Source organism: Marmota monax, unplaced genomic scaffold, assembly GCF_021218885.2.
Source record: "Marmota monax isolate L192 unplaced genomic scaffold, Marmota_monax_Labrador192_F-V1.1 WCK01_AAM20220418_F8-fsc00188, whole genome shotgun sequence".
NCBI lineage: Eukaryota > Metazoa > Chordata > Mammalia > Rodentia > Sciuridae > Marmota > Marmota monax.
In genome coordinates, this window is record NW_026692655.1 from 1 (window position 1) to 56,582 (window position 56,582).

Below are 56,582 nucleotides of genomic sequence, written 5' to 3' on the forward strand. Positions count from 1 at the left end.
TATTAATTATTAATTAAACTGTATTTTCTAAATTGTTTTAGAATCTTTTTCTTCTTTTTATAGTGCCAGGGATAGGTTTCTATGCATGCTAAGCAAGCATTCTATCACTGAGCTGAATTCCCAGCCCCTATTCTAGAATCTTTTACCCTAGTCTACAATATGTCATGTTTTTTCTATCATAAGTATTTAAGTTTATTCACAAAAATGTCTGAAAAGAAAGATAACAAAATTGGCAATTAATTTTTGTTTTGCATGGTGAAATTACAGATGACTTTCACTTTGCTATTAATCCATCTTTTTTTTTTCTTTTAAACAATGAAAATTAAAAGAAATCAACAACAAGAAAGTCTCCCACTTGAATGCTTAGATGCTTAAGATTCCCATAACAGTGTGTCCCCTTTCTCATATATTTTCATTTGGAAACTCTTTTCTTGTAGCTGTGCTGGCACCCAAACAAGGAAGGTTGCTTAGCATTTGGAACTGATGATGGAAAAGTGGGATTGTATGACACCTACTCCAGCAAGTAAGCAATACTTGATTCTTGTTTGGCCAATTCACCAAAATGTCAGTGATGGATTTAATTTGAGTTTATACACGTAATGTACAAAAAATTCTAACTTGAAGAATGAGGTTCAGAACTCAGAATCTTATTTTTTTAATTTTTTTCAGGTGATATGATTCAGCCCATCTGATCTGGGGGAACCACTAACATAAATCATTTGCTTTTATTTTTACAAAAGTTTTCGTGCAGACATGAAAGTTGAAAGACAAGTAGAACATCTGTGCCTTATCTCAATTTTTAGCCATACCATGTATCTGTGTGTCTCTGTATTTATCTCATCTAAAACATGAAACAAAGTTTCAAACATAAAATTGTGATATTCCCCCTTCTCAAGAAACAAGGTCGCAGGTATCATGACACTCCTCTGCAGGATTTTTGGTTTTGATTTTTTTTTTTTTTTTTTTTTTTTTTTTTTTTTTTTTACCAGGGATTGAACCTAGGGGTGCTTGACAGTGTCTCACTGAGTTTCTTAGGGTCTCATTAAGTTGGTGAGGCTGGCTTTGAACTCTCGATCCTCCTGCCTCAGCCTCCTGAGCCACTAAGGATTACAGGCGTGTGAGGCAAGAAAGACCTCTACCACCAAGCTACAGCCCCAGCCCCTAGATAAATAGATTACTCCATATCTTGTACTTGTCTAGTTATTCCCTTATGGTGATTTCTAACTCATTTATGTATTCCTATCATCCCTATTACATTTGCTATCAACTGCAAGTCATAGCTAAGCAACCTTATCCATTTACAGTAGTCATTAGTCATAGGTGACTAGTCAGCACCAGAAAAGTGCTAAGTCCAAGTTGAGATGTGCTATAAGTGTAAAATATATTGAAGTATTAGTATTAGAAAAGAATACAAAATATCTCAAAAATATTTTAGTTTTAAATTACCTTTTAGCCTGGTACAGCGGCATACACCTGTAATCCCAGCAACTCAGGAGGCCAAGGCAGAAGGATTGCAAGTTCAAGCCAGCCTCAGCAACATAACAAGGCCTTAAGCAACTTAGTGAAACTCTGTCTCAAAGTAAAAAACAGGCTGGGGATGTAGCTCAGTGGTTAAGAGCCCCTGGGTTCAATCCCCAGTCCAAAAAAGAAAGAAAGCAGGAGATACGAGAAAAAGCATACCAAACTTGCCAGATGTATGGGAGTAATATTTTTTTTTTTTAATATTTACTTTTTAGTTGTAGTTGGGCACAATACCTTCATTTAATTCATTTATATGTGATGCTCAGGATCGAACCCAGGGCCTCGTGTGTGCTAGGCAAGTGCTATGGGAGTAACATTTTTATCTGGGTGAAATATGTTTAGGGCTTAATCATTTTGGTTATAATGGGATATTATTATGTTGTATGTTATTTAAATGTTTGCTTTTTTTATAGTTGAATATTTGGAGAAGAGTAATGCTCAATAGTTTTTCTATAATACAGCAACTAAATTTATAAATAGGGACTTTTGAGAAAAATATGGTGTATTTTTTACTGTGCCTTTTAGTTTAAATCTTTATTTGTTCTCCACCTCTCCTTACCCGCAAAGACCTCCCCAGATTTCTAGCACATATCATAAGAAGACTGTGTACACGTTAGCTTGGGGACCACCCGTACCCCCAATGTCACTTGGTAAGTGTCTGAGCCATTCTTAACAAATATAATTTCTTTTCTTCAATTTAATTCTAGGATATGAAAGTAAGAAAGAGTCATAAATGTTCTAGTGCAGTGACTGCTTGGTTGTCTGCTAGTCCTAGGGGTCCATGAAAGCAATAGTGGCAGGTTACAAATTAGATTTGCAGAAGAAAACATTTACCTATAAGCTTCTCCAGACTGCCCCCACAACTCTTAAGCATTACTGTCTTTAAACTGAACTTTTTCATTTTATGTAGTTTTCTCATGCTGGATCGTGGCCTTTGAGTACTACTTTTCACCCCTTTCCCACTTCTAGCCCCTCAGTCTTGTCTTTCCCATAAGTGATGGGTCTTTCATAATATCTTTTTGAGTGTATTCAACGAAAGTCTTTGATACACTTTCCTTAACTACAATGAAACAACTGTAAATTTCCATAGTAATCGCCTTACTGTGGAGAGGATAAATAGTATCATCAGAACTCAAGCAGCATTGGAATTATATTCTGTTCATCCAACAAGAGGATTACTATAATACTTAGAAAATCACTCCTTTGAAGATACCTCCTTATAGCTAGTCCTGGGAAATCCTGTAGCTTCATGTATTTAAATGCCCAAAGTAAAGTACTTATTTCTAGAAGAAAATGTGAATTCTCTAAAGCTTTGAATGTTAGAAGAATGTTTCAAGTGAATGTGTTCCATCATAGAATTTAACATAGAATTAGTATACCTTTTTACTTCTCCCAATAACTCTTCAGATGGAAAGAACAGTAACTTTATTCTCATGTATTAGAATGCTTCAAATGCATAATTCTTTTTAATTCTTAATTCTCATAGTAGGGCATGGTCAAATCTGTAATAACAAATAGTTAAACTGGTGAAGTTCAAGACTGATAAGCTTTCTTATCTCATGTAGGAGGAGAAGGAGACAGACCTTCCCTCACTTTATACAGCTGTGGAGGGGAAGGAATTGTCCTACAGCATAACCCTTGGAAGTTGAGTGGGGAGGCCTTTGACATCAACAAACTCATCAGGGACACCAATTCATTCAAAGTGAGTTATCGTGATCTGGAGTTTCCTGTTGGATTCCTCTGGTTTTTCCATCTTGCATACTAAATGCCATTCTTAGAGGCGGCTTGTCAAGTCAGACATTGCAGATACCGTGAAGCAGGCTATAAGTGAACTTAGGTTCTAATATATATCTTAAGAGTCTTTATCCTTGAATCCCCCCCCCCCCCCCCGCCCAAAAAAAAAGTGTCTCAATTGCAATAGTGATTTATGATTTTCAGATCTCTTTTTTTTTGGCGGGGAGGTATTGGTGATTGAATTCAGGGGTACTTGACCACTAATCTACATCCTCAGCCCCATTTTGTATTTTATTTAGCGATAGAATCTCACTGAGTTGCTAAGCACCTCTCTCTTGCTGAGGTTGGCTTTGAACTCATGATCCTCCTGACTCAGCCTTGTGAGCCGCTGGGAATACAGGTGTGCTCCACTTGATTTTCAGATCTTGACAATAAACATCCTTTTTATGCCAACCACTTCAACCAAAATGATACTGTGGCAAAAATGGCCCTGTCATATGGTTTCTAAATGCGGCTACAGATTTTTTTTTTTTCTCAAGACTGAATTGGAATTTTGTCTTTAAAGGAAATAATTTCAGAATTACAAAAGCTGCAAAAAAAAAATACAATTTTCTTGTTTCCTTTACCTAGATTCCAATATTTAATCACTTTTGCTTTAACTTCCTATTAATGCATGTGTATGCCAGAAATGTCTTTTAAAGTCTAACGATAAGGGCTGGGGTTGTGGCTCAGCAGTAGAGTGCTCGTCTAGCACGTGTGAGGCCCTGGGTTCAACCTCAGCACCACATAAAAATAAATAAACAAAATAAAGGTGTTGTGTACAACTAAAAAATAAATATTTAAAAAAAAAAAAGTCTAACCATAAGATTTCCTTACCCTTTCAAATGAGTATTTTTTTTTAATATTTATTTTTTAGTTTTAGGTGGACACAATATATTTTATTTTTATGTGGTTCTGAGGATTTAACCCAGTACCTCACGCATGCCAGGCAAGCGCTGTACCTCTGAGCCACAACCCCAGCCCTTCAAATGAGTATTCTTTTTAATCACTGCTCAATATTTTTGTATGTCCAGAATAAAAATATCACTTAATCATAAATTAATTATATTTAATTATATTCCTTCATTGTCTAAAGTGTTATCTATACATTAACCTTCAATAATGAAAAGAAATTACTGTTCTGACAAGTTTTTAGTTTAGTGGCAATTGGTTATATGCATCAAAAGTTTATACAAGGAGTCTGAACTGAAAATAGAAATTTTGAATCCCTTCACATAAATGATAGATGAAAAACTTCTGGGTGTGTGTGAGATAGGATTAAAAAGAAAAATAAAACTAAGAAAAGAAGAGGACCCAAGATGTCTTAGGGACCTATAAAATATAAAGGTGGCGAGGGTGGGAATTCTGGAAAACTGAAAGGATAAGAAGAAAACAAGAAAAGCTTTTGTTAAGGACCAAGAAACCTTCTGGGAAGACTAGTGGGCACATTTCATTCTTCCCTGTGGGACAAAAGTTGCTTCAGTTAATTTTATTTCACAAGGTTAAACATTGTAGATGTTTAGTTGTTACTGGTCTCTCTGTCCCATTTTGGAAGTCATAATAAGAATTTTTGTTCTTTGTAATTCTTGAACTAATTAAGAAGACTGTTTAGGAGAATGGCTGTTGTATAATTAGAACATGTTTTAACTCTGGGGACTCCCCCCCACACCATCCTGTCATCACTGATTTATAAGATGTGTGGAGAAAAGAACAGTGTTTATAGTCAGGATTGGTTTGTTTTGCTTCTAGTACAAATTGCCTGTACACACAGAGATCAGCTGGAAAGCAGATGGCAAAATCATGGCTCTTGGCAATGAAGATGGGTATGTATTTGTTTTCTTAAAAAAGAAATAACTTTGCAGTAGTATGTATTTTGAATCACAAGCTGGCTGATGCCATCTGTAATGTTAATGAGGGAAGCCACGTTGTAATTCATATTCTGATTTATCATTGATATCTTTAACTGATCCAGGAGCTCTCTGCATCTTTGAGAACAACAGAATTATTTAGATTAATTTTAGTTCAAAGATAGCATTTGCCTATAGTATGTTTAGGCTATTTTATGCCTCACAAATGGTCATCTCCTTCATTAAACTGCCTTCATTACACTCCATTTTTAAGAAATAATACTAACTTGGGTGCGGTGGCACATGCCTGTAATCCCAGCATCTCTTTAATAATAATAAGCAGAAATCCTTTGTAGATCTCACTCCTTCCATTGTTAGTCACAATGACATACATAGTCCAAGTTCATACAACGGTCATTAATTCTTTTAGCTTCCCACCACCATGTATTATTTATTAATGCCTAACAAATACAACTTTCCAGACAGTGTTAGAATTTTTAAATGCTGAATATGCTTATTTCATAAAGCAACCTTTTATATCTGGTTCTCCATGAGAGAATGGCCTTTACGGTGAGTATTATCTCATTCTATTTCACCTTTCCTAGACTGGTGGATAAGGGAGCTATTTGTTTGCACTGCACTGTAATTTGATTATCCCTCTTGTCTTGGTGTTTCTTATTCCAGATCAATAGAAATATTTCAGGTTCCCAACTTAAGACTGATCTGCACCATCCAACAGCATCACAAGCTTGTGAATACCATTTCCTGGCATCACGATCATGGCAGCCAGCCTGAGCTGAGCTATCTGATGGCCTCTGGCTCCAACAATGCCGTCATTTATGTGCACAATCTGAGAACTGTCCTAGGTAACTTTGGTTTCTTCCATACTTGGGGGGGTTATATTGCTCATTCACCTACTTTCCATTCTGTTCTTTGTATGTTTTTACTTTATTTTTGGCTTTTTTTTTTTTCCTTTCAAAAACACTGTATTCATCTTACTCTAAAAGTCTTACAAACATGACAAAAATGTTAATTTAGAGAATGAAGAATACATACACGTATGTGTACGCATTATATGTTATTATATTTATATTGTGAATTTTCTTGTACAAATTCAAAACATGAAAATTTGGTATTAGCAAATATGTATTCATTCCATAATATGAATACACCAGAATTTATCCATTCACAATTGATTATCATTAAAATTATTTACATTTTTTCAGAAGTAATATTACTTCTGAAATCTTCAGGAGCATGACTAGTTTTCTTACATAAAATTTCTAAAAGTAGATGTGAAGAGATGTGGACATTAAAAACATGATTTTTGGGGGGGGGGTTGGGGTTGTGGCTCAGTGGCAGAGCACTGAGTTCTCAGCACCACATATAAATAAATAAAATAAAGGTCAATTGATAACTAAAAAGATATTTTAAAAAAAAACAGTTTTTTAAATAGTTAATGCTGAAATCTGTCCCAAAAGCTGCCAGTTTATACTCCCTTCAGCAGGGCTGCTGTGTTATATCCACCTTCGACACACAGCCCATTCCCATCTTTGATGACATCTAAAGCTCATAATCTTGTGAGATGGCTGTTGTTCTCCTCACTTCACTCATGTAGAATCTGAGGTCCAGTCCAAAGAGGTTAGCTAACTTCTTCCACAGCTAGTATACGACAGAGTCGAGACCCAAGCTTACAGCCTCATCCCAGAGTCTGCATGTGTTCTAGGAATACTATTCCTGCCTGGTAGTTTAACTTTTTCATGAGTGATTTACCTCTGAAGGAACCTTAAACAGCTTTGAGTCCCTTTCAGCACCTACTGATAACCACAGTTCAGAAGGTCAGAAGGGCTTTTGCTTTTCGTTGTTATTGTTTTATTTTGTTTTGTTTTTGCAGTATTGGCAATTAAACAAAACCCAGGAGCACCCTCACTGACTCACATATCCAGCCATTTTGAGACAGGATCTTGCTAAATTGACCAGTCTGGCCTTGAATTTGGGATCCTCCTGGCTCAGGTTCCCAAGTCACTGGGATTACAGGCATGAGCCACCACACCTAATGGATCTTTCTTTATTTTTTTCTTTTTAGTTATCTTTATTTATTTATCTTTAATTTATTTAATTTATTTGTCTTTACTTAATTTAATTTTATTTATTTATTTATATGTGGTGCTAAGAATCGAACCCAGTGCCTCACATATGCCAGACAAGTGGTCTGCCACTGAGCCACAACCCCAGCCCCAATGGACCTTTCTTTTTAATATCAGGGAAATGGGATTACATTTTCCCCCAATATATAGAAATTACCTATCACTAAACTGTTCATAGTGTTGCAGAGTGATTTCTTTCAGCAATAGTGAAAACAGTTGATTTTTAATTTCTGTTGAACTAATTTTTGTTTTCTGAAACAAAAAAAAATTTTTTTATTCTAACAGTCACTCTCCTGAATTAAAAGCAATGTGGGAAAAGTATTAAAGTTTAGACACATTAGGGTTGTAATAATACATAGTAGATACACTATAACTAATGAGCATTGTTAAAGAGCCAATCCTGTCCTTGTGATTATCCACTTTGGCAAAGGACATCAACTTATTTTTCATAGCAGCACAGATTTTTGTTTTTTAACTATTTATTTATTTATTCATTCATTCATTTTGGGTACCAGGAATTGAACTCAGGGACACTTACCACTGAGCTACATCCACAGCCCTATTTTGTATTTTATTAGAGACAGGGTCTCACTGAGTTGCTTAGGGCCTCATTCTTGCTGAGGCTGGCTTTGGACTTGTGACCCTCCTGTCTCAGCCTCCTGAGCTATTGGATTTATAGGAGTGCACCACCACACCCAGCTACCATCCTAGTTTTGATATTTTTATCTTCTTTTTTTTTAAAATAATTCAGTTTTTAAAGGAAGTTGCAATAAGAATGCAAAGACTTTCATCTACCTTTTGCCAGATTCATTTAGCATTTTTGCTATGTTTGATGAATACTAAACTTTTTTTTTTTTTCTTTTTGTGGTGCTGGGGATTAGAACCCAAGGCCTTGTGCATGTGAGGCAAGCAATCTACCATTTGAGCTATATCCCTAGCTCAAAACAGTTATTTTTTTACAAGTTCCTACAATTTGGTTTTATCTGGGATTTTCTCATAATTAGCTTGAGATTATATGTTTTTATCTAGAATACCGTACCATTAAGGATATGTACTTCATAGGATTACATCTAAAAGGCATTATTTTCATTGTGATGGCTTCTGGAAGGAAATAATAATAGCTAACACTTTTTGTGTTAAACCTGTATTTGCCCAGACCCTGTTAATAGGCCCATATACTTAGCCACTAACAGTATTATCTGCTAAAAATCAGATCTGACAGAATCTTGACTCTTGCATTAATAAGAGTTAACACCTTCATCTAGTCTGTTTTGTTATTGCTAGTAACAGTAGTAGTAACATCTTTCTCCTACCTTTTAGAGAGCAATCCTGAGGCTCCAGTGACCATTACAGAGCCCTACCGGACCCTCTCTGGACATACAGCCAAGATCACTAGTCTGGCATGGAGCCCACATCATGATGGAAGGCTGGTGTCTGCTTCCTATGATGGTACAGCCCAGGTACTGTTTTGTCCTGGCCACTTGGGCTCTCACTAATTTAAACTCTGTCCTCTTCCCCCTCCCCCTCCAGTTGTGAACATGTTTTCCATCTCCACTCTCACCCTCTACAGAAAGAGATTATCTGAACTCTAGAAGGCATTTTAGTTTTATCTGGACCCTTAGCAGGCCAAGCCGGGTGACATACCATGAATATGGTAGGATAAATTGATATGAAAAGTTCTCTTTCTTCAAACAGAAAAATGAAAATAAAGATGAGCTGCCAGGCCAGAGCTATGTTGAAGAAGTTTAGGTGTTAAAACCAGAATTGACCATAGCAGCTAGGGAACTAACATCTGTGATTGGTGTCTGTCTCAGTATTGAATTGTAATTCAGTTGTTTGCACAAACTGGGAGCCATGAAGACAGGCCTGCTTTCTATGAACTGGACACAAAGATAATTAAAGAAATAACAAAGCAGCTAATCATTTGTCCAAGGACTTGGGAACAAAAGAATTACCTATGGGAAATTATAACTCCAATTTCTAATGTAGGTATGGATTATTTTTTTCATGATGCCAGAAGCCCCAGACCAAATATTAGCAGATAGATCCAGTTTGGAACAGTGTGATCCATGGTGCATCAATAAAAGCCCATTCAGAATCTCCCTCTTAGGAATACCTAAACTCACTGGAGCATATAAGCCTCCCACGTGAAATAGTACTGTGAAATTGAACTCCTAAGAGAGAAATTACAAACCACATGAGGAAATAAAGAGCCCACAGGTTTTTGTTTTTGTTTTTTTGTTTTTTAATGTTTTTTAGTTGTTGATAGACCTTTATATACCTAGTTATATGCAGTGCTGAAAATCGAACCCAGTGCCTCACACATGCTAGGCAAGTGCTCTACCACTCAACCACAACTCAACCCCCCCCTACAGATTTTTTTAATTGAATAAATTATGCCCCCCCAAACAATAGAATAACCAGAAAATTTATTGTCATGTATATGACTTCTGGTTTCAGGTATGGGATACTCTCCGAGAAGAGCCTCTTTATAATTTCCGAGGACATCGAGGCCGACTGCTTTGTGTGGCATGGTCTCCTTTGGATCCGGATTGCATCTACTCAGGGGCAGATGACTTCTGTGTATACAAATGGCTAACTTCCATGCAAGTTCATTCCCGGCCTCCTCAAGGTCAGTCAGAACATGGAACCCATACAGTGCTTGCCTAATTCCCTCTCTCTCTTGCTCTCTTAATTGAGTTTATAAGAGACAAGCAAGGTAGACATTCATGCAGGGGGTCTGCAGCCCATACAAAGCAGGCAGGCTTTGGGGGCTGAGAACAACACCCTCAGACAGTAGCAAGTGTGCCTAGGGGTCAGATCTTGGTTGCTAAATATGAACCTAGAACCTTCCTTTATGCCAGAAAGGAAAGATGAACTCAAAGAATTAAGGAGACACATCAGAAGGACACAAAAGCCAGCTTGACCAAATTTGAGAGGATTTGTACTTGAAAATAAGTAAAAGGAAAATTCTACTCTGGCCATAAGCAACTGGAAAAATTAGAATATATTAAGCAACTAGAAATTTCCCCAAAGGAAATGAAATTATGTGTTCACATAAAGACTTGAAGAATGCTCATAGCAGCTTTATCTGTGGTTGCCAAAAACTAAAAACAGCTCAAATGCTGATCAGTAGATAAATGAGTAAATCGTGTAGTATCCCTGCAATGGAACTCCACTTGGTCATAAAAGAGAAAGTAACAGGCGAGATGCAGCTTAGTGGTAGAGCATGTGCTTAGCACGAGACCCAGAGTTCAGTCCCCAAATCAAAGAATAGAAAGGTACTGATAAACAACAAAATTAGTGAATCTCAAAAAAATTATGCTGAGCATAAGAAACTGAACACAGAAGACTACATACTATATAATTCTATTTATGAAGCTCTAGACAAGGCAAAACTAGAGTAATAGCAGGTCAGTGATAGCTTGGGGCGGGGATGCATTTCATGGTGGTGGGTTACACAATTATGATCTGTCACAATTTATCAAAGTATTAAAAATGTGGGTATTTTATTGTATTAAATCATTCCACAGTACAGGTGATTTTTTAAATAAGAATAAAAACTTAAAAAATGAGTAACACTAACAAATTATACTCTAATGAAGAAATTCATACTGATGTAAAAAAAAAAATCCATGGATGCTTAATAATAAACAGGAGATATTTTACTTTTTCGGTGGGTAACCTACAGTATGCCCTATTAATTTAAAGTGATTAAACCAAACAATGGAACAAATAAAAATTATATGCTACCTCATAGGTTGCCCTGAAATGAACACAGCTTCACTTCTGTATATTCCTGCTGAAAATGCATAACTGAATCTTTAAAAAACAGCAGGCAGACCCAAATTGAAGGGAAATTAACAAAATTACTCTCCTGTAATCTTCAAATTTCAAGTCATGAAAGTCAAAGAAAAGCTAAGCAACTCTTCCAGGTTGAAGGCATGGACGGTCCAATGCAGTGGGTGGTCCTGGTTCAGTTGCTTTTGCTATAAAGACATCCTTGGTGCAGTTGGCAAAAGTTGATTAATGAGTGTGGGGAGTAGATAGTGTAGCAGTGTTGATTTTCGGACCTCAGCGGCTGTGGCATGGTGATGTTGGAGAAAGTCTTTCTTGATGATTTAATGAAATCTCAAAAGGCTTGGTTAACATTGTGATAATAAGACTATAAAACTTCATTGGGAAGAAAAGAAAGTAAGGTGAGTAAGGCTGTCAGAGCAAAGAGTAATATAATGATGTACTGGAGATGACCATCCAGGGCACTTTTAACCATGAATGTGTAGTTCAGCCTGTGCTTTTTTGTGATTTTTGCAGGCAAAAAAAGTATTGAATTAGAGAAAAAACGGCTCTCTCAACCTAAGCCAAAGGCCAAAAAGAAGAAAAAGCCCACCTTCCGTGTGCCTGTAAAGCAAGAGTCATTTGACAGGAACGAAGAAGAGGGCATAAAGGAGAACTCAGGACCTGTTGAAAATGGAGTGTCAGACCAGGAAGGGGAGGAAGAAGCACAGGAGCCAGAGTCACCCTGTGGCCTTGCTTTAGTGGGTGTGTGCAGATACTGGATGCCACTAACTCTTAAGATTTTGTCATATCTAGGAAACTAAGCTGGATTCTTACTCGGTCTGAAATTTCTATCTCTGACTTGCCTTATTTCCCAACTACTTTCTTTCCTCATTTCCCAACTCCCTAGCAAGCAACCTTGGTTGCTTGGTGCAACCTTGGTGTCTTTGGTGCCTTTGAAAACTATTAGTTTCCTTCAAAGCTTTTAAAGTCTCTAAAATAAACATCTTTGATGAAGGAATAAAGGAAATAGAACCCTGTAGAGAATACCAGGAAAAGGTCTTAACAGTATGACGTTATTGGTCATATCTACTCAAAGAAGCCACTGTCCTTTAAAAATGTCTGACTATACAAGCCACTCCTCTCTGGGAACTTAGGAGTTCCCACCCATCCTCCCTGGAGCTCATTCCTGCCTTTCTGCCTTATCAGAGGGAAACTGAAGAACAGTTGTTAAGTTCTTCCATCCAGTTAAGTTATATGGCAGTTCTCAGATTTCTCACACACAAAAAAAATTCCATTACTAATTTTCAATAATGTATTCTAGTTCATGTTTGAAGAGAAGTAATTGTTAAGGATAAGTAAATTGTTGTGGATAAGTAAAGTGTTAACACTTTTATCCTTTTATATACAACCTTAAATATCGGATGCCTGTTACCAACTAAAAAATATGATTAAGTAGAAGACAGTATAAATAGAACTGATGATTTATGTTTAATTCTAAAACACTATTTTTGATGTGGCAGAATCAGTGCAACCAAAATATATAGTATAGAGGCATCCCTAACCTACTGTGTCCCAAAGAATGGCTGCTGGACCCGTAGTTTGGGTTAAAAAAAAAAGCTAAAAACATAATTTATATTTTAGGTTCATCAGAATGTCTTCATATCACCTAATGGCTATACAAAATGTTCTTTACTCCTATAGGTCAACAGGATTTTTTGGTTTTGTTTGTTTTGGTATCAGAGATTGAGCCTAGGGGTCCCAACCACTGAGCCACATCCCCAGCTCTTATTTTTTTTTTTTGAAACAGGATCTCATTGAGTTGCTTGGGGCCTTGCTAAATTGCCAATGCTGCCTTTCAACTTAGGATCCTCCTGCCTCAGCCTCTTGTGCCACTGGGATTAGAGGCTTGTGCCACCCTGTCCAGCAAGTTTTGTTTTGTTGTTGTTTTTGGTTTTTTGGTTTTTAAATATTTTTTTTTTGAATAGTTGGACATAATACTTTCATTTTATTTATTTTTATTTGGTGCTGAGGATCGAACCCAGGGCCTTGCACATGCTAGTCATAACCCCAGCCCTGGTTTTTTTGTGTGTTGGTTTTGTTTTTTTGTTTTGTTTGTTTGTTTTTTAAGGAAAAAAATATGTGTTTAGGATTATGGGTTGTGATTCTGTAACATGTATACTTAATATTCTCTAATAGTTAAGTTATTCCTTGTTTACATAATAAATGTTATTACTATTTAGTGACCTAAATATATGGAAAGCAACTTATCACCTGAGTTTGAGGATAATGTAGTTAAAGAGGCTAGAAGTCTTTTTCTTAGCCAAAAGTTCTGAATAATAAACGTACAGGATTTTGAAACAGCCAGTTGGTGAGGCTGAGGAGAGACCACCCATACATCCTTTCCAAAGCAGGTTTTGGTAATAGATAAAATTACATTACTAGGCCTAATAAAGCTCTTAATTAAATATATATATATATAAGTAAACTGAATTCTACATTATTCTTATCCCAAACATTTTTCCTGTTTTTCCCTTGTGGTGCAGTTTCTAGAGAACCAGTTATTAGTACTCCAGTTTCCTCAGGCTTTGAAAAGTCAAAAGGCACTATTAATAACAAAGTCACTTTACCGAAAAAGGAGCCACCTAAAGAGAAGCCAGGTCAGTATCTAATAATTGAAATACTTTGTTACATGCAACTGAGAACTCAAAAAAGTATTTGAGGTTGATTGGTTTGTTGAGGTTTTAAATATTTGTGGGTGTTCTGATTGTGTTTCCGTCGGGTTCATTCTTTTTAAACATTATTTTAGCACTTGATGAAACGTTTTGGAGTTGATAGTTGATACATTGCTTCATAAATGTTACCAAGGGCATTTTATACATGGTGTGCACATTGCACCCACGAATTAAATGTGAAAGTTTGTTTATAGGAGTAAGAACTTGTGTGTCCCGTAGTATCCCTCTAGCTAAGGTTGCAATCCCATAAGAGGTAATCATTCTGTTGTGTTTCTGATCTGCTCTTGAGACGGTCTGTACTTTGATTACATTTCAGAAGCCTTAATCAAAAAGAGAAAAGCTCGTTCCATGCTTCCTCTGAGCACAAGCCTGGACCATAGGTCCAAAGAAGAGCTTCATCATGACTGTTTGGTGCTAGCAACTGCAAAACACTGCAGAGGTACAGAAATACATTTCCTCGACCCATGTGTAGTCTTCTGGGAACTGGCATGTATCGGGTGCTTACTATTTGTTAAATTAATGAGCACAGATTCTAAAGTTGTTTTCTGTGTTTCTGCATTCTTTGGCATCCTTTGCACCCACTTTCACCCCCACACCCTGCTGTCAGACTCCCTGTTTAGTTCCTTTTAGATGTAGTGCTCTGCTTTAATTATTCTCATCTAGCTGCTACCAGCTATCTCTGTGCCCAAACCAGGATTTTGGCTTTAATATCTCAGCATAAGTCAACTCCTTCCACCATTTTCTCCGATTGAACAGTATCTTAGGTGCCATTTTTCCTTATTGGAAATACACTCATAATGTGGCAGTTCCTTTATTTTATTTTTGGTTTTTTTATTTTTGGAAAAATGAGAAATTACACCCCATTTGATTCAAATGTATGATATGTCAAGATCATTGTGTTGTCATGAGCAACTAATAAAAAAAAAAGCCCTCATTTAATGCCCATTATTTTGATATCTGAGCAACTTTATTTTTTTTTTATTTCAATTTGTTGAGTTGTAAGAGATGCACATGATAAAATGAGACTCTGATAGTATAAAAAGAAAGTAAATCTTCCCCCAAAACCCAATTCTCCTCTTTTCCTCCCTAGAGGCGACATTATCATCAGTTTCCTGTGTCTTGCCAGAGATATTTTATGCTCTTTTTTACTATACATAGCCTTTGGATCTTTGCAAAGATTTCCTTTATTTAATTAATGATATAGTTTTACATTGTTTCCCTTATTGAAAATCAGAGAATGAACCTTTACAGTAGGTCCCAGTGTATAGTTTTGTTTATTTTGGTACTAGGGATTGAATCCAGAGCTACTCTGCCACTGAGCTATACCCTCTACCCTTTCAATTTTTTATTTTGTGACAGGCTGGCCTTGAATTTGCCTTGAATCCTCTTACCTCAGCCTCCTGAATATAATAGGCGTGCACCACCACACCCAGCTGTATGGCAGTGAATACGAAGGACACTCTTTGCCTGTTAGTTTTTTTGGGGTTTTGGTTTTTGTTGTTTTTTGTTTTTTAATATTTATTTTTTTTAGTTCTCGGCGGACACAACATCTTTGTTTGTATGTGGTGCTGAGGATCGAACCCGGGCCGCACGCATGCCAGGCGAGCGCACTACCGCTTGAGCCACATCCCCAGCCCCTGCCTGTTAGTTTTGTTTTGCGTGCTTTTTATTTAGATGTAGCATTTAAATGTTGAATTTTAGGTTTCCTTAACATTTTTTCACCAAAAATTTTGTTCTGAGCAAACTACATTGTCTCTGGATTTTGCCCACCTGAGCTAAAAGTTTTAGATATATTTTCATATTTTGCTACCTTCACAATGAGCTAGGGTCCCTTTTGGAGTAAATTAAGGGCACAGATCTGCTTTGCTCACTGTCTTAAGTGGGTGTTTTGAAAAACATTCAGAAGTTATTGGATAGGAAACAGTAAACTATATGATGATTTCATCTGATTTTTTTTTCCTCTATTTATTTTGTATTAACAGAGCTAAATGAGGATGTGTCTGCTGATCTTGAGGAAAGATTTCACCTGGGGCTTTTCACAGATAGGGCTACCTTGTACAGAATGATTGAAACTGAAGGTGAGGCAAATCCAGTCAACGTAATCCCTTCCGTATTCATCCTTCCCTAACATTTATATGCACCTCTTTTTGTGATTGCTATTCTCTGTTATTGTCATTGTAAGCGCAAAATGACGGGTGCACACCTCAGCAGATTGAGAGAAGCCGTTTATTCATTCGAGGATTCAAGCACTCGGGCACTGTAGGGGCTCATTTCATGGAATCAACAGTGGTCTTTGGTTATAGGGAGGATTTGGGGTTTATAGGATACAATTAGGGTGGTTTCATCATTGGAACTTGTGGGCATGCCGGTTGGATAGTCAGGGGCTAGTTATTAAAAGATTAAAAGGCTGAAACTCATTGTTACTTAGAGAGATAGGAGCCCAGATTGTGAGGAATGGGTATTTTTGCCTCCTTCCTTCAATGCCTGTTGTAATTGGAAAAGGATTCCCAGGGACGTTAATGCTTGGCTAACTTCCCTCCCTCCTCCATTTGCTTCATTTTCCTTTGGGGGCTATTTTGTAAAAATATTATTTTCCATAACTCCATGCTTTTACATATTTGCAAATATGCCCCTGACTTGGATATTTGTATCCATCCCCTGCATTATCATAATGCCCTAAACATGTTCATTTTGGGTGAGAGGATGCACATGAAAATGGTTGAGTGGGCAACTCACCACCCTGGTTCCAGGACCCCTTAAAATCATTCTGGTAGGTGACTAATTCATAAGTGAGTGACTGTTTAATTTCCTCTTTCACTCTGCCTGTTTCTAGAAATCATCAAAGACAGATTTTCTGAAACATCTTTCAAATACTGTCTCTCTTCCATACAGGAAAAGGTCACTTGGAAAATGGCCACCCAGAATTATTTCACCAGCTTATGCTTTGGAAAGGAGATTTAAAGGGTGTTCTCCAAACAGCAGCAGAAAGAGGGGAGCTGACAGATAATCTTGTGGCTATGGCACCAGTAGGTATGTTCTTTCTGACAAAAGTACTATCATCTAATATATAACCACTAAAAATGGCTCACCAGGGCTGGGGTTGTGGCTCAGTGGTAGAGCGCTCACCTAGCATGCATGAGGCACTGGGTTCGATCCTCAGCACCACATAAACATAAAATAAAGATATTGTGTTCACCTAAAACTTAAGAATAATTTTTTTTTTTTAATGGCTCAATTCACTACAATACAGTAGGCTAATACCTCAACTCAGATCCCACAAAAGGGCAGGAAATTGACACATTAATGCCAAAAGCATAATTGGAGACACATTAGTCCATTCTGTGTGACTATAATAAAACACCTAAAGAAAAGGAGCTTATGTATTATGTAGCTCATAGGATAGAGGTTCAAAAGCATAATGCCAGTGTCTGTTCAGCTCTGGTGAGAACTTTCTGGTCAAAAGCATCATAGTGGTAGCACTGTAAGCAGAACAGAGGCAGACAGTAAGCCAGAGATCAGGGGAAGGTCAAGCGGCTTCTTGAGGATTTTTTGTTGCTTTTTTGGATTTTGTTTTTTCAGCGCACACATTGAAGATTAAACCCAGACTTTACACATATTAAATATACATACGAGCTATATCACCAGGTTTGCTCTTTCTCTAAGAACCGACTGTCATAGGAATCAGTCCATTCTATACAATCAACATCATTTCCAAGTGTGGTGCCCTCTTGACCTAATTATCATCCACTAGGCCCCCCTCTTAAAGGTTCTAACACCTCTTTCCACTGCCACAGTAGAGACCAAGCCTCTAGCACATGAACAGGTACAAAACACATCTAAACCATAGCCAGTGAAAACTTCTTGAAGGACAGTTTGACCATTAATTAAAATACACATAACCTTTGGCTCAGCAATTCTAATTATAGGAATTTAAGTATATTCAGATACACGAATGACTTTCATCAAAGTGATGTTTATAATAGCAGAGATTGCAAGAACCTCTGTGTCCATCAGCATCAGTAAGAGACTGATTACAACAGGTATATCCATACATTAAGTCTTTGTAGATACCAAAAGAATGAGGCAGCTGTATGCATTCTGTCATGGAATGGACATCCAAAATACAGACAGAAAAGAATCAGGGTATAGGTCCACAACAGAATATTGCAATATTCATTTGTATTTACACAGTAATGTAGTTACATATTCATAGACTGTTTCCTAAGTTTTGGTAATAGGTATTGCCTAAAGGGAAAGGAATTTGGGCAAGATATGATAGAAAAGTTCCAAGATAAAAAAGAAACCTTTTATGCCATCCTAGTTTTGTTTTATACTTTTTATCCAGTTATGCTATATATGTAGAGCAAGAAGTACACAAATCTTGAGTGTACAATAAATTTCACAAATTGAATGTACTCTCGTAAGCAGCACCCATATCAAGAAATATATCCTTACAACCAGGCATGATAGTTCATGCCTGTAATCCCAGCAACTCCAGAAGCTGAGGCAGGAGGATCGCAAGTTCAAGGCAAGCCTCAACAACTTAGGGAGACCCTGTCTTAAAAATGAAGTGTTGGGGATATAGCTTAGTGGTTGAGCCCCCCTGGGTTCAATCCTCAGTACCAAAAAAAAAAGAAAGAGAAAAAAGAAGAAAATATACCACTAGATAAACTCTGGAAGTTACCCCATGCTACCTTCCAGTTGCTCTTTCCCTTTACCCCAAAGGGGGTAACCACTTTCCGGAACTTAATACTTTTTTGTGTCTTTTGAATAATATAAGCAAAGGAACTATTTATGTTTTGAACATGGAAGTGAAAAGAGGCAAAAGCAACTGATCTGTAATGGCAGTTGAATCAACATCTGAATGTTCTGCTTAATGCATTATCTAGGGAAACAAAATTTTCAGCCCAAATGTACCTGCTCCCTCCTCCCCTTCCATAAACCTTTTTTTTTTTTTTTTTAAACCACTATCTTTCCTTTTTTTCAGCTGGCTACCATGTATGGCTATGGGCTGTGGAAGCCTTTGCCAAACAGTTGTGTTTCCAGGATCAGTATGTCAAAGCTGCCTCTCATCTGCTTTCTATTCACAAAGTGTATGAAGCTGTGGAGCTGCTCAAGTCAAACCACTTTTACAGGTTTGTATGGTCCTAGAATTTATCCAGTAGTTGTATATAATATAATCTAAACTTTAAAGCAATATAAAATGAAGAAACTACACAAAACAGGTAATAGATGAACAAGTTATTACAGTGGGAACTCCCTACTCCCTTTTGAAGCCCGCCTGTGAAACGAAACAGGATCTTTTGAGCCACTACAGAAGTTCTCCTGACACCCCCCCTTTTTTTTAAATAAAAATCTAACATTCCACATTTAGTTGAAATGCCTTTCCTCTATTCTATCCTAATTCCCTCTTCTCTAGAAGTAACAACATTCCTGAGAATGATACGAATCTTTCCCATATATATTGTTTCACTATACTACATATGTAATTACCAAAAACAATATGAGAAAAATAGTTCTTGTACATAGCATACAATTGGGTCTTGTTTTTTCCCAGTCTGATCACTGCCATTTAGTTGGAAGGTTAGACTATTTATATTTAATGTAAATATTGATGTGGTTGATTTAAATTTGCTGCCCTGCTATTTGTTTTCTATTTGTCCCATTCTTTTTTTTTTTCTTCTTTTCCAGTTTTCTTTTGGATGAACTGAGTGTTTTTAATTTCTAAGTATTTTTTTTAATTTATTTTTTAGTTGTAGTTGGACACCATACCTCCATTTTTTATTTATTTTTAATGCGGTGCTGAGGATTAAACCTAGGGTCCCATGCAAGGCAAGTGCTCTACCGCTGAGCTACGACTCCAGCCCCTTAATTTCTAATTTAAAACTGTAATACTGACTTACTAGCTGTATATTCTTTACTTTTTAGTGGTTCCTTTGGAGTTTGTATTGAGTATTTTTAATTTATCACAATTTATTTTCAAGTAATATTATACTATTTCATGTGTATCATTGTACTTCCTTCTTCCCATCCTGTCTGCTATTTTCATATGATATTTAATATGTTGTACATGTAATAACCCCTCATTACACTATGAATATTTTGCTTTAAACAATTCTTTACCTTTTAGTGATTTTTTAAGCATTTATATTTATCCATGTTTATTATTTCCTAACATTTTTCTTTCTTCTATGTAGATCCAAATTTCCATTTGCTATCAATGTCTTCACTTGAAGAACTTCCAACACTTTTTTATACTATGTTCTGCCAGCAACAAATTCTTTGTTTTTGTTGTTGTTGTTTGTTTGTCTTGTCACTGCTTCAGCAGTTCTATTTTCTCCTTTTTTGAATTGTTCTTTACTTGACTGCTAAATTTATTTCTCTCTTTGCAGGAACTGTGGGGTTTTGTTTTTTTTTTTTCTCTCATTTTAGGACTTTTCTCTCATTAATTTGCAGCAATCCGATATAATGTGCTTTGGTGAGATTTTCTTTTGCTTATCCTGGTTAGGTTTTGCTCTCTTCCTTCAGAGAGTGTTGAAGTTTGTTTTGGCAAGTTGAAGACATCTAGATTTTTTTCATGACATGGTCTAAGCTTTTTTAGGGCAGGATTAGAGAAATCCATAGCCCAGAAGTAGTTTAGCTCTTCTACCTTCTGAAGTCTTCACTGAATTGCCTTGTGTTATTCAGCAACTCACAAATCTGATGTCTCCAAGCTCTGAATGAGCTCTGGGATCGCTCAGCTTATGGTTCCCTAAATGTCCTTTGTTCATCCTTAAGGAATGTCCTACACATCATGGCTTTGTATTTAGCCAGAGACTAAACAGAATCCCATGCAGAATTTTGGCAGTCTTTCTCTGGACAGCTTCTTCCTTTCTAGTATCCTGTCCCTCAAATTCCATTTGTTCTGTTTCTCCTCAACTCTTGAGTCTGCTGAATCTCCACTAAGATTCCACTTAGAAAGTGCTTTAGATAGGAAGTCATTGTCACAATAGGGCTCACATTGTTCCTTTTCTCTTGGAGATGACAGCTTTGCACTGTTGAAAACAATTGTTTCGGGCTGGGGATGTGGCTCAAGTGGTAGCGCGCTTTGCCTGGCATGCGTGTGGCCTGGGTTCGATCCTCAAGCACCACATACAAACAAAGATATTGTGTCCGCTGAAAACTAAAAAATAAATATTAAAAAAAAAATTCTCTCTCTCTCTTTAAAAAAAAGAAAACAATTGTTTCATACAAATTCTACTCAGTGTTTAAAAAAAGTTTTATGGCAAGGGAGTAATTCTGGTCCCAATGCTCCATTACAACTATAGATAGAAGTCCTGCAATACTTCTTAAATATTTAATCTAAAACACTTTTATTCCAGCTATAACTTTATTTTGCCGCAACTCAGAATTTGTATGCCATTTGGAAAATATTAGTTTGCTGAGTTATACAGATCTTCCAAATGTTGACACAGTTCATTATAAAAATATTTTTTTTAATCACATTTCTCTGTAATCACCATCAATCTCATAAGAAAAGTCTTTATCTTTTGGGAAGCTATCAGGTTCCCAATGTTTTCTAAAATTTGAATCTTCACTAGCAAGCTTAGATTTTATCGTTGGCAATGGTTACTGTTGATTTCCCTACAGTGATAAGCTTGCTTTGTTCATTTTTAAGAAAACATCTTTCAGATACCCAACTCTAAATAACACTGATCTGTTAGGGGTTTTTTTTTTTGTTTTTTAAAGAAATGGGGTGCCATGAAGAAAGCAACTTGTTCAACTTGCAGTTCAGGTTTTTATTAGAGACAGTCATTCTTTGGAATACAGCAAAGAACATAAAATGTTCTTCCCATTTTGTCACATAAATTTTAAAATGTTGGCTTGAGGGGTTTAGTAAAATTAGTAATGTTTAATTAGTATCACTTTCTTGATTCCTGATCACATGACACCAGTTTATCCACCATAACTTTTCACAATCAGTGCAAATGTTAGCACACTTTTTAAGAGGCATATAACCTCTTTGCATTATTATGAAAATAGTTTTGACCTCATGAACCCTCAAAAGGGCCTTGAACCCCTAAGGAATCCATAGACCATTCTGTAAGAACTTCTGGCTTGATGAAGATTGAACAAAATCATGTGTTTTTAACTTGCCAGTGTTATGGAGGAGTTCCGTTTTTTACAGGAAGTTGGAACATTACAGACAACATAAAAGGGACAGTTTATTCTTCCCTGCAGTCCCTCCTGGGACTTCCTAGAAAGAAACCTTTTGGTGTTGGCTAAAGTATCTCTTCTTGCCTTTAGGGAAGCTATTGCAGTTGCCAAGGCTCGGTTGCGCCCAGAGGACCCAGTCCTGAAGGACCTGTACCTCACCTGGGGAACCATCCTAGAAAGAGATGGGCATTATGCCATAGCAGCCAAATGGTAAGCTCGAGGGAAGCATGGGTGACCCAGGAACAGCCTCCACCAGCAAGAGCAGGACAAAATTAAAGTACAAGTCTAGAAGTGGAAGCAAAGTAGCTAGAAAATGTTTAAAAATGTGTATTAAACCCAACTTCACAGGATTTAGAAGGATCTGACTGTTTGGTATTATATAAGTCATCATAACATCTGAAAACCTCAATAGCAGGCCCAGAGATTCTGCCATTTTCTAGTGATGTTTTATACCTTTCCCAATAAGGAGAATGGAGAGAATGACCCTTCTGTTTGGATTCAGATTGGCTCTCATCCAGGTTCCCTATATTCTTAACTCAAGCTACTGTCTGTCACACACCATGCTGAGTTACACTGGCCTGAGCCTTCACAAAAACAACCAGACGCAGTGGCACCTGAGGCCATAGCAAAGTGGACAGAAAGAAGTAATGCTACCCTCGGCGGGGCAGGGATAGGTGCTCTAATGACAATGCCCTGTTTGGGTTTTGCCTTCACATTACAGCTATTTAGGAGCCACTTCCCCTTATGATGCTGCCAAAGTTTTGGCGAAAAAAGGGGATGCAGCATCACTTAAAACAGCGGCGGAGCTGGCTGCGATCGTAGGAGAGGATGAGTTGTCTGCTTCTCTGGCTCTCAGATGTGCCCAAGAGCTGCTTCTAGCCAAGAATTGGGTGGGAGCCCAGGAAGCCTTGCAGCTACATGAAAGCCTACAGGTCAGTCTTATTTTCTCCTGGGATTTAAGAGGGATGAGTCCCAAATCCTTTTCTAGTCAAATCCAAGTGAATAACCCCAATTGCACAAACTATTAATTTTATCCTTAGAAGTGTCTAGCAAGCCCTGGCCATTTTATCCCACTGAAGTACCATGTCTTCTCAGTTACTGTACTTACAAGAGGTAATGTAGACATTCACAGTAATTCCCTTTGCTCATCAGTTTATACAAAACATCTGTGAAACTGGGCACAGTGGCACATACCTGTAATCCCAGTATTTTGGGAGGCTGAGACAGGAGAATCATGAGTTCAAAGCCAGCTTCAGCAATGGCGAGGCGCCAAGCAACTCAGTGAGACCCTGTCTCTAAATAAAATACAACATAGGGCTGGGGATGTGGCTCAGTGGTCGAGTGCCCCTGAGTTCAATCCCCGGTACCCAAAAAAAAAAATCTGTGAATAGCCTTTAGGCCCCAGCCTCTAGATTATAGTCTAGTGTTTCTGCATTGATGTAATCAGCAGGGTCATCCTGGAAGGGAGAGCATGGTTGGCCTCCAACAAAAATCATGGTGCTCTTCCTGTAACACCTCTCGTCAGCTGTAGGCTATAAAAAAATTATAAAAATATGTAGGGAAATAGAAGTGTTTTATTTCTTAAATGCTTATTTGTCCCTATGTAGCTAAAAATTAGTAATTTGATAGAAGATGTAGTTCAGTGGTGGAGCACTTCCTAGTGTGCCTGAAGGCCTGGGTTTGATCCTCAGCAATAAAAAATAATGATGAGTAACTTACCAATGTCTTTTTTAACACATCAAAACTGAGATGACATTTAAAGCATTGGCACTCTTCACCCAGTTTCCAAAGAATATACACATTTGGTCCCTTTTAGATATCTGCTTGTCAGATACTAATGAAGTTGTTTTTAGTGTTGATTTTCTATTTCTTTGTTTTTGGGTTTGTTTTGTTTTGATTTGATTTATACCGGCGATTGAACTCAAGCACTCAACCACTAAGCCACATCCCCAGCCCTGTGTTGTATTTATTTAGAGACAGGGTCTCACTGAGTTGCTTAGTTCCTCATTGTTGCTGAGGCTGGCTTTGAACTCAAACTCCTCCTGCCTCAGCCTCTGGAGCTGCTGGGATTACAGACATGCACCACCACACCCAGCCAGTAAAAAGTTTTTTAAATTCCTCTTCCCTAGCAATAGTAAATAGGCTTAAGACAGTTCCTAGCTGAGTATTTAAAGCCCAAAGAAAATGCTACATGGGGAGTAGCTTTCAGAAAGAGCAAATAAAAAATGGATGCACAAATGGTATATCTTAAAGAGTGCCACTGAGTTTATTTTTTATAAAATGACCAAAATCTGAAGAGACTTTAATTTACAGAAAAAAAAAAAGTCAGAACAGTTATTTCACATTTCTTTTTTTCCTTTGACACAGTATCAAAGAACAAAGGAGAAAAAAAAAAAAACGTATCAGCTGTACTAAATATTCTGAAGAGTGCATTTTGACTGTATGGTCTTTGCTTTTGTTCTGTATCAGATGATTCCCTTATAAACCTCCTTGGAGATGGTCCGTGCTCCATGCCCCTCCCTCAGATCTGCAAAGCTTTTCTGTCCCAATACTTTCAGCCTTTATGCATTACTTCTGTATTCTTCATTCTGGGGCTTGGGAAGGTAGAAGGAACCTGATAAGCCCAGCCCATCTTTTCTCAAACTGGGCCACAAGTTTTAGGTGGCTGGCCTTATATGTGGCTTAAATTATAGTAAAAGATACTATAGTTGAGGATTTGTTATAAAAATGGTTTCTTGGGCTCCAAGGACCAAAGGATGGAATTCCCCCAAAAGGCCCCTGGAAAATATCCATTAGACTCTGCCTCTTTTTTCCCACTCATATATCACTTGACTTGAACAGGCAGTTCACAGTGATGGGCCTTGGTTGCTGCAGATGCGAAGGGGAATACTTACAAGAACGGGGAAAGCTCTCTAGGGAATCAACTGCTTTTCTGTGTAATGCTTTCTCCTCTTTGTTGTTGGATCCCAGAGTCAGAGACTGGTGTTTTGCCTGCTTGAGCTCCTGTGCAGGCATCTGGAGGAAAAACAGCTTCCAGAAGGCAGAGGCTTCTCTTCTTACCACGCTTGGGCCATAGGCACCGAAGGGCCCTTTGTGCAGAGAGTGACTGCAGTGTGGAAGAGCATCTTCAGCCTGGACACCCCAGAGCAGTATCAGGCTGTCTTTCAGAAGCTGCAAAACGTCCAGTATCCATCTGCCACAAATAACACTCCCTCCAAACAGGTACCTGGGTATCTATGCCAGCACTTGATATTAATCACTCAGTAACAAGGCTTCCTTAATTCATGTCAATATAATAGGGAAGCAAGTGAAATACAGTTTGCCTTTCAGAAGAAAAACAAGGCAGGTCCAGAACCCCTCAGATTACTTAAAGCCCTTTAGCTTTGAAATAGTCTTGGGTCAGTATTTTTTTTTTCTAAGTCTGAATAGTATGGAGAAAAACAGAATAATGTAAATACACATATTCATTTGGGGTTTTTGTTTGGTTCAAAAGTAGGAAAAAAATTGAAATCACTGTTGTTCCTTTTCTCAGCCCCATCCCCATTTCCTGGCTCATCAAAGGCAGCTTCTGTGTTGTACCATATATATTATTTTGTGACTTGTTTATTTCAGTGGCCACTGTAAAATTATCCATGTTGAAACAAAGAGATCAAGTTTATTTATTTTGATTGCCTATGTCCATTTTGTGAATATGCCTTGATTTATCTACATTTTCTTAAATATTTTTTTAGTTGTAGATGAACACAGTGTCTTCATTTATTTATTTATATATTAAATAAGTGGTGCTGAGGATCGAACCCAGTGCCTCACACGTGCGAGGCAGGTACTCTACCACTGAGCCCCAGCCCCTACATTTTATATTTATATATATATATATATTTTTTTTTTTAATTATTATTGATGGACCTTTATTTTTATTTATTTATTTACATGTGGTGCAGAGGATCAAACCCAGTGCCTCACACATGCTAGACAAGTACTCCACCACTGAGCCACAACCCCAGCCCCCTACATTTTAAAATGAAAGGATCCTTTTATATTTTTAAGGGGAAAAAAAAAAAAAACCTTTGGAAAACAGTCTGGCAGGGTTTTTGTTGTTATTTTATCTTTTGCAGTTCTGGGTACTAAACGACAGGATTTCATGTTGTACAGGCCGGCCTCGAACCTGCAGTCCTTCGCCTCAGCCTCCCAACTAGCTAGGATTACAAGCATGTTTCACCAAGGCTGCCCTAGTTTTTTCTAAAGTTAAATATACATGTACCGTGTGACCCAGCAATTCCATTGCTTAGATATTTCACTATAAGAAATGAAATCAGGTGTCTATATGAGTACTTGCATACAGTCATTTGTAGCAACTTAGTTCACAATAGCCCAAACTAGAAACAACCCAAATATTCATCCACTGGTAAATCCATATGCAGACAGAGGTGCATTTGGGCCAGGTGCGATGGCACACACCTGTCATCCCAGCAGCTCCAGAGGCTGAGGCAGGAGGATCATGAGTTCAAAGCCAGCCTCAGAAACTTAAGCAAATCCCTAAGCTACTTGGCAAGACCCTGTCTCTAAATAAAATACAAAAACAGACTGGGGATGTAGCTCAGTGGGTAAGCCCCCGCCTGGGTTCCTGGGTCAGTCCCCAGTACCTCAAAAAAAAAAAAGGTTCATTTATATAATTAAATATTTTTATCAGTTAACAAAAGGAACACATTTCTGCTGCACAAATAATGTCAGTGAATCTTGAAAACATGCTAACTAAAAGAAACAAAAGACTATAAGATTCTATGGTCCCATTTATCTAAATTCTAGAAACAACAAAACTTAAGTGACAGGAAATAGATCGGTGTTCTCTAGGGACTAGAGTGAGGAGTACAGAATAGTTTTGATTGATGAAGGTGTTCTATCTTGATTTTGGTGATACGTTACTGAACTATACATTTGCCAGAATTCATCAAACTATGTATCTAAAACTGGTTGATTTGTATCTTAATTATACTGTCAGTTTTGATTTTTATTATAGCTTTTATTTAAAGGAAATGAAAATGTAAAGGCATTTTCTCAATGTGATACTTTAATTCCAGACATTGTATGTTGCTATGAAAGTTTCTTATGGGGAAGCAAAGATGGGTTGTGAAAATGGGACCTTTCAGAATTGTGACTTGAGTGTACCTACATGCAGTGCCTGCCACAAAAGGAGGTTTAACTGAAACTCTGGCCCCTCTCCAGCTCCTGCTTCATATTTGCCATGACTTGACCTTGGCAGTGCTGAGCCAACAGGTGGCCTCCTGGGATGAGGCTGTGCAAGCACTGCTTCGGGCTGTGATCCGGAGCTACGACTCTGGGAACTTCACCATCATGCAAGAAGTCTACTCGGCCTTCCTCCCTGATGGTAAGTGACCCCCATCTCTGCCTCTGGGGCACATCCATTAATGAACAACCTATACACAACTGTGTCACCAGGAGTATCAGGGTTATTAAAAGATGAAGATTGGCCAAGTTGTGTCATTTGATAGCAAGTTTGAATTCTCTGATTCAAGCTCCTAAGAGGTAACCAGGATGTCTACACTATTTTCCTTTACCTGCCACCTTACTGCCTTCCCAGTTTAAGGGGAACAGAAATGGTAATGCGTCACAAGCTAGTAAGATTAGAAAAGCACAGTAAAAGACCTTCCTTAAGCTGCACAGTTCATCACTGAAGTAAATCATTGTGATTTTTTCAGAGCACATTGTGATCTTACCTCAGTCACTGTGCCCCAGAGCCTGCAGTAAGACAGATGGCATACTGTCCCATGCCAGGAACTACTTAGCTTCAGTTGGCTGTGGGGAGAAGCGTGGGATTCCTGCTGTCCTTTTCCTTGGGGTGTTCCTCTTGGGTAACAGGGCAAGATGCCAGATTTCTGGCAAATAGAGAAACGTACAACTCGGTACTCTCCTTCTTCTCCTAGGCTGTGACTACCTAAGAGACAAACTGGGTGACCATCAATCCCCAGCCATACCAGCTTTCAAAAGTTTGGAGGCCTTTTTTATTTACGGGCGTCTGTATGAAATCTGGTGGTCTCTCTCCAGGCCTTGCCCTGAGTCCAGTGACTCGGCGAGGGCTGGTCATGGGAGGACTCTCTCTGTTGAGCAGCTGGACAGTGCCAGGGCTGAAGAGACTGACCCTGAAGCTGCTCCTCAGCCAGAGCCAAGCAGACCTGCAGAACTACTATTGAGACTCACAGAAGAAAGTAAGCGAGTGCTAAGTGCTTGTAAGGAGCTCTTTTCAGAAAAGCATGCCAGTCTCCAGAACTCACGCAGAACTGTTGCTGAAGTCCAAGAGACTTTAGCAGAAATGATCCGTCAACACCAGAAAAGTCAGCTCTGTAAATCCACAGCCAATGGTCCTGATAAGAATGAACCTGAACAGGAAGAAGACCTTGCTAGTCCTCAGAGCCAGTGGTAAGTACTGAGTTGAGCACAACACAGAATGAAAATTATCCTCCTGAACTCTCATGTCATTATGTCTCAAGTACATGATGTAAATGATTGGAGTCATTTGGAAATAGCATAATACAGTATTTAAATTAAATTCCAAAGGCACCGACTTCGAAATGAGTTGTGAGTTCTAGGGTCTGGCCCCACCAAATAACCTCAGATAAGTCTCTTTAATGTCTCAGCTTTAGTTTCCTCACCAAGGATATACCAGAGCCTGGCAGACAGCACAGTCCTATAATCCCAGCTACTCAAGAAGCTGATGAGACAGGAGGATCTCAAGTTCAAGGCTAGCCTGGCTAACTGAGAAAGACCTTTTCTCAGAATAAAATTTTAAAAAGAGCTAGGGATGTAGCTTAGAGGCAGAAGTTCCTAGCTTTAGTACCACCAAGAAAAATGAGGCTACCAACTCCTACCTCCCCCACAAAAAATCAGTCATATAAAATGTGGAGTCACATGACTGCATCATTAATGAAAAATAATTCTATTATTCTATGCTATTAAACACACACACACAAAGGATAGTGTATAAAACTGGACACTTAGATGACAAAATCTAAATTATGGGATGCTGTCACTTCCTAATCATGTCCAGTGAAAACAGGCCAGTGGAGGATGGGAGCCAATCACTGACCACTACAGAGCTTTGCTGGAAGCTTCACAGTGACTGATAATTTCTGCTTGGTTATCATGCTAAGTACCTTTTACCTTCATTATGTTCCCTAGCACAAAGCCCAGAAAATACTAGAACAATCAATAAACATAGCTATTATTACTACCTTAAAAAAATTAAAACTTTGAAGCCTTAAATCCTTTCAAAATGCTCCCATGAAAACATGGGTTAGGGCTAAAGTTGTAGCTCAGTGGTAAAGTGCCGCCTGGCCTACACAAGGCCTGGGTGGATTCTAATCTGTGGCTCTTAGAGTTGAATCACAGGACCCCTTTAAGAAGCTTAAGAAATACTCTGTGCAGAAAAATAATAATGCATCCACACATCTCTGTAGTTAGGAGCCCTGGCTCAGTGTAACCATCTTCTAAAGAAACCTAGGCCTACATTTGACTTCAGTCAAATGCAGAAAAGTCCTAAATTATTATTATTGGAGCTGTGTGTCTGAAGGATTTGGAAAATGGTGAAGAACAATAGTACATTTTGAAAATTTTATGTCTGGGCTTGTGGTGTATCTCAGTGGTAGAGCGCTTACCAGGAATGCATGAGGCCCTTCCTGCCTATGAGTAAATCACCTCAAATTAAATTGCCATCTCTTGATCTCAGTTATTTGTGAGATAAGTTACCCAGGCACACCAGGTTCAGTGGCACTGTGATCCCAGTGACTCAGGAAGCTGAGGCCAGCCCAGGCAACTTAGGGAGAACCTGTCTCAAAATGAAAAAAAAAGAAATGAAAGGTCTGGGGAGGTAGCTCAGTAGTAGAGTACCCAAGATTCAATCCCCAGTGTCATGGAGGGTGGAGGGAGATTACCCATGCATAGCAGATAACCCAGTTCAAAATAAGTAAAGGACTTGAATAGACATTCCTCCAAAGAGATATACAAATGTCTGGTAAGCACATGAAATAGACTCAACATCAGTAATCATTAGGGAATGTAAATCAAGACTTCAGTGAAACAAAAGGCACATCATATCCATTATGATGATTACTATAAAAAGAAAAATAGCAAGATATAATCAGGCATGGTGGCATTACATAATTATATTCACAGCAGCTCAGGAGGCTGAGGCAGGAGGATGGCAAGTTCAAAGCCAGCCTCAGCAAAAGTGAGGTGCTAAGTAATTCAATGAGACCTTGTTTCAAAATAAAATACAAAACAGGGCTGGGGTTGTGGCTCAGCAGTAGAGCGCACACTTAACATGTGCAAGGCTCTGGGTTCAATCCTCACCACCACATATAAATACATAAATAAAATAAAGGTATTGTGTCCAACTACAGCTATAAAAAATAAATATTTTTTCAAAAAATAGGACTGGAGATGTGGCTCAGTGGTCAAGTGCCCCTGAGTTCAATCCCCAGTATCCCACCCACCCCCTGCCAAAAAAAAAAGTGGCAAGTGATGATGAGGGTACATTAGAAATTAGAACCTTTCTGCAGTGTTGGTAGGAATATAAACGAGACAACCACTATGGAAAACAATAGGCAGTTCATCCAATTAAAAACAGAATTACCGTATGATCTAACAATTTTACTTCTGGATATACAGCCAAAGAATTAAAAAGCAAGGTCTCAGAATTGTATAGCCATGGTCTGCTATAAACAAGGAAACAACCTAAATATCCAGAGAGAGAGAATGTCAAAATTTCCCTCCTTGCTTATCTACAACTCTTGAGAATGAATCTTGAGGATATTATGCCAAGTGAAATAAGCCAGTCACAAAAAGATAGAGACTATGATTCCAACTGTATGACAGAGTAGAGTGGTGGCTGCCAAGAGGGGGGAAGCAGAGAATGGAGAGTTATCATTTAATGTGTATAGAATTTCAATCTTACAAGACAAAAAGAAACAGATTTCTGGGTGTGGATGGGAATGATGATTTTACAACATCAGGGGAAAGTGTTCAATACTACAGAACAAGTGTACTTAAAAATGGTCAAGATAGTGAATTTTATGATATGTGTATTTTACCGTAATAAAAATAATTAAGGGGGAAAGTTAAAGGCAAGATACCTGACTTGTACTTTATTATTATTACTAGTAAAGAAGAAAAAAATGAGATGGTCTCTCTGCCTGAATTAACCAAAAGGCTTACGGAGGCAAACGAAAGAATGGCTGACTTTCCTGAGAGCGTTAAGGTAAGCTCTATAGCAGTACTTCTGATAAGACACTACTTTTTGTGTTATCACTTGACTCTACAGATTTTTAAAGGTAATCTACTTCTCTCTTCAGTCTCTAAAATCTAAATATTTATGTACTTAAAAATTTAGGATCCAGTTGTTTCTGGTTAGCTAAAATGTTTTGTGGAAATGAAACTAGAATTATTGATCACACAAGATAGTCTGAAAACTGAGTCCAAAGAGAAATCAAACATTTTACAATTGGAAGGTAAGAAGTAAAATGTAAATGGTGCCACATATTTGATAGCTTACAAATATGTAAGAAAATTGGCTGTGGCTCTAGAAGAAGAGCAGCAGCATTTTTTGAGTTGATTTTAGTAGGCCACTAGAAAAATGATCACTTGACAAGGAAATCTAGTAGCCACCCTAGTTTTGCATGTCATTTATGAGAGAAATGGTTCAGTCCAGCCTGAGAAGAATGATTAGATGAATCTGGATTAGTAGTGTCGTCTGTGGCTCTTTTGCAAATGTGTCTTTATTCATCCTTACATCTTTCAGACCTGGCCCTTCCCAGATGTGCTGGAGTGCTGCCTCGTCCTGCTTCATATTGGGTCCCAGTACCCTGGCTGTGTGACCCAAGAAATGCAACAACAGGCCCAAGAACTCCTTCAGAAATACAGCAACACTAAAGCTTACAAAAGACACCGCCAGACCTTCTGCACGTGAACTTTCAGGGACCTTGCAGAAACTGTGCCACAGAATTATTGACATCTTTCAACTCTGCAGTTACACCTCGCCAGGCATTCACTCTGATCCGTAGATGTGTTTGCAGTAATCCAGACTAATACAGTGAGGGTGGTTAAGCTTGAATCAACTGTCTACCCTTAGACACAGTGGAGTCTGACTTGGAACTCAAAATCATGGGAAGCCAGCAATAGTTGCTCAGAACTAATACCTGCAGAGTGATTATGTCATCTCTAAAGCCTTATGCAGGTTTCACCCAAAGAGGAGAAACTTTTGTAACCACCCAAAGTGTTATGTTCTTGAACACAGCTACCTTTATAAATACTTCACCTGATCGTAAACAACTCATTTTTGTTGAAGGTGGAATTGCCACATTTTATGGCTATTGGTATAGTTTTGTTTTTAATTATTTTTATTAACCTAGGTTCTCCCACATATACTCTTTCCAAGACTCAAGTTTGAATGTGATATAGGCCTTTCTCATCATGTTGACTCTTGATCCTTCATCTGAACTTTAGGTTGAAAGTTTGATTTTATTGTTTTACAGAATTGCTTATTTGGACAAATCAGTTACTAAAGCTTTACAGCAACAAATAATTATCTCAAATGTGTGTTATCCCTTCAGTTTTGTGACAAATGATTGATGGTGATCAATTAGCTCAGGAAGAAATTATTTCAGTGATTCTTAATCTTTTGTGGTCACAGAACCCTTTTGAGAATTAAAACCACAAATACTCTTTGGAGAAAAATGCATATTCTTAATTTTATGTATATAAGTTTTGGATCATTGGACTACAGTCTTACCACAAAGGAACCCTAATACTATTTAATTACAAATTGTTTTTTTTCTTTAATATTTTTAGTTGTAGATGGACACAATACCTTTGTTTATTTATTTTTATGTGGTGCTGAGGATCAAACCCAGGGCCTCATGTGTGCTAGGCAAGCGCTCTACCACTGAGCCCCAACCCCAGCCCCTGTAAATTCTTATTCTTCCTTCTGCAGATTTAAACAGTTGAACAATATTTCATATCCAGTTACTAAGACAGGAAAATTAGACAATCTCAGGTGGGGGAGGGAGTACTCCTTCCCAATAATTTAACTGTTTTCTTTTAAGATTCATTGTGAAGGCTTTTTTGCTTGGGTATCTAGTTTTTCAATTAATTCCTAAGGTTGGAGTTGTAAAAGCAGCAAGAATGAAATTAACAGGGACTCTCAAATAAGAAAAAGGCTTGAGAGACAGTTTTGTTTAAAAGACATTTGTAAGTGCCTAGCTTTAATGTTTAAAAAAATGCTAAATCACAAAAAGGAAATACAGTAAAATTTAAATCCTCATAGTCCTTTACATAGTAACTGAACTTTAATAAGAAGATGCAGTGGTCCTAAGGGTAGAGAATCTTTGAATGCAAAGATAAATGGGTGTGGCTAACTGCAGACTAGATGGCAGGTTCCACAACAAATTAAAAAAAAAAAAAATGTATTCCCTTCCAACTTGAGTAATGAGCAGTTATTAAACTAGAAATTCCAAACTCCTGTGTGATTCACTAAAACATTACCTGTGGGAGGAGGAACTCTGCACAAATACAAATACTGCTTGGTAAGACCCAAGAATTGCTACTTGAAAACTGCAATAAAAACAAGGCTGTCTCCTATCGATGGTCCACATTTCTCCCTTGAATGTGTACTTCTAACTTAACCCCAAAAGATGTCTTTCCCTTGAGATATCCCTTCTCCCTTGAATGTGCATCTGCTTTCCTCTCTGAAAAGGAAAAAAAAAAATAGCAGAAGTATAACAAAAACAACTCATCTTCCTCTTAAACTCCTTCCCTAGTCTAATACTGTATAGTATGTTTATTATAATTTGAGTAAATAATTATCATTTATATCTCCCTAATTATCAGAACCATAATAAGCCAGAGCACCAAGCAGATGACTCAGGTACTTCAGTGGCAAAGCAATCGTTTTGGTTCTTCATCTCTAATTTCCCCCTACCCCTACAACATCCCAGATCAACATCTGGTTACCACCACCTAGTTACCTGGATGATTGCAGTGGCCTTCCAGAGTTTCTCTGAATGCACGCTTATTACTAATTCTCCATTCTTCCTCTAGCTTCATGAGTTCCCTTCTTAACAACCTTTCCCATGAGTCTTGCGAGGGGAGGGGGGAGATACAAATCTTCAATGTAGTTTACATGGGCAAGCCTGTTCCCATGCCACCTCTTGGCTACTATCATCCTGTTCCTAGATTCCAGCCACAATAGTCTTTATTGCTGGAACACACCAACTTTAATTCTGTCACCTCTGGGGGTTTACCTATATTGTTCCCCTGGATGACTTAACCCGTTTTTAGTTCTCAGCCTAAATGCCCTTTCTCTGAAAATACTCCCTCAATGTCAACCCCAGTTACTCATACGTTAAACTCTATTTGTATGAATTATTTACTGTCTGACAACACAGGGAAATTGTAAACTCCAGGGAGGGTAGAGACCCTAGCAAGTGCCCAGTACTTTGTAGGTGCTCAATGAGAATTCACTGACTTGAATAAATGAGAAAATTAATTCACTGGTAGCTTGGACTTAAAAGAGCTCTAAAGTGACTTCATTCATTCCAGCAGTGGCTTGTGGTTGACAGTCCACCTTACCAGAACAACAGAACACGGGAATTCAAAATATTGGGCAATATATATAGGATTGAACTATACCCAAAGTTGACCCTTCTACGCCATGCTTTTCTGAAAATGACTACTTACACACTATGCAGAGTTCTGGCCAGTTCTTTAGTTAAAACCACTTTAATAACCTCAAGCCTCTCCCGTGCAGTGATCAGACCTCTACTCAACATTTGGGTTCCTCAACCCTTCATCTCAGCATTTCTCCTGACATGTAATTCTGTTCTCAGTTGTAGAAAAGATAAATCCCTATTTTAATCCAAATTTGGAAGGACACCTGTAAGAGACTCATTAGTGCCAGGGTTCCTTGACTGCTGAGTGCAGCTTTCCAAATTTTACAGTAATAAATATCCTCTTATACACAACCTCCCTCCCAGCCAAAATTAGATCTGCTGGGCACAGTGGTACAAGCCTGTAGTCCCAGCTGTACAGGAGGCTAAGGCAGTAGGACAGCTTGAGCCCAGGTGTTCAAGGTTGGCCTGGGCAACAACAAAACCCAGACTGGATACAAATTTTTAAATATTAGCTCTGTTTTGGATTTATAATTCCACATTTTTATGCAGTAGAATAGAAAGACAGAAACAATACCCTGAGCCAAGTCTAGCATACCTCACATTCGTACATCCTAAAGAATTCCATTAATTAACAACAAGCTAATCCACCAAAGATGATGAGTGGCCCCAGAAAATAAAATTGATTTCGTAGCAAGGCTTGACAGCAGTGTAAGAAGCAGACAATTCTGTCCACTGGTGCTCCTTAGTAAGTTCCTACCAGATGAAATGTTTTGAATGTAACATAATAAAGGCAAGACCCTTCCGCGTCATTCCATCTTCCAAAGACCAAACCTTCATGCCAGTGGTTAAAAAAATCTTTATTTTACAAAATTAAAAACATAAATTATATTTACAAGCATCTTAAATACCAGCTTATAATACTTGACATTTTTTAATCATTTCAAATTGAGTTTTCCATAAGCTTTTAAAATGCAAGATTATTCATCCACTTCAGCGAATTACTGGTTTTTATTTCCACCATTCCAAAGAGGTTTTTGGTTTTTCAAAACTCCATTCTGTAGTCATTCGAAAAATCACAGTGTACTTTTTAAATGATTAGTTTAAAAAAAAAAAAAAGTCCTGAGCTTTCTATCCCCATTTGTGGGATATTACTCCAAGAGATCTCTCCAAACCAAGTTCCTTTACTGCCCTATTTATAAGTTACTGTAACTTTCTTAAAAGAGTCTCGTTCCTGGTACTCATTAATCCATCTAATTCCTGGAGTTTGCTGAAAGTTAAACAGGGAAAATGGAGAAGAGGTGGGAGAATACAGACAACCATCTGAAAGCACATTATTAAAAATACAATATGCATAAGACCCTAAAATCTGAACTTACTCATTTCCTTCAGGATCGTATTCATTATATGAAACTTAAAATGACCTCAGATGATGCCTGAGTGATACCAAATCTCAATGGCACAGTGGAACAGACTTCAAGGTACTTTAGTGGTCAACTTAATATCCATCCTGGAGTTGATCATGAATGAAGGGTAGACAGATGATGTAAAATTGTCTTCAAATTTCAGCAGTGGGCAATTCATTTCCATATAACAGTACATCAAGGACTACCAAAGTATGAGAAAAGTAAATGTCCTCAAGAAGGGTCAAAAAAGGAAAGGGAAAAACCTCAAAATGTATAACCCATTTCCCAAGAACACCATTTTGTACCATTTTCCCTGGAAGCGCTCAGCTCAGCTGAGAACCATAGCAAGAATCTTTCATTAGAGATCAGCAACAAATTTAAAATAAAAAGAATGACAACAGGTAAGAGTTATATACATTTTACTAGTTTGTTTCAGACCTGTCCTGGATATTTTAAAAGGTGTCAAATGAGCCCTGGATGCTGGTGGTAAGAGGCAACAGGAGAGGAGAGGCGTGGGGATGAGGAACAGGGAAGACTTGTTTACAAATTCAGAGCAAATTCCCCTCTTCTGGATCTAAAATAAAGACATCTTCTGTCTTCAGTAAAACAAGTCTTTCTGCTCGATGCAGATGGCAGGTACAGTTTGCTCAAAAGTGTTCTCTCTTGGGGAAGATGAGTACACAGTCAGCACAGGAAGCACCACTCTGGGATCGGGCCCACCCAGCAGAGCCTGCCACCATCACTGCTGCATGTTGTTGATAATCGCCAGGATGCTCATCTTCTCCTGGGCAGAGTCCACATCCTCATTCTGTTTCTGGGCCACTCCCGTGCCTAGGCCATAGAGCCGGCCACAGTACTTGGCATCATCAATACTGTCCTCAAAAAATAACTGCAGAGTAGGACAGAGAACTGCAGTGAGAATCAGTCCAGGAGTCACACCAGTCTAAACACTGCCACATCACCCCTCTCAGCTCTCTAAAAACCCTGAAAATCTAGCAAACTAGAAACTAATTTTAAAGGGCTCCACACCTTTCCTGTACATAGTCTTTTCATTCTTTCTCTAAACATAGACTGTCTCCTAAGCAAACTCAGACCTCCCAGGAATTTGCTTACCGCAGGATCCCTGTACTGTTTAGTACCCCTGCCCCTTCTCTTTCACAGGCGAGTCAGCAGTTAAGAATTTGGGCTCTGGACTCAGACTGACTCACCTTGTGACTCTGGCAATGTCATTTCAAGAATTTTTAAGCCATGGTTCTTATGTATAAAATGGGATAACAGAAATGTTACAAGGCATGAGTTATGGACATTGAGCACTTAAAGCAGGATATTTCAACAATGTCACTACAGGGCAAGATAATTCTTTATTTGGCAGTGTATCAGGATGTTTAGCAATGTTCCTGCCCAGCAACACACCATCCTCCCCCACCAAGTTATGGTGACCCAAAATGTCCCCAGACATTACTGGGATAAGCAAAATCATTCCCAGTTGAGAACCACCGACCCAAAACACTTCTGTTATGGTTTGGATCTTAAATGTTTTCCCCAAAGGCCATAATGAAGCTTGGTCACAAGCCTGTGGTACTACTGGAAGGTGGCAGAACATTTAGGAGGTGGGGCCTGGTGTGAGGAAGGAGGTCATTAGGGGTATGCCCTTAAGGGGCTATTTATTGGAACCCTGCCCCTTCCCTTCTCTCTACTTCCTAGCAGCCATGAAGTGAACAAATCTCTTCCACACATTCCCAGTCATGCTGGTCTGCCATTGGTCCAAAAACAATATTCAACCAACAATAAACTCAAACCTCTGAAAATATAAGCCAAAATAAACTTTTCATCCTTTTGATTGTCTTGGGTATTTTGTCACAGCAATCAAAAGCTAACAGAAAACTGGTGACTGTTCCCCACAATATGGCTCAGAAGTCTTTAGAACTGGTTTGCAGGAAGAAGTTGGAAAAGTGTGGAAAAGGGGGTGAGAGAAAGCCTGAATTGCTAGAGTGGAGATTAATGGGTAATTCTGGTAGGAGCCCAAATCAAAATGCTGATAGGAATGCAGACAGTAAAGGCTGTGCTAATGAGGTTTCAGAGAAATAGGACTCTTGGGAAATGGATTCAAGTCCATTTTTGTTACATTTCTGGCTAAGAAGTCTACATTTTGTTCATGCCCTGAAACTTCGTAGGAGGCTGAGTTTAAAAATGAAAGACAAGTTTATGTGGCAGAGGAAATTTCAAAAAAGCAGAGCATTCAGGCAACAGCATGGATACTGCTAGCTTCTTTTAGCCAGATTTATAGCGAAACTGGGAGCAAAAATCAGAGCAGAAAGATCTGGAAAACATGCAATTTGATCAGAAAAGAAGTCTATTTAAAGTTGGAGCAAAGAAATTAGTGCCATGAAAATCATTAAAAGGAAGCAAAGTACTTTATTCAAGGACAACAGGAAAGATGCCTTGAGGACACCTCAGGGATCATCAAGACCCCACCTAAGGCAGGCTCAAAGATTTAGGAAAAAACCCCACCACCACTATCCTTGGGTTCCCTGCTCACAGAGATATGTATAGAATTGTTTTTCTTGTTTTCTTTGTTCAGCTATCAAGGCACTAAGGCTGTTGCAGCTAGGATTCAAATGGACCCAGGAATAGCTCAGGCAGCCACAAACCGTGGCAGTCCATATGATGCTGACTTTGCGTGCAGAATGTCAAGAATTATGGGGTCCCAAAGGCTTCCACCAAGATTTCATAGGAAAGCCAGGGAACCAAGCAGTATATGTCAGGGTCAAATGCCTGTAAGCAGCCCCTGACAGGGTGACACATAAAGCTGTGATACATGACATAAATTCATGACAGTAAAGCCAAAGCTGCACTGGAGACCCCAGGAAGTTAGATGCCCAAAACAAAAAACATCTGCTCAAGGAAGCCACAAAATGTCTGGGCAAGGGAAGTACAACACAAGCAGAACCAGCCCAAAAGTGGCCACATGGTCTGTAGCCATGAAGGCAGAGCTGTCCAAGTCCTTTGGAATTCACATCATGCCACCGTGTACACAGGATGCTGGACAAAACTACAGGATTTAATGTTAGCCCTGCTTGTTTTCAGTCTTGCTTTGGCTCAATCCTTCCTTTCCTAGGCCCTGTTTCTCCCTTCTGGAATGGGAATGTTTACCCTACGCCATTTTATCTTGGAAATATGTAATTGAAAATTAGGGTTTTTTTTGTTTGTTTATTTTTTTTTACTGGAGCTAAAAGCTGTTTGCTTTAAGTCTCAGGAGAGTTTGAACACTGGAGGAATGCTGTAACTATAACAATCTGAAAATTCTTGGAGATGGACTCAATGTATTTTGCACTGTGAGATGGACATGAGCCTTTGGTGGTCAAAGGCAGAATGTTACAGATAAGATCTCCAATGTCCCCCAAAGGCCATGTGTTGAAGGCCTCCAGTATGTGGCATTACTGGGAGGTGGTGCACCTTTAGGAGGTAAGGTCTAGTGGAAGTAAGTTAGATCACTGAGGGGGCGCCCTTGAAGGGGTACTGGGACTCCAGCGCCTCCTTCTCCCTACTTCCCAGCCACCATGAGGTAAACAGGCCTCCTCCACCACCCACTCTCAAACATGATTTTGTGACTCACCACAGCCCCAAGACTACAAAGCCAATAACATCTGTGAGCCAAAACTGATTTCTGAAACTGTGAGCCAAAACTGACTTCTCCACCTTAAGTTGAATATCTCTGGCTCCTTTCTTTTCTACATTTTTAATATAGAAATTGGTTAAATAAATGATAAACGCCAATCCAGTTCTAGACAACAAACCTCTTATGCCAACAATTCATTAGGGTAGTGACTTCTTGAACTTTTATGGTTAAGAACCCCTCTGAGAATCAGACACAACACAGAGCCCAATTTAGGTATTTTATCACAGTGATGGAATGTGGACTAACACAATTTCCCAGAACATGGCTAACAGTGTGGTTTGTGACTAGGAATAACACAAGGAAACATATCAATTAATCTAATTCACTTCTCAAAGGTGTCAATAAAATCATTTTAATTTTTCAAAGCAGTTTTTCACTCTTCTATCTCTTCAAATACATTTTAAAACTTAGGATTAAGTAAGAAATCAAAGGAAATATTCAGTGTTCATTAATGAATTAGAGTAAACTCCATGTATTTAACAATTAACAGAATTCAGCAATACATAAATGAGTGGCCTAACAAATGTGTTTGTGTTCCTAAAATAAGAAAAATAAATAACTTAAAGAATTAGAGCAGCTAGGAACACCAAATATACTCTGGACTTGAGTATGCTCAAGAATACTTGAGTATTCTGAAGTGGTTCACTTCAGAATGCTTCTGCCTCTCAAACTACATTTGATTATGTACCATAATAAACAAAAACAACTGCTCTCAGAGTGGCCACTAACTTCCAGCAGAAACTATAAAGGTTTGACAAACTCAGCCCACAAAGATCACCAACCTCCTTATCCTTCAGCAAGTTAGTTGCCAATCCATTTCTAAATAGCAAATAGCTTCAGAGAGGTCCTCATAGTCAATGGAGTTTACCTCTTTCATCCTGAAGAATGCCATTCCCGTCAGTAGTGAGTCTGAGCCTGCCTGGTGCTGCCTTCCAATTCTCTGCAAATCCAACTGATCAGCAACTTCCTGAAGACCTCCCTGGAGATTTCCAGAGAACAGACAATATTATAGACCCAACACTACCCTACTGGATTCAACTAAGTCCACTTGTGAGTTCATTTTATTGTGGTGGCAAGAAGTGAGGCCATTTACTTAATATGCCTCCCAATCCTCTTTTTGGTGTTTAACTCTACTTCACTCCAACTGATACATTGTGTTACATTCTGTTTCTGACTCCTTTCTTTTCTACATTTTTAATATAGAAATGGGTTAAATAAATGATAAACACCAATCCAGTTCTAGATAGCAAATCTCTTATGCCAACAATTCATTAGGGTAGTGACTTCTTGAACTTTTAAGGTTAAGAACCCCTCTGAGAATCTGACACAACATAGAGCCCATCCCTAACACACTGAACATACACCTCATGTTACCAGATATTTCCCTGGTTTTGTGGGCCTCAGGTGAAGAACATTGCCTTAGAATGAGAGAAACAGAGAACTCCCTTCATGCCCAGGTCATCCCGCATGGACAACTGCCAAACAAAATCCTGTATCAGAGTTGGGACTGGGGCTCAGTGGTAGCCCACTTGCCTGGCATGTGTGAGGCACTGGGTTCAATTCTCAGCACCACATATAAATAAACAAAATAAAGGTCTATCAACAACTAAAAAAATAATAATAATAAATCCTACATCAATCAGTCCTATAAGAGGAGCTGAAGGGAAAGGGGGGGAAAAAAAGGGAGAGAAATGAAGTACAGTAGGGGTAGAGAGAGAAGATGGGAGGGGAGGGGAGGGGGGGGGGGATAGTAGAGGATAGCAAAGACAGCAGAATATAACAGACACTAGTATGTAAAAACGTGGATGTGTAACTGATGTGATTCTGTAATCTGTATATGGGGGAAAAATGGGAGTTCATAACCCACTTGATTCAAATGTATGAAATATGATATGTCAAGAGCTATGTAATGTTTTGAACAACTAATTAAAAAAAAAAAATCAGTCCTATATGACACCCTATCTAGCAGAATGCTGGCACCCAGCAGAAACTCAAGAATGATGCAGGGGCCAGGCTTGGTAGCGCATGCCTGTAATCCCAGCAGCTCAGGAGGCTGAGGCGCTAAGCAACTCAGTGAGCCCCTGTATCTAAATAAAATACAAAATAGGGCTGGGGATGTGGTTCAGTGGCCAAGTGCCCCTGAGTTCAATCCCCAATACCAAAAAAAAAAAAAAAAAAAAAAGAATGCATACAGAACACACAGGGATAAAGCAAAATGACAAGTCTGCTTTTCTGTTTTTCTCTTTGCTAATATTAAGAAAAATATTCTGTACCTTAAGATTTTTGCAACTCTTCATCAGGTATTTCACATCATAAATAGATGGAAAGAAAAGATTCAAAATATGAAAGAATTCATGTTCTTCTTCTGGCAAACGAGAATCTGTAAGCAACTTTACCATGTAGCCAAAATCATAGCCACTATAAGAGAGAATAAAGCAAGGAAATTAAAAAAAAAAAAAGCAGCAGTTACCAGATCCCAATGTTCAACCACTTTATTTCTTAAACTTTATAATGCTACTTCATGTTAGGAGCTTTCAATCTTCCAAATAGTATACTCCACTATAATGTGAACTTTCTACTAAGTAACATATAACAGGCTATCATGCAAGAAATACAAGAGAACCCAAGGATTTATAAATGTGGGTTTGATTCATCAAAAATTTAAGTGCCAGGTGCCGTGATGCATGCCTGTAATCCCAATGGCTTGGGAGGCTGAAGCAGGAGGATCACAAGTTCAAAGTCAGCCTCAGCAACTTAGCGAGGTCCTAAGCAACTTAGGGAGACCCACTCTCTAAATTAAAAAAAGGGCTGGGGATGTGGCTCAGTGGTTGAGGGCCTCTGGATTCAATCCCCAGTACCAAAAAAAAAAAAAAATCCAAAAGTACTGAAAAGACTAACAGGAATCTGCATTTTGAATAACTGGGAAACTCCAGAGTAAGTACAAAGACAACCAAGTGTGTAATCCTTTCCAACCTCCATCTTTCCACTTGGAAACACAGCCACTGATGGCCAAATGATGGGTCCAATACTATGTAACATAAACCAATATAATCACCAACATGTTCAAAGTGTTTTCTGAAAAACTGAAGCTTATAAGTAAGTACCATTTGAGTTTTGGTTTTTTGTTTTTGTTTTTTTTTTCTTCAGTACTAAGGTTTGAAGCCAGGGGTTCAATCACTGAACTACATCTCCAGCCATTTTTATTTTTTATTGTTGAGGCAGGGTCTAAGTTGCTCGGATTAGCCTTGAACTTTCAATCCTCCCGCCTCAGCCTCCAGAGTAGCTAGGATTACAGGAACGCACCACTGTGCCCAGTTATAATTTTCAACTTCTAACTGCTGCTGATGAATAGAACAGAGCCAACAGGACTCCAAAAATAACTAATAATTCAATTCTTGCTAAAGGGTAAGAAGAGAGAGATACTCATTCTCCAGAACTGACCTGTGAAATGAAAGCCATTTGACATTGTCACAGAGAACCACTCCTGATGTCATAAGCAGCTCTGCAAAGTGCAGCGTGTCAATCCCTTCCTCTTCATGCTTCTGAAACTGTAGTCCTGAGTTAGCAAGGAGGTCTATGGAATCCTGAGAGTACATGTCCTCTCTGAAAAACAAAGTGTTCTCTTAATTAGCTGGTGGATCACAAAACAAGTAGGAGGCAACTACAGTACCATCAACTTGTATTTATAGTACACATATTCTTGAAATACTTTTCATAATTTAAAAATAGAGATATAGCTGGAGATATAGCTCAATTGATAGAGTGCTTGCCTCACATGAACAAGGCCCTAGGTTCAATCCCCCAGCACCACCAAAAAAAAAAAAAAAAGATCTTTCATTTCATTAATTTCTTCCAGTATTTCAGCAAGCATACAAAGCAAAAAACCTTATTTCTGTGATAGATGGAAAAATGAGATTTTTGCCCCAGCTAAATGTCCTAATTACAAAAGATACAAATTTCCTGTGTGTAAAATATATATATATATATATATATATATATAGAGAGAGAGAGAGAGAGAGAGAGAGAGAGAAAGAGAGAGAGAGAGAGAGATAATTATATTATTAATGTTTATATAATGCTACCCTACAGAAATAACTATTTATTTTTATAGTACTATTTTCTCTACCTACACAAATATAACTGCATCCCTATATCTGTGTACCATAGATTACCTTTTGAAATCAATACTCAATAACATCCTTTTTAACTCTGGCATAATATTTCACTGTAAAGATATTCTCATCAATTTAAATAGAGTAATATTTATAATACCACAAAATACAAAAATAGGAAAATATATTAAGCTAAATAACTCCTTTTCCACTAGATTTCACAAATTTTTTTTTACATATTTATTTTTTAGTTGTAGTTGGACATAATACCCTTATTTTATTTACTTATTTTTATGTGGTGCTAAGGGGCCTTGCAGGTGCTAGGCAAGCGCTCTACCGCTGAGCCACAACCCCAACACCTAGATTTCACAATTTTGTTTCCAGATATAATTGCATGAAATAATCATAAAGAAAACCATTACAGGGCTAGGGTTATGGCTCAGTGGGAGAATACTTGCCTGGCAAGTGTGAGGCCCTGGGTTCAATCCTCAGTACCGCAAATAAATTAATTAATTAATAAAATATCCATTGATAACTAAAAAATATTTAAACAAAAAAAAAAAAAAAAACACTATGATCTGAAAGATTCAATCACTTCCTAAAATTATCTGAACCTCAAAGAGATTTCCAAAACACATGAATAACAGTCAAAAAATTATTCTTAAAAAACAGACAATGCTTCAAGGTTCCTCTATGTGCAGCATGAATCATAACTTCACTCCTTTTCATAAGGATCATGAGTTCAAAGCCAGCCTCAGCAAGAGCGAGGCGCTAAGCAACTCAGTGAAACCGTCTCTAATAAAACACAAAATAGGACTGGGGATGTGGCTCAGTGGTTGAGTGAGTTCAATCCTCAGTAACCCACAAAAAATAAAATAACATTATTTCACATGGACAAACCACATTTTATTTATCCATTCCCCAAATCATAGACATTCGGATCATTTCCTTTTTTGGGCTCTTCTGAATAATGTGCTATGAACTTATGTACAGTTTTTAAATAAGTAAAGCTTTCACTTCTCTTGTGCATAACCCCAGCAGTGGAACTGCTGGGTCACATGGCAACTCTTTAACTTTTTGAGAAACTGTCAAACTATTATCCAATATAGTTCAAAGAATTCTACCTTTCCCAATAGCAATGTATGAGGATTTCAATATATCCACACCTTCACCAACACTCAATTACATTATGCTAAATTCTGTTAATTATTAAATATTATTCTAAGTCATTATATCTTTTTTGACTATAGCCACTCCAGTAGATGTGAAGTAGTGGGAGGTTTTTTAATATTTATATTTTAGTTTTAGGTGGACACAATATATTTATTTTACATTTATGTGGTTCTGAGGATCGAACCCAGTGTCTCATGCATGCTAGGTGAACACTCTACCACTGAGCCACAACCCCAGGCCCAGTAGTGTGGTTTTGATTTGACTAATTATTGAGCATCTTTCTCACCAGCTGGCCATTTCTGTATCTTCTCTGGCAAAACCCCTATTCAGATTATTTGCCATTTCCTTTTTTTTTTTTTTTTTTGATACTGGGACTGAACCCAGGGGTGCTTAGCTACTGAGCCACATCCCCAGCCCTTTTCATTTTTTATTTTGAGACAGGGTTTCACTAAGTTGCTAGGGTACTGCTAATTTGTGATCCTTATGTCTCAGCCTCCTCAGTAGCTTGGCAAGCTCCACAATGACCAGCACCAATTTTTAATTGAGTTGTCTTTTTTTTTTTTGGTGCTGGAGATTACATCTAGGGTGCATGCTAGGAAAGTCTCTACCACTGATCTACACTCTCAACCCAAAGTTGTCTTTCATGTTAAGTTTTAAGAATTCTTTAAGTGGGTTTCTAAGATTCCCTATTCCATTCTCTGTTTGACTATATTCTGTTCAACATCTAGCTGGGTTCAGGAGAAACAAAACTTAAAATCAGTAGAAATCACAGTTTGCACTGATATAGCAGATCAATGAGTAACACTGAGAAGTGTCTCAGAAACTTACGTAAGATTGAATTTGAAATTGAACTGCCAAGTATTAATTCCAGAAGGATATTCTCCCTTCTCATTTGTGAATGTAAGGCCCAGCTGGATAATTTTTAAAAGGTCAACATTGCACCGCAGAAGCTGATACTGGTAATCTATGGAACTACGAAATTCACCAATTGGTCGGACCACAACACCGGGAAATTCTGTGTCCTAAAAAAGGAAAAAGTCTCTCATTAGGTTTCACAAATTGATAATTCAGAAATACAAATTTACATCAATAAAATTTTGCTTCAATATATAAAAGTTATGAGATAAACCCCACACTTGAGCACAAAAAAATCTATTTTAAAATAGTGATCTTTTTATATCTACTGAAGAAGCACTAGAATCATAAAGCTTTGCACAACTATTTAAAAATCCTGGGCTGGGGATGTGGCTCAAGCGGTAGCGCACTCGCCTGGCATGCGTGCGGCCCAGGTCCGATCCTCAGCACCACATACAAACAAAGATGTTGTGTCTGCCGAAAAACTAAAAAATAAATATTAAAAAAAAATTCTCTCTCTCTCTCTCTCTCTCTCTCTCTCTCCCCCCCACCCCCCTTTTTAAAAAAATAAATAAATAAAAAATAAAAAACATAAAAATCCTAAGTAGCTGGATGCAGTAGTCCATGCCTGAATCCCAGTTACTCCAGAGGCTGAGGCATAAGGATTACAAATCAAGGTCAGCCTTAGCAACTTAGTGACACTCTATCTCAAAATAAAAAACAAAAGGGCTAGAGATATAGCTCACTTGTAGAGCACCCCTGGGTTCAATTCCCAGTAGTACAAAATAAATAAATAGATAGATAGATAGATAGATAACCAACCAACCAAGGCAGGATGTAAGTAGAAGTAGTTGTTGGATAACTACAGAGAGTTAATTAAGAACATTCTTTAAAAAAAAAAAATTCTAGATTGATAGTTAACACATGAATTAAAATAAAAATACAGGGAAGTGACATAGCCTCTCAGAAAAAAATAATAACACCACATTTATTTTAAATAAAAAGAATGAACAGAAATCACAGAGTTCTGAATACTAGGCTAAAGACTTAACCATATTACCTTTAAAATAGGAGTCACAAACTCCAGGTAACTTACATAAAAGAATAAACCAAGCTAGCTATGAAAACAGTAAGGACTCGGCCAAGTGCGGTGGCGCACACCTGTAGTCCCAGCAGCTTGGGAGACCGAAGCAGGAGGATCCCCAAGTTCAAAGCCAGCCTCAGCAAAAGCAAAGCTCTAAGCAACTCAGTGAGACCCTGTCTCTAAATAAAATACAAAATAGGGCTGGGGATATGGCTCAGTGGTCGAGTGCCCGAGTTCAAACCTTAGTACCAAAAAAAAAAGAAAGAAACAGCAACACACCAGGGGCCCTGGAGTAAAATAGAGAGCACATGCCTCTCTACAAGAGGAATTGCCAAGATAGCCTGTCCTCTCCAGCCACTGGATGTTAGTTAGGCAGGAATATGTACCATCTATTTCCAAATCTTCTTTTTTTTTTCCAGAGATGCCAGAAATCTGGAATTTAAGTGAGGGCTCATGATTTTTAAATTCTAGAAACAAACCTTCAAAGACACTATAGTCAAATTCACCATATCACTGGAACAGATGCACCCTATGGACTGATACAACTTCTGCTTTAACTTTTCAAACAGTTATATTACAGAGTACACCTTCCTCAGAGACCCACTGGTCACTCTCATGTTTCATAAAAACAATACTAAACTCTATGAAGTTTAACTTACCAAGGCTTTACAGAAATATAATAATTTCTTCTCAAAATCTCACGTTAAACATTCTTGAGTCCACACAAGAAAGTGAATCAAATAGAATAGTGCTCCTTACCATTGCAATGTAACTGTAACTGAGCACAATTTCTCGGATCTTCCTCATCTCTTCTTCTAAATTGTTGGCCCAGACTTCGCAGATAACCTGGCTATTCTCCACAAGTGCTGCAGGCATCCTGAAGAAACCTGAGAAGTCACTTTTAGCTAACTATGTGAGAAAGTAATCCAATGTTTGATCTGATCTAGATTTAAAAACATATTTTGAAATCAAGTTAGTACAGTAGTATGTCAACAAAAACAAAAACACCAAAACAACATTTTGCCATAACTTCATTAGTTTAAGCTAAAAGGATAAAATAAGCATATTTATTTTCCATTTTATATGACAGGAAAGCTTGCCTTTGTCAAGATAGACAAACATGTACACAGGTACACACAAAATTTCTTTAACCTGAAGAAACTAAAGTTATTAAAGGACATATGCCCAAATTGTCCTTTAGCACAAAATTGAAAACACTACCTTAAACCAGTTTTTCAGCACTCTGCAGACTACTAAAGATAAACTATTCCCTTGGTCCACAAATATGCCCTTTTCCATGACTTTGACATCACTTTGCACAAAGAGCAAATCGTGGAAATATTTCTTAAGGAATCACTTTAGCCCTTTAAATGTACTTATAATATCTGAAAGCCTAAAATAACAAAGGGAGACCTAAACTCTCTCACTCAAGTGTCCACACTCCTGTCTTTACACTCCTGATGAATAAGAAGGACACGGGACTCCTCCTTTCATTCTCCAAAAAAGGAAATTATTTTTCCCCACAATCCAAGTCAAATACGACTGGAGACAATGAAATCTTTAAATTTATGCAACTACATTATGAAAGGTAGGCTGTAAACAGTAAAAATCAATTTGAAACCTTAAAAAAACCACAATGAAAATCAAAATTTAAGTTACTAATGTCTAGTTTTAAATACATAATATTGTTAAAAAAAACTAAATAGCAATTCAACAGTAAGAAGAGAGGATGGCAGGTATACATAAATTATGGTATGCCTCCAGGATGAAACTAGGGAAGAGAAACATTCTAAAGACAAAATTAAATATCATGTAGCCTCAGGGTAATGCTATTATTACAACAAATGCCACATGAGAGGGTTCAGTGATAGAGCTCATGTTTAACATGTTCAAGGTCCTGGATCAATCCCAGCACCACAAAAAAACTCAAAAAGCATACTATGGCCAGGTACAGTGGACCACACCTGTAACCCCAGCTACTCAGAAGGCTGAGGCCAGAGGATCACTAGTTTGAGATTAACAGACAGGAAACATACAGACATGAATAGCAGGAACATGGGGTTAAAGGAATAATTCTGTAAAATGACCCCTATGTGCTTTCTTTTCCAAAAAGCAATTTATCCATAGACCCATCTGGCTAAACTGGACAGAATATATCACATTCCTCAGCAAACTACCTGTTATCTACAGGAGAAATGAAGGCCCAAAATAATGTCAATAAGAAGAACTCAAATTACTTTGAAGATGGGGGAGGGACTTTTGTGACCCTTTCACAGACAAGACTCCAGAATTCAGGAAAATAAGGATAATATTCCCTAACCATAAAATCTGTAAGAACAGGTTCCGATTAGAACTGGTCAGCATGGGTCAAAGTGGCCTACAGTGGTCATGGCAGTAGAAACTTAAAAGTATGATGTCATTTCGCTGTCAGTCAAAAGAGAGTCCTAGGCAGGACTCTCTGGAAACTTCTCTGAGATCTCAATAAATGTGGAAAGCTGTTGTCTGAAAGGAAGCACTCTCTCCCTTGAGAGTATCCCCATTCTCTTTTTCTATCCCTACAATAAATTTATGCCTGTTACTCTGACCCGTCTGAAATCTTTCTGACTTGATCACAAGAACCAGGATTTGAAAGAAGGCCTTCTTGCTGCCTCAGTATCCCAGAAGGCCCCAGTCCTATAACAACATTCCGAGCAACATTCAAGGTCTCATCTTAAGGAAGAAAAAAAGAAAAAAGACTAAGTAAGAAGCTTATTCTAAGGGCCTTTGCTTTTTTTTAATACATATATTTTATTAGTTGTTGATAGACCTTTATTTTATTCATTTATTTATTTATTTATTTATTTATTTATATGAGTGCTGAAAATCAAACCCATTGCCTCACACATGCCAGTCAAGTGCGCTACCGCTGAGCCTGAGCCTGAGCCCCAGCCCCTTTACTTTTAAGGCAAGCCCATCACATGAATCCAAGAACACAATATAATAATGGGTTCTAGTGTATATATTCAGGGCAATTTCCTAGAAACAGCAAAATGAATGTGAATGGTTTCCAAAGGACAGAGCAAGAAAAATCTTTGCTCTCTTCTATAAGATTGACAGATGGAACTATGAGAATCTGGAACAAAACAAAATGGCACTGTCAAACATCAAGAAACCAATCTACTGCTTTGTCAACCATCCTTTAAGAACATTTATTCAAGGTGTCCTACACTTATACACGTTTTTCCAAAATTACACTTATTAAATGTAAGTAGACTATATGATATCTCCCCAACAAATATAGAGAGAAACTTCTTAGATGAGAATCCATTTATTCTTGTTTTTGTTTTATTAAAAGCTAATAAATTGGGGCTGGGGATGTGGCTCAAGCAGTAGCGCGCTCGCCTAGCATGTGTGCAGCCCGGGTTCGATCCTCAGCACCACATACAAACAAATGTTGTGTCCGCCAAAATAAATAAATAAATAAATAAAATAAAATTCTCTCTCTATCTCTCTCTCTAAAAAAAAAAAAAAAAGCTAATAAATTAACTGATAAAGACAAAAAGAAAGAAGTTAAACTGAATGTGGAGGAATTCCACTATCTGACCATAATTAAGAACATGCTCAGAATTTTAGATTTCTAACCATGCTTATGATTTTTCCCTGCAAAAGGAGTTAAAACCATTTTCCATCTCCATTTAATGTTCAATCAGTACCACTTCCTATTTCCCTCACTGAAAAGTATACTTCCTTTCTGGTGTCATTTCAAAGACAACTTATTTAGGGGAAGTGAGTATCAGTATAGGGTTTGTTTAGTTTTTGTTTTTGTTTTTTTTCCAGTCTGGAGTTTTTGAGAGATGTTTCCACCCAAGCAAAAAGCAAAAGCAACAAAAGAGAAAGAGGCCAAAAAATTTTAAAAAACAGAAAAAGAATAAAATTTGGCCTTCATTTTACCAATTTGTTATTAAAACGCTATGCTAACCACTGTAAAAAAAAAATGCCATGGGCTGGGGATGTGGCTCAAGCGGTAGCGCACTCGCCTGGTATGCGTGCGGCCCAGGTTCGATCCTCAGCACCACATACAAACAAAGATGTTGTGTCCACCAAAAACTAAAAAATAAATATTAAAATTTAAAAAAAAAAAAAAAAAAAAAAAAAATGCCATTGTTATACATATCTGACAAATGGGGACTACACAAGAGAACACTGGCAAAAAGAAGACAAGAGGATCAAAAGGATCAAAAGGATCACAAATTTGAGACCAGCCTCAGCAACTTAGCAACCTAGGGAGACAGGAGACCCTATCTCAAAATAAAAAATAAGGACTGGGGATGTAGCTCAATGGTAAAATGCCCCTGGGAAATCCCCAATACCCTCCCCCCAAATCGAATCTATAAGACACTCTTGCATCAAATCTTTAGCTAGAAAATCTGTGGGGAAATAAATGATAGCTTGCAAGTCCCTAATGTACCACTAAAAAACAAGACAAGTCACTCAATGGACATTTAACTTAGCAAGTCAAATTACTGAATGTAATGTAATGTAAAAAGGTGAAAGAAAGAGCAACTGAATACCAGCAACTGGCCTGCCACTTTCCACTCAGTGAACAACTGCTCCAAAATGAGTCTGAGATAGGAACCACAAACATGCTGTTTTGGGGGGGTTATCTTCCTTCTTTTAAGCGTCTCAATGCCAGCATTTCACAGGCAGAATGACTCCATGCCTTTCAAATATTTGCAGAGCACAACCCCTTAAAGATAACCTAAATACTTTTCTGGGTTACAACCAAAGAAACAGTAACAAGTTTCAAAACAGAAGAAAAAATCTGACAGCGCTGGATGTACTCAGAAATAAAATGGTAATTACAAACTTTGCACTTTCCTAAGGAATTTCTAAAGAAAATGATTTTGATCACTAAGCAATGTTTACTTTACAAGCTGACATCAAAACCTGACTCCCACGTGAGCTACATATGAAACTTAAAAAAAAATATATGTTCATAAACAGATACAAACATGCACACACAAAATCAATCACCAAGATCCCTGCCTTGTGCTGACCCGCACAGTCATCTGTTCAGGTCGCTCCTGATGAACTGTAATGTAAACTCCTAAACACGAGTTTCTTGCTCATCCAGGAAACCTTTGAAGAGCAACTAATGATAAAGCCAGCGACCAGTTTCCCCTGCAAGCAGTCCAGAGTACGAGGCTTGCTTGGGAAAAGGACATTTATACTCTCTTTGTTTTTTTCTGGGTTTTAGCCTATGTGCAAGGAAAAAAAATAAACATCACTTCGCTAGATTGAACCTCCCCAGAGAGCACTGAACAAAGGCTTTGCCGTGCGTAGACAGATGAAAAAGGAAGTGGTAGATGCACGGTACAAAAAGCGGCACCAAGGGCCGCCGCTGACCTCCGTCTCCTCAATGCATCTCCGAAGAAAACAGTGTCCGAAGACCCAGCCCTGAAAACCGCAGTTCAGTTCTTAAAACGGCCGAGGGCTCCAAATCTGTGCACTGGCTCCTCCAAAATGGCTCTGATTCACAAAGTCAAAGAACAGCAAAGAAAAGTGAGGCCGCAAGAACTAAAGAGGAGGGGCAGCGAGTTAGAAGGGGGAGGCCCGCAAAGTTCCAAACTCGGGTCAGCTCCCCTACTCCCGCCGTCATTCTCTTCCAGTTCAGGGTCACCCTTCCACTTCGAACCATACTCTCCCACTCACCCCGCCCTGCCCACCGAGATTCTAGCACCTCATTCCTTTTTGTCTCCCTTGGTAAGGCAAAGATTTAAACATTACAGGCCTTAGGGCCAGACAAGCCCAAATTCAAAGCCTGACCATGTACTAAAGGTGTGGCCCGGAATAAACTACTTAACCTCTTACACCTCAGTTTTCCCATCTTGTACAATGGGTCTGAAAGCAGCACGCAGCTAGGAAGACTGCATTAGTGGCTACGTAGAATGAAGGATATAAGGGTACTCCGCAAAGTTCTGACATATATCACTAGGACACTACTGTTGTGCTGGCTATTACTACTACTATTCGACGGGCTTTTGCCCCTTCTTAGGAACCTTGCCCCACACACACGCCCCCACTCTCCTCCCACCCACAAGGCCCCTGACCTCCCACACTACTTCATCTTTACGGTCATCCGCCCAGTAAGGGGTTCCGACTTACCCTGTCAGTGCCCGCTAAGCGCGGGCTGGCGGGCGGGCGGGCTGGCGGGCGGGCGGGCTGGCGGGCGGGCGGGCGGCAAACCCCAGCAGCAGTAGCGGCAGCCCCAGCGGCAGCAAGCCCTAACCCTGCGCTCTCCTCCCTCTGCCCCGGATCTGTTCCTAGAACCGAGCGGGCCAGTGAGATAGGCGCACTCGTTCCCAGAGCGGCCTTACGTACCGCCCAACCAACAACCTGGTTGTGTCACTCTATCCGCCCGATCCTCCCGACTCGCCTGCTCTCTTGCGTCACTCCAGGAGCGCGCGCGCTAGGGATCACGCCGGCTCCTCCCTTTTTGCGCGCCCCAGTGATTCCGTGCATGTTCTTTCAGCTCGTGAACTAGCGGGTAGAACTGCGCAGGCGCTGGAACAGCCGCGAGCCGTGAAAAAGGTGGGGTGGAAGACGCATGCGGAGGACGGCCGGCTCTAGTCCGCGCGATTAGCGGCCCAGGATCTTCGATTCCTACTCTATTTAGCTTGTCCCTCCGCGCGCCCAAAGAAGAGGCGTGGCCTACAACTAGTCCCCACGAGTGGGCGTGGCCTAGGGAGACCTAAGGCCTAGTGACGGGTGTGTCCCCTCTGACTACATCCCCCAGGTTACAACGCCCCCTCCTCCCTGCTTTAAAGTACCTTTAAAATCCTTGGCAGGAGGGGACTTAGGGAAGTTTGCGGGTGTAGCCCGGTCGCGCCCTCTGTATTAACGCAGCCCCCAGGCCCCTCACAAAACCTCTACCTCACGGATTCTTTCTGGCAAACGGTTGGGGGTGGGGCGGCACTCCCAAACCGAGTCTGGGCGACTGCCAAGGCCCACCTCCTGCGAGGAGGGTTCCCATAGCAACCGGCTCGCCCCGGCCCGCCGGAGCACAAAGACGACTACGCCTTCGGGAGCAGGCATCGCCCGGGTTTCCGAGGCGCCCCGAAGTGGGCGCGACGCTGAGCAGACGCACTGAGCTTGGTCGCTAGAGCTGCGGGGCCCAAGCGGACCTAGGAGGTCTCACCCTCGACCCTTTTTCAGTCCTGGCTGGAGAAAGGTCTTTTTGCCAGCCCTGCCCTTGGGAGCGTTTAGCCAGGCTGGGTCGCACCACTGCGTGGAGCTTGGTGCAAAAGAAGACAAAGCACCGACTCGGCGCACGCAGCTGTCTACTGCCGACCGCCCTCACAGTCGCTCTTGCAAGACCCCGCCCCTGTCCGCGAGAGGGGGCGGGGCGACACACACACACACACACACACACACACGTCTAGTCTTAGTCCCAGGTGCCTCAAAAGGGACGTTGGTGTGCATGCAGCAACTGTACCCCTAGTGCCTGCCTCCCGCTCACTCCTGCACGTTGCACAGTTCTCCCTGGTTTGATTCTCCAAAATCCTAATTCTTTTGCCCATGCTGGATGCTAGCTTGGCCTTAAGCAGCAAATGGCTTCCCAAAAGCTATTCTCTGGGGAAATCCAGCCTCCTGGATAAAGATCGTCACAAGCATCACAAGATCACATGTTCTTGCTTTTCGTTCTTTCTTAATTTTTGTTTGTTTTTTGTTTTGTCTTTTGCCGGAGATTGAACCCAGGGGTATTTTAACCACTGAGCCACATCCTCAGCCCCTTTCTATTTTTTATTTTGAGACAGGCTCCCTAAGTTGCTGGGGGCCCTTGCTAAATTGCTGAGGCTGGCTTTGAACTTGGGATCCTTCTGCTCAGCCTCCGAAGATATTGGGATTACAGGCATCTGCCACCACTCCAGGTGTCACATGCAATTTCTGAACTCAACTCCTTCCCTCCAAATGAGTGTCATGTCCCCTTAACTATAAAATAGGGACAAGAATGACTCTGTCCCAAAGTTGTGGTGAAGATTAATAAATGGAGGAGACACCCTGCACAAAGGAAGAAAAATAAATAATGGTATCTGGCCTGTCTCAGTTTGTTCTCTGAAACAAACAATGTTCATTAGCTCAGCTGCAAGGCACAGTCATTCTGTTGAGGCATGTTAGGATGGAGAAGGCAAATAAGACAACTGCCCACTGTCAGTTCTATGGGTTTCTAATGTCCTTTTCACCCACTTGTAATTAGATTCGGTAAAGAGTAGCCCTATCAGGAGGGGCAGTCCTAGGCCTGATATGCACTCAAACAGTCAAAACAGGAAACACCATCTCCATCCCCTCCACCACCCCTCTCCTAGAACTGGGTGTTCCTTTTTCATTATAGGAGAAAAATATAAACCAAACCTAGATGGATTATATTTCAGGAGGCATTGTAGTATTACATTATAGACAATGGTTTTTATACTATACTCATGCTATGGCAAAATTAGAACATTTGTGGCTGAATAGCTAATAAAAATAAATAAATTTTTTAAATTATCCAAAAAAAAAAGAACATTTGTGGAAATCAGTGATTCTTAATGGAAGAAAGGCCCCAAACCACTGAGAGAGTAGTTGGAAATGAATTAAGTAACTTCATACGTGGGGGGGAAAAAAAGTATTGTTTTTGAACTACAAACTACATAGTAAGGTATGACAATAATAAATGCTGGAGAGGTTGTGGAAAAAAGGAACACTTTTGGGCTAGGGTTGTGGCTCACAGAGAGCTTACCTAGCAGGCATGAGACACTGGGTTAGATCCTCAGCACCACATAAAAAAAATAAAATAAAGGTATTATGTCCACATATAACTAAAAAATAAATTTTTTTAAAGGGAGCACTTTTACGCTGTTGGAAGGATTGTAAATTAGTACAACCACTATGGAAATAAGTATGGAAGTTCCTCAAAAGACTAGGCATGGAACCACCATATGACTCAGCTATAATACCTCTCTGTATTTTTCTGAAGAATTAAAGTCATACATGCATACCACATTCATAACGGCATAATTCACAATATGGAACCAGCCTAGGTGTCCATCAACAGATAGATAAAGAAATTGTAGTATACATATTGAGCCATAAATAAAAGTGAAATTGGGCTGGGGTTGTAGCTCAGTGGTAGAGCTCTTGCCTAGCATGTATGAGGACCTGGGTTCAATTCTGAGTACCACATGTAAATAAATAAAGTAAAGATCAAGTGACAACTAAAAAAAAAATTTTTTTTTAAAGTGAAATTGCTGGATTCAGGCCTGGGGATGTGGCTCAAGCGGTAGCGCGCTCGCCTGGCATGTGTGCGGCCCGGGTTCAATCCTCAGCACCACATACAAACAAAGATGTTGTGTCCGCCGATAACTAAAAATAAATATTAAAAAAAAAAAAATTCTCTCTCTCTCTCTCTCTCTCTCTCTCTCTCTCTCTCTGTCTCTCTCTCTTTAAAAAAAGAAAAGAAAAGAAAAGAAGAAAAGAAATTTCTGGACTCAGTGGCACACATCTGTAATCCCAGCAGCTTGGGAGCCTGAGACAGAAGGATCACAAGTTCAAAGCCAGCCTTGGCAACAGTGAGGAACTAAA

The 56,582-nt window shown here is 38.9% G+C and overlaps 2 protein-coding genes across 4 annotated transcripts; one reads left to right on the plus strand and one right to left on the minus strand.

Annotated features, from left to right (window-relative positions):
• Positions 1–437: 437 nt before the first annotated feature.
• Positions 438–33,645, plus strand: Gemin5 (gem nuclear organelle associated protein 5; the record flags this gene model as incomplete). The annotated part of the gene is given in 20 exon segments (XM_046446379.1): positions 438–523; positions 2,089–2,171; positions 3,087–3,223; positions 5,044–5,117; positions 5,826–6,007; positions 8,609–8,748; positions 9,749–9,920; positions 11,603–11,830; positions 13,612–13,725; positions 14,117–14,239; positions 15,783–15,878; positions 16,693–16,830; positions 18,788–18,935; positions 22,087–22,206; positions 22,718–22,928; positions 24,967–25,218; positions 27,220–27,382; positions 27,939–28,431; positions 31,171–31,267; positions 31,808–33,645. Coding segments are annotated over 20 exon segments (3,225 nt in total), but the record flags the coding sequence as incomplete, so codon positions are not given.
• A 1,867-nt stretch (positions 33,646–35,512) lies between these two features.
• Cnot8 (CCR4-NOT transcription complex subunit 8) lies at positions 35,513–53,813 on the minus strand. 3 transcript variants are annotated; one of them, XM_046446383.1, is made up of 7 exons: positions 53,792–53,813; positions 47,742–47,925; positions 45,872–46,065; positions 43,200–43,361; positions 42,032–42,176; positions 40,627–40,737; positions 35,513–36,968 (listed from the first exon to the last, which is right to left on the minus strand). In XM_046446383.1, exons 2-7 carry the CDS (start codon positions 47,856–47,858, stop codon positions 36,819–36,821), a joined length of 879 nt encoding a protein of 292 aa, XP_046302339.1. In that variant the 5' UTR covers positions 47,859–47,925; positions 53,792–53,813; the 3' UTR covers positions 35,513–36,818. The 3 variants fall into 3 exon arrangements, with proteins under 3 accessions (XP_046302339.1, XP_046302337.1, XP_046302338.1); XM_046446381.1 differs by lacking the exon at positions 53,792–53,813 and adding an exon at positions 53,127–53,182; XM_046446382.2 differs by lacking the exon at positions 53,792–53,813 and adding an exon at positions 52,368–52,490.
• Positions 53,814–56,582: the final 2,769 nt, after the last annotated feature.

What these genes read in the sequence shown, in the direction of transcription:
- Cnot8 (XM_046446383.1), bottom strand. Translation starts at nt 47,858, where the DNA reads ATGCCTGCAGCACTTGTGGAGAATAGCCAGGTTATCTGCGAAGTCTGG. An exon ending in GTTACAGTTACATTGCAATG is followed by an intron (nt 46,066 to 47,741) that starts GTAAGGAGCACT and finishes TTCCTTTTTTAG; the next exon opens with GACACAGAATTTCCCGGTGT. An exon ending in AATTTCAAATTCAATCTTAC is followed by an intron (nt 43,362 to 45,871) that starts GTAAGTTTCTGA and finishes TTTGTTTTTCAG; the next exon opens with AGAGGACATGTACTCTCAGG.